Source organism: Podarcis gaigeae (genome assembly GCF_964106915.1).
Source record: "Podarcis gaigeae genome assembly, chromosome: 2".
NCBI lineage: Eukaryota > Metazoa > Chordata > Lepidosauria > Squamata > Lacertidae > Podarcis > Podarcis gaigeae.
This window is the reverse complement of record NC_139679.1, coordinates 12,890,464-12,942,686: the sequence shown is the minus strand read 5'-3', so window position 1 is coordinate 12,942,686 and position 52,223 is coordinate 12,890,464. Positions and strand designations below refer to the sequence as shown.

At 48.3% G+C, this 52,223-nt stretch overlaps 1 protein-coding gene across 2 annotated transcripts; it reads right to left on the bottom strand.

The window, feature by feature from the left end:
• Window positions 1-3,091: 3,091 nt before the first annotated feature.
• On the bottom strand, window positions 3,092-51,763 carry TAMALIN (trafficking regulator and scaffold protein tamalin). 2 transcript variants are annotated; one of them, XM_083729023.1, is made up of 8 exons: window positions 51,556-51,763; window positions 22,005-22,054; window positions 14,492-14,546; window positions 12,343-12,445; window positions 9,624-9,717; window positions 9,434-9,500; window positions 7,102-7,168; window positions 3,092-5,475 (listed from the first exon to the last, which is right to left on the bottom strand). In XM_083729023.1, the coding sequence occupies exons 1-8, from the start codon at window positions 51,718-51,720 to the stop codon at window positions 5,012-5,014; spliced, it is 1,065 nt and encodes a 354-aa protein (XP_083585149.1). In that variant the 5' UTR covers window positions 51,721-51,763; the 3' UTR covers window positions 3,092-5,011. The 2 variants fall into 2 exon arrangements, with proteins under 2 accessions (XP_083585149.1, XP_083585148.1); XM_083729022.1 differs by lacking the exon at window positions 51,556-51,763 and adding an exon at window positions 32,757-32,939.
• Window positions 51,764-52,223: the final 460 nt, after the last annotated feature.

Here is a 52,223-nt window from a genome sequence, read left to right as displayed (position 1 = left end):
TCCTCTATGTGACATCCTTTTATATATTTGAACATGGCTATCATATCACCCCTTAACCTCCTCTTCTCCAGGCTAAACATGCCCAGCTCCCTTAGCCGTTCCTCATAAGTACCCTACAGGTACCTGGGACTGTAACTCCCATCAGCTCCACTGTCTGGAGCTGATGGAGGTTGTGGTTGAAAACATCTGGCAGGAAACCATGTTGGTGAAGGCTCATACTGATCTACCCAGGCTTGCACCAGAGATGGAAAGCTTTTGGTTCTCCTGATGTTGCTAAACTGCAATTCCCATCATCTCTGACACTGACTAGGCTGCTGGGAGTTGTAATCCAACAGCATCTAGGCACAAGTTCCCTAGTTGTGGGCTTGGAGCTTGGCCTTTTAATTGATAGTTCCAAAACTGTGAAAGAGCCTGCAAATAAATAATAATAATAATAATAATAATAATAATAATAATAATAATAATAATAATGGTACCCTGCCCATCTGACTGACTTGCCCCCGCCATTCTGGGTGGCTCCCAAGATATATAAAAACATAATAAAATATTAAACAAACTCCCCAATACAGGGAGTCTTCTAAAAGTCAGTTTAGATGTCTTCTAAAAGTCAGATAGTTGTTTATTTCCTTGATATCTGACGGGAGGGTGTTCCACAGGGCGGGCACCACCACCGAGAAGGCCCTCTGTCTGGTTCCCTGTAACCTCAGTTCTCGCAGTGACGCAACTGCCAGGAAGCCCCTGGAGCTGGACCTCAGTGTCCAGGCTGAACGATGGGGGTGGAGACGCTCCTTCAGGTATACTGGGCCGAGGCCGTTTAGGGCTTTAAAGGTCAGCACCAACACTTTGGCTCCCAGTACATTTCCAAGAACAATTCAATGTAGGTGTTATATGGTCTTGGCAGCCGCTCCCAGTCACCAGTCTAGCTGCCGCATTCTGGATTAATTGCAGTTTCCGAGTCACCTTCAAAGGTAGCCCCACGTAGAGCGCGTTGCAGTAGTCCAAGCGGGAGATAACCAGAGCATGCACCACTCTGGCGAGACAGTCTGTGGGCAGATAGGGTCTCAGCCTGCGTACCAGATGGAGCTGGTAGACAGCTGCCCTGGACACAGATTTCACCTGCGCCTCCATGGACAGCTGTGAGTCCAAAATGACACAGGGGCACAGTTACCCCATTCAGGACCAGGGAGTACCCCCCCCAACAGCACTTCTGTCTTGTCAGGATTTAACCCAAATCCATTAACCTGCATCCATCCTCCAACTGCCTCCAGACACTCACATAGAAAGACCCTTTTTCTCTCTTCCCCACAGCTTCCAGGGATAAGGCAATCTTTTTCAAGTTGAGCACACTTCAGAGTAATTGTCGAAAGCTCTAAAACTGCTTAGGGCATACCTTGGAGACCATTACCTTCCTATGTGTTGCGCGACCAGACGAGTATTTCAAAAGGTCACCTCCAGGCTTGACTACTGTAATTCTCTCTACGCGGGGCTGCCCTTGAAGCTGTCCCAGAAACTCCAGCGGGTGCAGAATGCTGCAGCGAGGCTCCTCACGGGGTCTCTGCCATGGGAGCATATTCACCCAGTGCTTTACCAGTTGCACTGGCTCCCAGTGGAGTACAGGGTCAGATTTAAGGTGCTGGTTTTGACCTTTAAAGCCCTTCATGGCCTAGGACCCTCATACCCACAGGACCGCCTCTCCTGGTATGTCCCACGGAGGACCTTGCGGTCCATAAATAGGAAGTTATCCCTAAAGAAGTTAGATTTGCCTCAACCAGAGCCAGGGCTTTTTCAACACTGGCCCTGGCCTGGTGGAACACTCTATCTCATGAGACCAGTATCCGATTTCTTTCTGCAGGGCCTGTAAGAAAGAGTTGTTCCGCCTGGCCTTTGGCTTGGAGCCAATTTGATTCCCTCCCCTTCTTTCTTTTTCCTTTCTCCTCCTGTGATGAGGCTGCATTTTAAAATTTTACTGTTTCAATATTTTAATGTTGTATTTTAATCTTGTTTTTAAGTTGTATTCATTCAACTTGTTTTTATTATTGCTTGTTAGCCGCCCTGAGCCTGGCCTTGGCTGGGGAGGGCAGGGTATAAATAAAAATTATTATTATTAAAAGCTGGTCAAGAAACCGGCTGCAGCCTTGTAACTCTGTAGAAGAAGCTAGCCGAAGGGGAAGGGTGATTAATGCTTCCATAGAGAGGCCACATAGCACCTGCTCTTTCCAAAGTTAAACAAGAGTTGCCTCTGATCTGGGTTTATTTTGGGCCAGGCAGGACAGTTCCCTATGCAATTAAGGGTGACCGCAAGGGACAGAAACGGAACAAGGCAGCTGGGGCACACCCTGCCTCAGAACACGGAACAAACCAAACCCCGCAGGGGAAGCAAAAGTTTGGACTCAGCAGTACTGAGGAAATGCTGAATTACTGGCTTGGGTGGGCCTCCAGCACCCAGCTGGGATGGCTCAAAAGCTCGGACAGCAGGAGAAAAGATCCATCTGCTTCTCCCACCCCTTGACGCCCAACTGCGCTTGGCTGTTGTCAAAAGTTTGACAAGCACTGCTCAGGTTTGGGGAGCAGCAACTGTTTGCTGCTTTGGCCATCCATGAAATTTGAAGATCTGTCTGGAAAACATACTGTATTTTTCGCTCCATAAGGCGCACCTAGATTTGGGAGGAGGAAAACAAGAAAAAATTATTCTGAATCCCAGAAGCCAGAACAGCAAGAGGGATCTGGCTTCTGGGATAACTGCGCACAGCCTCTCCTGGGCGCATCGCTGAAGGGGTGCTGCACAGTTCTCCCTCTCTGCATAGGGCCTCTCCTTCGCAGGAGCGGCGTGTGCAAAGAGAGGGAGAGCTACACAGCGCCCCTTCAGTGAAGCGGGAGAAGGAACAGAACGGGCTCCGTTCCTCCTCCCGCTTCGCAGCTCTACCTCTCTGCGAAGTGCCATTCGCTCCATAAGGCGCACTCACATTTCTCCTTACTTTTCTGGAGGAAAAAAGTGCATCTTATGGAGCGAAAAATACGGTAAGTTTCTCAGGGAAGCTAGTTCAGACAGACCACGGAGAACTTGGTGCAAAATGACACTCGCCACCACAACTTGATTGCAAAAAGTCTTTACTATGTTTTATCAAAAGAGAACAAGCAAACACCTGAAACCATGGGTGCATGTTTGTAAAAAAGAGCCCACTCCCCTTTACTTGGGTCCCTTTTTTTTGCATGTATTTTTTGCATCCGCCTGTCCTAGCTTAAAGGTTCGGCATCTCTTTTTGAGATACAAATATGCAACTTTGCCTGTTCTTGACGCCGTGTCACCCGCCTCCCCCTTCCTGCAGCTACTTCCTCAGATAAGGTTGAGCTAGAGTTGCAAAAAAAAAGAAGAAAGTTCCCTTTTTGATTGCTTTTATAACCAGAACATTGCTTTGAATGAGAAGTAAAGCTTTTACGGGAATAATGCCACCCTGTTAAGACATTCACTCAGCCTGGCTTCCATTTCTCAGGGACCCCGCAAGTTGTAGTTCAGAAGGCCAAGCGACAGGAATCCTCTTAAAGGCTCTGAGGAGATGGAGCCTAAAACCGAAAGAAACTCCAAACTGGGGTTCCTCAGAGGATGTTTCGCTCTTATTTCCTGGTAGCTAGAGAAAGTCTTTAACGTGGCTGGCAGGGAGAACACAAAACAGCGAACGTAGTAGCCCTTTGCCGTAGTAGCCCTTTGCCTCCTTTAAATAGCCACTGTAGAAAATATCGAGACAAAAAGTATAAAAGCATCAACTTTTTTTTTTAAGTACTGGAGGAGGAATCCGGCCTCTAGAGGTGACGAGACAGGCAGGATGTGGCCGGTGGAAGAGGCCTCCTCTGAGATTAAAGAGAGAGATCAGCAGCTCAAAAGAAAAACCACAATTGCACAGAACCCCGGGGTGGGGTGGGAAGAGGGATTCCCATACGCTGCTGCCAGATTTTCGATATTAGAAAAGCCACTGCAGTACGTGACAAGTTATTTGCTGCCACAGATGGTTGGGGGCCTACTAGGGCCTACCTAATTTAATTTCCAATTGTCCAACACTGACAGATATGACAGGGATGTGGAGACTTAATGCTGAAAGACCCCGGGCCCAAGTTCTTCCCTTGTTCAAGGTCTGCCACCAAACACCACATACTGCAGCTTTTTTAAAAGCCCCTCCCCACCAAAAGCCATTTTTATCCCAGGTCTGGGCTCTCCTCTAACTCTACCTTTTATATATACCTCAAATGCTACTTCATGCCCTAGGGTCAACATGCTGTTTCTGCTAATACATCTTCCAGGTCCTAAATCAAAGCCCACAGTCTGCAGGTCACCCTGAACTCTCAATAAGTTGTTGTGTCGTCTCCCCCCCACCTTTAATCCTTGGCTGGTTGGGAGCTGGAAGGAACACTCCATTTCCCAGTTCTTCCCTCCCCCCTTCCAGGAATCACGGGTTTTCTCAAATTTGTGCCTCCTGCTGTTCTTGGACTCCAGTTCCCATTATCCGTAGCTAGCAGGACGATGGGATTTGTAGTCCCCAAAAGAACTAGAGACCCAAGTTTGGGAAACCTGACCTAACCCTTTCAATATAGCAAGGAACAAACTGAGTAGCATTCACAGATTCGGTTGACCCTGCTCCGTGGAAGAATCTAACTCTTAAAAAAAATATCCCACAATCCTTCCACGGAACAAAGAATACCAGATCACTCGTGCTTCTTTGGCTTGGCAATTTGTCGCGTTTCCTTCCGAGCTAATCCCCCCCCCCCATTGCTTCTCTCCTCGAGGTTTGTGACCAGATCTGTCCGACGATCTGGATCCCGAGAAGCACAGCCTAACACCTGCTGGCGCTCGGGATCTTATCGGAAGCCTCGAATCCACCGAGAACCAACCCGGTGGGCTGCTTGAATCCACTCTGCTGGCCGAATAAATAAATAAATAAATTAGCCAACTTTATAAAAGCTGAGACTGCCGGCCACCCCTCCCCACACAAAAAATGCCCTTGTGCGCTACTATCTCCTTTTACAACTGGCTTTCTTCTTCCTCCAGGGAACGGTTCAGCCCAGGGATGAATTTGAGCAGTCTCTTACGGAAGCTCCCCGGTTTGCTCTTCCGGGGCCTTGGGGCGGCTGCGGAGTTCTTTTGGTCGCATGATTTGTCCCAGAACCGTGCAACTCCATTGCTGCTGTGACTGCTGCTTGTGCATTTGACGCTGGCGCTGCGGGTGAGCGTTGGGCGCGGGGGCTGGGCGGCTGCGGGGACAATGTCCAGGGAGTCGGCAGAATCAAAGAAGCAGGTCTGGTACACAGAATCCTCGCTCTCGTCTGTGGCGGTGCTGACGCAGCCCACGCTGCTGTAGGTGCTCCCCGATCCTGGCAACAGCACCCCAAAAGGGGCAGCAGGGCCTCCGGCCAGCCTAGTTCCGTACAGGCAGGAACGCACAGATTCCAGGGTGTCATAGATGCTGGGGTCTTTAACCACGATCCCTAGCAGGGAAGAAGGGTTCCAGTTAATAATAATAATAATAATAATTTATTATTTATACCCCGTCCATCTGGCTGGGTTTCCCCAGCCACTCTGGGCGGCTTCCAACAGAATATTAAAATACAATAATCCTTCAAACATTAAAAGCTTCCCTAAACAGGGCTGCCTTTAGATGTCTTCTAAAAGTCAGATAGTTGTTTATTTCCTTGACATCTGATGGGAGGGCATTCCACAGGGTGGGTGTCACTACCGAGAAGGCCCTCTGCCTGGTTCCCTGTAACTTGGCTTCTTGCAGCGAGGGAACTACCAGAAGGCCCTCAGCACTGCACCTCAGTGTCTGGGTAGAACAATGGGGTTGGAGATGCTCCTTCAAGTATACTGGGCCAAGGCCGTTTAGGGCTTTAAAGGTCAGCACCAACACTTTGAATTGTGCTTGGAAATGGACTGGGAGCCAATGTAGGTCTTTCAGGACCAGTGTTATGTGGTCTCGGCAGCCGCTCCCAGTCAGCAGTCTAGCTGCCGCATTCTGGATTAGTTGTAGTTTCTGGGTCACCTTTAAAGGTAGCCCCTCATAGAGCGCGTTGCAGTAGTCCAAGCAAGAGATAACTAGAGCATGCACTACTCTGGCGAGAGAGTCTATGGGCAGATAGGGTCTTGGTCTGCGTACCAGATGGAGCTGGTAAACAGCTGCCGTGGACATAGAATTAACCTGTGCCTCCACGGACAGCTGTGAGTCCAAAATGACTCCCAGGCTGCGCACCTGGTCCTTCAGGGGCACAGTTACCCCATTCAGGACCAGAGAGTTCTCCACACCTGCCCACTTCCTGTCCCCCAAGAACAGTACTTCTGCCTTGTCAGGATTCAAGCTCAATCTGTTAGCCACCATCCATCCTCCAACCGCCTCCAGACACAGTTAAGGCAGATTCACAGAGTTGGAAGGGACTATGGCAATGCAGGAGTCTCAGCTGAAGCATCCATGACAGATGTGCATCACAGTCAAAGAACTTTTTCAAAGCCCAGTACATTCAAAAGCCTCTAACGAGAGCATGGGAAGAAAGTACCGTATTTTTCGCTCTATAGGACGCACTTTTTCCCCTCCCAAAATTAAGGCGAAATGTGTGTGCGTCCTATGGAGCGAATGCAGGCTCCTTGGCTTCAGCGATAGCAACGCGAAGCCTCTGAAGCGCAAAGGGAGCACTCCCTCCGCACTCCGGAGGCTTCACGTTGCTTTTGCTGGAGCCTGGAGGGCGAGAGGGGCCGGTGCGCACTCAAAACAGCCATTTCTCCTCCTTGCAGATGTGAAATGGGTTAGCTCAGGGTTTCCCAATCTTGGGTCTCCAGCTGCTTTTGGACTACTGTTCCCATCATCCCTGACCACTGGCCCTGCTAGCTAGGGATGATGGGAGTTGTAGTCCAAAAACAGCTGGAGACCCAAGATTGGCAAACTTTGGTTTAGATCAGCCTTGACCTTTCAGGTCAAGGCACCTTTCAGGTCCTGTTGGGACTCCCCTCAGCTGCAGCCAGCATCACCAACGGTTCAGGGTGATGGGTTGTAGCACAATATCTGGAGGGTACCAGAACAGGGACGACTGGCCCAGGAGACCTGTAAATGTATCTCTGTCACTCACCACGGACCAAGCGCTGCTCCTGCACCATCAGCGACCGATACTCCCCCCATTTTTCATAGAGCGTTTGCTGCAATGGAGAGAGAGGCCAGCATTCATTTGTGTTTCAAATTCTGTTCGATTAATCTTTCTAAAAGTGGTTCTCCGGGTCTGATTCTTGCACATTTAATTTGCAGGTATACATAGGCTATAGAGCTTGACCCCCACTTTGAGGACGAGGAAGGCATGGCTGGATCCATCTATCCAACCAACCACAAAGGCCCAGCAACCCATTTTTTGAGAAGACACTGGAAAATACAAATTCGCAGCCGGGTACCATGCTGGCCCTGCATTGTATGTAAGAGGTCCAGCTTGCTGCTGTTAAAAGGAAAAGCCATCAAGGTGCCTCTCAGTACCAAACTACAGCTCCTTGCTATGTTAGGCCTGGGTGATATATCGCCCGGGACCCGTAATGAGGGACAGACCACGATGGTGGTTTCTTTAGGCAGTATATCGCTAGTAAAACACCAGCGTTGCTAGTTCCCTCCAGCATGCTGAGGGAGAAAGAAGCTAGACTCGCATGGGTAGGCAAACTAAGGCCCGGGGGCTGGATCCGGCCCAAAATGCCTTCTAAATCTGACCTGCGGACGGGCCGGGAATCAGCGTGTTTTTACGTGAGTAGAACGTGTGCTTTTGTTTAAAATGCATCTCTGGGTTATTTGTGGGGCATAGGAATTCGTTCATGGCCCCCCACAAGGTCTGAGGGACCGGCCCCCTGCTGAAAAAGTTTGCTGACCCCTGAGCTAGAGGGACACAGGAGCTGCAGCGGTTTTGCCAGCGCTATACTGAGTGAAACCGCCATCGCAGTCTGCCCCTCATACCAGTGCAGAGGGAGAAACAAGACACAATCCTCCTTCAACTGCTTGGCTGCCCTTGCCTCAGCCGAGCTGTTTTATGGAGCCTCCGTCCTGCCAGCGGCGGGATGGGGGCTCCGTTAAACAGCTCCTGCTTGGGGGGCTCCCTTAGACTTAATCTGCTGGGGACAGCGGTAGCCAAACACACAGAGCCTGGGTCACGCTCCATGCGTTTGACTGCCCTTGCCCAAGCAGGCACGCTGCCTCTTTCCTCGTGGGGTGGTCGTTCATCCTGGAGGAAAGACGCAGCCCACCCTCAGTTGCTTTCACCCAGAGGGTGGGCTCTGTCTTTCCTCCTGGGGTGAACGACAGGAGGAAAAGATGTAGCCCACCTTGCCAGGTGACCGCAGCCAACCCCTTACTAGGAAACCAGAATGTGAGCCAACAAGGGAACAGTTTTCCTGTCGCCTTAAAAGAGACTAAGATGAGTACAGTGGTACCTCTGGTTACGAACTTAATTCGTTCTGGAGGTCCGTTCTTAACCTGAGGTACGACTTTAGCTAATGGGGCCTCCCGCTGCCGCTGTTCTCATCCTGAGGTAAAGTTCTTAACCCGAGGTACTACTTCCGGGTTAGCGGAGTCTGTAACCTGAAGCCTTTGTAAACCAAGGTACCACTGTACTACGTTTTTCTAAAAACTTGCAAACTTTATCCTAGTCAAACCATTAAGCTGCATGCACTCCCTGTATTTTCACTATTTTGTTTTGTATTGTGTTGTACAAGCCAGGTGTTTGCATTGATTGACTTATTTCAATAAAAACAAGCTCATCTCCAGTTCTGACACTTCTTCGTTTGTTTTGCTGTGTGTTCTTCACGGAAATGTCATGTGATGGCCTGGGAATCTTGATTCAGAGGCTGAACCTGAGGAATCCCAGCCTGCACAGGAGTCCCTGCCTCCAGAACCAGCTGAGCTGGGGCTGGGGCTTGAGCCTGAAGGGTCCTCACCTGTGCCGGATCCTCAGGTGCAGGCACCAGCTGAGTCTGCTCTGGCTCCTGAGGGGGTAGAGACCCAATGCCTGCAGGTGCTCCACTCTCGGCCCCGTCAGGGGAAGGTGAGGTTGCCTCTGGGTCCGGTAACCCTCCAGCCTCTCCTGAGCTGCAGAGGCTCAGGGCAGAGAGGCAGAGGGAACTAAGTTCCCGCAGGAGGAGTGCTCGCCTCCAGGCCAGGAGAGGCGAGTCACCTGTGGACCGGGGCCGCCCTATGCCTCGGGGCAGATAAAAGCCAGCCAGCCCAGTCCCAGGTTGCGGGAGCAACATTGTTGGTAACCTGTTCCTGCCTGCACCCTGTCCTGCTCTTCTGCCAGAGTTCCTGACCTCACCCGACTCCCTGCGGTGGACCCAGCTTCAGCCTTGACGGACAGCCTCCATACCGCACCCTCGACCTCGGATTGGACTCGGACCACGCCGCACGGTAACCCCCCGGGACCAGCACACGTCACTCACCTTGAGGTACTGCAAACGGGCTTCCAGCTCTGCCCTGCGAATGGAAGTGCCGTACAAGGTCTCTAACCTGGCCAGGACAAGAATCTGATTAGTGGCGGCTGGTTAGGGACAGTTTCTCCACCCCTGTGGATCAAGCAATGCCTTCTGGGTCGGCTGGCCCTTCCCCCCAAATAATCTCCCACACACTCACCTGAGCACGTTCCCAGACGCTTTGATGATCTCCACAATCTCACGGTGTCGGATCCCCTCCACATTGAGCCCGTTCACGCCTGTGATCGTATCCCCTGCGTTAACAAAAAGCCAGAGAGGCCGCTGTCATTTCCAAAGTCTGCAAATGGAAGGACAAGAGACCCCTGGCTCCCTTTGGCATTAGAGGATCTGGGCTGGGCTGTACGTGCTAACTGCTAGCACTTTTTGCAAAGCTAAGCAGGGTCTGGTCTGGTTACAAACTGGATGGGGGACCACGTGTTGAGATTCCTGCATTGCAGGGGGATGGACGACCCATGGGAGTCTATTGGAACTCTGTGATTATAAATCCCATCAGCTGTAGCCTGCATGGCCAACAATCAAAGATGATGGGAGCTGTAGTCCAATAGCATCTAGCGATCACCCCGTTGGTTACTGCAGTGCTAGTGCACCAAGGCAGGAAACTCGGTGATGTAAACAAAAGCTTGTGACCTGTAGAAGTTATGCAAATGGGCACCATTGCTTCTCTTGCTTAATTTGTTCTGCTCTACTAAGTCATGGGCCAAGGAGCACTGTTAAAGAGAAGAGACGCCTAAGCCAAGACAATGGGGGAGATGCTGCAATTTCTGCAGCTTCAGATTTCACCAGGCACTGCCCACATACCATGTTTTTCTGTGTATAAGATGCCCCCTACTTTTGGGGAGTAAAAATTTAGAAAATGGGAAATGCCCAGAGTTGCCGAGATATTTTTTTAGGGGGGATCGCGGAAAACCGCTCACCCGCCTGACCTACGCTGCCACTCACATGCGTCTTCGCAAACGTCACCAATCCACCGTCACCTCGCCCGCCCAGATGCTGCACCGACAGCCAATCAAGCCCAGCCCTTGCCGTAGCCACCAATAACACACCCAATCGCTGCGGAGTCCCAGAAGCAACATATAACATGTCCCCCAGATGCACTATCCGTGTATAAGACAAGCCCCAAATTTTAATATGATAGTTTAAAAAAACCTCGTCTTTAACACGGAAAAAATACGGTACTTTCACGCATCATGCTGCCATCTTCAGGGCTACAGAAATGCCACCTTCTTAAAATAAAATAATAATCGGAGGACAGATTCCTGATTTGGTAGCTGCTCCCCTTGCTCGGTCCCTGCTCCTGCCAACCTAGCAGTTTGAAAACACACTAATGCAAGTAGATAAATAGGTACCGCTCCAGCGGGAAGGTAAAAGGCATTTTCGTGCACTGCTCTGGTTCGCCAGAAGCGGCATGGTCATGCTGGCCACATGCACGCTGGCTGTACGCCGGCTCCCTTGGCCAATAAAGCGAGATGAGCACCGCAACCCCAGAGTCAGTCACGACTGGACCTAATGGTCAGGGGTCCCCTTTACCTTTAATCTATCGCATTCAGCAGCACTTTTGTGGAAGGTCGTACACACACAGAACCCTGGATCTATGTATGTGCCCTTTGAAAATCATCTGCAGTGCAGAGAGAAGGGTAAAAGACACCCTCAGAGTTAACGGGAAGGAAGGAGAGGGAACAATGCTAGCACAGCTCAGCCCTGCGCTTACCACTCCACCTGCTGCCAACGTGACCCTGCGAACACAACATCAGCTCTCCAGGGAGCAGAGCAGCTGGGCTCATTATAGAGGGGAAAGTCACATGTGTTGCCCTTGGCTGTGCCTCCCTCTTCAGCCTGCTCTCTTATGGGGCTGCCGACGGCTTTGAACCTGCCCCTGCAAGTAGCGAATCAGCGCGCCTTCGACAGAAATGCAGAGCGTGGGGAGAAAAGGCAAATCACAAGGGCCCTCCAGAACCTGAAACCAGGCACAGCCCTTGACCCACCAGCCAGCGTTCCCCAAAACTTGGGTCTCCCAGCTGTTTTTGGACTACAACTCCCATCATCCCTAGCTAGCAAGAGCAGTGCTCAGGGATGATGAGAACTGTGGTCCAAAAACAGCTGGAGACCCAAGTTTGGGAAACCCTGCATTAGGACTTCTGCAGCGTATCTAGAACTGCCAAAACTTCTGAAATTTGGGGGAGGTGGAAAAACATGCCCCACCCCACATAAAGGAGCTATGGAATATGCATTGAGATTTCTAGTGGACGCCAGGTTTTAGCCTTCTACTTATTTCTCAAGAAGCTACCTAGAGCAGGGGTCAGCAATCATTTTCAGCAGGGGGCGGGTCCACCGTCCCTCAGACCATGTGGGGGGGTCGGACTATATTTTGGAAAAAAAATATGAACAAATTCCTATGCCCCACAAATAACCCAGAGATGCATTTTAAGCAAAAGGACTTATTCTTCTTCTTCTTCTTCTACTACTACTACTGCTACTACTAATTTATTATTTATACCCCGCCCATCTGGCTGAGTTTCCCTAGCCACTCTGGGCGGCTCCCAATCAAGTGTTAAAAACAGTACAGCATTAAATATTAAAAACTTCCTTGATTCATGTAAAAACACACTGATTCCTGGACCGTCCGCGGGCCAGATTGAGAAGGCGATTGGGCTGCATCCGGCCCCCGGGCCTTAGGTTGCCTACCCCTGACCTAGACACATTGACTTTTGATCAATCACCACACAGATAAGAGTTTTGATCAGTATTTGCTTAGTTTCTCCAGCCCGCCAGGTTTGAAAGCAAGCAAGTGAGTTTTTACAAGGGTGAAAACTCACAAGTAGTCCATTAGGTTCAAGACGCTAAAGCGTGACATCTCTTACCTGGTTTCAAGCCAGCTACCTGGGCCGGGCTATCATCATGCACACGGCATACGAAGGTGAACATCTCCACCCGTTTTGTGTTCTGGTGGTGGAGCCCGTAGGTCTGAAAGGAGCAGAGGAAACAAGAGTTGGTTGGTTTTTAAAATGAGGTCAGACCGCAGTCACCCAAATAATGTGCAAGTTCCACCGTAGCTTAACAGTTTGAGAAGCAATAGGGATTATACTTCTCTAAAACGTATGCTTTTTCATTGTCGTATATTGAAACATTTTTGGCAGAGGGTAACTGAAACCATCAACTGTATGGAAGAACCTTACATTTACAGAGCAAAATATCCTCTTGAATTATATACCCAGCACATGGAACCTTACAAAAGGACAATACGAATGGACTCTCCATGCCGTTACCAGAGCAAAAACACCCATGCTGATGAATTGGGAAAATAAAAATACGGCTCCCTTCTATGATTGGATTGAAGACTTAAACAAATTTGCAAGATATGAACAACTTGCATATAAACGCAGACTTGCCATGGACAAATTCAATGATATTTAGAATCCATTTTTACAAATACTGTAATAGGTTAAGAACTGGTGAAGTACAACCACCTTGCAAAATATAGTTTTTGGTTCCCCCCTCACCCCTTTGTTTCCCCTCCTGTACGGGTTCTGTTTCTCTTTTTATGTTTTTCTTTTTGGTTTGTGTCTCACCATGTTTAATGCACATATAGTTATGTATTTTTGAAATTTCAATAAAGATGTTACACACAAACACAAAGTTCCACTGTAGTTTGAGAGCTATCTGGCAAGGTCGATAAATACAAACAAAGAACTGCTGCCTCCTAGCAGCGCCAGGATATACGAACACACTGCAAACAATAAGACAAAACCTCCCCTTGCCAGCGTTAGAAACTCAGATATATAAGCTAGGCACTAAATGTTTTCTTGAACCAACATTGCAGTCACAAAAAAGGAATGCCCAGTTGCCATTCTAGGGACACGGGTGTCGCTGTGGGTTAAACCACAGAGCCTAGGGCTTGCCTATCAGAAAGTCGGTGGTTTGAATCCCCGTGACGGGGTGAGCTCCTGTTGCTCGGTCCGAGCTCCTGCCAACCTAGCAGTTCGAAAGCAAGTCAAAGGGCAAGTAGATAAATAGGTATAGCTCCGGCAGGAAGGTAAACAGCGTTTCCGTGCGCTGCTCTGGTTCGCCAGAAGCGGCTTAGTCATGCTGGCCACATGACCCAGAAGCTGTACACCGGCTCCCTTGGCCAGTAAAGGGAGATGAGCGCCGTAACCCCAGGATCGGTTACAACTGGACCTAATGGTCAGGGGTCCCTTTACCTTTACCTTAGTTGCCATTTGGGTGCCAGACAGCTAGAAAGTTGTATTTCCCCACCCCCTCAAGAACCTTTATCGAACTAAGAGAACTGAAAGTTGTATTTTTCAATTACCCTTTTGGTTTCTTAAATCTGTTCTGATTGTGCAAATAAAAAAATCAGAATTCTACAGGATGTGTTGTTAGTGTGTGTAAACGGTCCAGATCCAAGGATCCTCATCAGGCATGCACCTCCAGATGTTGGAGACATCAGGTGCCATCCCGGCTCCCGGGCATCTTCACATGGTTGCAAGTGACCAATAGCCTAGCACCTGGTGAATTTTGAACGCTGCACCCACCCCTCCCCAAAATTGGCACTACTACCGTATTCCGGCTTCCCCCACCCCAGCCCCATGGCTAAAAACAAAGCCATGCGCAGCCTCTCCCGGCCGGAGAGATTGCCCGTGGCTAAAGAGGAAGCCAAGACAGCCCTAGGTGTGCCCTATGGTCCGGTGCGCCCTATGGAGCGAAAAATACGGTATTTCCCAAGTAGGAAGAGATGGATTTTGGAAATTGAGAGCATGATGAAATGCCTGGGTAGTCCGATTCAAAGACCCCCCCCAAACCAAATTACTGAGTTTAAAGATGGAAATTGCCCTTTTGCTACTTGAGATTCAACAGCGTAAAAAACTTCAGATCCAGAAATATCTTTTTTTTTTTAAAAAAAAATGGTACTCAAAGCTCATGGGTTGCAACTCACAATACACCTGAACCCTTGCTGAATTCTGGACTCACTGGGTTAAGAGCCAGAATGGAAGGGATTCCCTCTGAACTCACCTGAATCTCAAAGCCAAAGGCCTGAGTCTCTTCCTTCTCCAGTGTGATCACCTTCCTGGAATGAACAAGAGGAAAGGGGTCAGTTGCTGAGATTTCCCAGGGGACGCCAAGAGACCATCTTTTCCATAGCTGTGTGCGATTTGTCTTCATTTGCCTGGCTGCATGTGCTGAGCACACTTCCTCCCCAAACAACACCCCCCCACCACCACCACCATGGCTAAGTTACAGAAGCTTCCTTTGCTTGCCGGCTCACCAATTGCTCTCCAAAGAGACTCTTTCGAAAGCCTTCAAAACAGGGGCCAGTGGGAGGGAGGGGGAAAACAAAACAAAAAAGCCAATACACTACACAGCATGGTTTACCAAACTAGGGTCTCCAGCGGTTTCTAGACTACAAATCCCATCATCCTTGACCTCTGATTCTGCTGGCTAGGGATGATAGGAGTTGTAGTCCAACAACAGCTGGAGACCCAAGTTTGGGAAATCCTAATCTATGGTCAAGCAGCTGGTCCAAGTTTTTGCCTTGCACTAGAACATCTTCTAATGCCTTGCACTCCCTCCCTCCCCCCAGTTTTAAGCCGACAAAACAAACAGGAGGGGAGTGGGCTTCTGTATAATCCAGCTTTGACAAATGCAGGCAGGGGCTCAGAGTGGGCAGAGTTGACTGTGGGTGGGTGTAGACACAGGAATCAAAACAGAAACCTAAGTACAATAAGGGCAGGTGAACCAAACAGTAATGGCAAATTGGGATACCTACTGAACAGAGGGACACAGGTGGAGCTGTGGTTTAAACCACAGAGTCTAGGACTTGCCGATCAGAAGGTCAGCAGTTCCAATCCCTGTAACAGGGTGAGCTCCCGTTGCTCAGTCCCTGCTCCTGCCAACCTAGCAGTTGGAAAGCACGTCAGAGTGCAAGTAGATAAATAGGTACCGCTCCGGCGGGAAGGTAAACGGCGTTTCCGTGTGCTGCTCTGGTTCGCCAGAAGCGGCTTAGTCCTGCTGGCCACATGACCCGGAAGCTGTACGCCGGCTCCCTTGGCCAGTAAAGCGAGATGAGCGCCGCAACCCCAGAGTCGTTCACAACTGGAGCTAATGGTCAGGGATCCCTTTACCTTTACCTTTAAACAGGTAAGCTAGGGGTGGAGAATGTGTGGCTCTCCAGAGTTTGCTGAACTGCTTACTGAGTCTTAATTCCATGCAACTAATAGAAAAATGGTGCTGTATGAGTTTTTGCAGGAGCCACACTTCTGAGTCCCCAGCAGGATTGTTAGTTCCCAAAGCCGTTCTGATTTCTTGTGCCCATCTAGGAGTTTCTCATTTGGAAAAGGAGATATTTACTATTTGGTTATGATTTAAAAAACAAAAAGTAACTTGACATTTCAAATCATGGGTATTTTTGGCTTACAGAGGTTTAATACAAGAGTAGAGTAACAGGAGAATACAGTCGTACCTTGGTTGACAAACGCCTTGCGAGTCGAACGTTTTGGCTCCCGAACGCCGCAAACCCGGAAGTGAGTGTTCCGGTTTGCGAACGTTCTTTGGAACCTGAACATCCCATGTGGGTTCTGATCGGCTGCAGGAAGCTTCTGCAACCAATCGGAAGCCACACCTTGGTTTTCGACCATTTTCGGAAGTCGAATGGACTCCTGGAACGGATTGCGTTTGTGAACCGTGGTACAACTGAAGATCTATTAACAGAATACGTTCCGAGCGAGAGTCACTGGCGATATTTATTAAACTGCACGAATAAAGATTTTAAAAGATGTCAAAGTTGTGCAATCCTTTTCAAGGTCCAGCAGAAAAGTTGCCAAATACAATACAATCCTAATTAAATAATAACATTTGGGCTGACTTCCCATTGGTGAGCCAAATTGAGAAAATTATTCACATTTATGTTGTAAACTGCCCTGTGATGTTCGGATGAAGGGGCTAGGACGCTTTTGCAAGTGATACCAAGAAGCAGCGTTTCCCAATCGTGGGTCTTCAGCTGTTTTCGGACTACAACTCCCATCATCCCTAGCTAGTAAGACCAGTGGTCAGGGATGATGGGAACGGTAGTCCAAAAACAGCTGGAGACCCAAGTTTGGAAAACGCTGCCAAGAAGGGTATTTGACTTCCATGATCTGTGGATCAAGTGATAGGGGTTGACAATTACCAGACGTCCTCAACTTGAAAACAATTTTAGCTGCGGCTTAAAGGGAAGGAAGATGGAGCCTTTGGGCTGCTCTTGGATTCCTGAACCATGTGCAGACGCAGAAAGGCAGCCTATTTGTTGCACGCACTCGTTTCACACAACGTGCCGCCTCGTCGACTTGCCCTGAAGCATCTTCCTTGCTCAGGTGTGCAACAGACAAAAGAGTCTTCTTCCTCCTGACAAGATGGTTTAACGAGACGGATTCAGCCTATTCCAAGGCAGCTGGACCCAGTCAGCTTACACCTGATTACTCAAATTTTCTTTCCCCCTCATTAACAAATTAAATCAGCACCCAACCAGCTCCAGAAATAAACACACTGGAAGGTATTTCTTTACACTTCTGCATGTGCTTGAGCAAGTTACCTTCTGTGAACCAACATTCTCCCGTTTGTGTGAAAGCTGCTGTTCCATCCAAAGGCGTAGAAAGCCCAGGTGGTACCCAGTGCAGAAATTTTTTTGTCACCCCCCCCTCCACATCGACAGCTCGGGGTAGGCTTTGGAGTCGTGGGCGGGCGCCGAATGTCCCCCCCCTCAGCGATGACACCTGGGGTGATCAGCCCCCCTTCCTACGCCTCTGCGCCCCCACAACTCCCAAGTACCCTGAGCCGTTGGGGGAAGGGGGGGAAGCTATGCCGCTTTGCTGGGGTGCTGGCAAAGCTGTACATCTCGTCCTCTCGGGAGCCACGGCTCCCGTCCGTCCCCCTTCCATAGATGTCAACCTTCCCTTTTTTTTACAGGAAATTCCCTTATTCCAGCACCGTTTCCTGCTGCTATCCCGGATTGTTAGATATCCCGTAGACTGTCCCTGGGACAGATGAGGCTGCTGATCCCTTTTTTCCGAGGCTTTTGTTGTTTAGTCGTTTAGTCGTGTCCGACTCTTTGTGACCCCATGGACCAGAGCACGCCAGGCACTCTTGTCTTCCACTGCCTCCTGCAGTTCGGTCAAACTCATGCTGGTAGCTTCAAGAACACTGTCCAACCATCTCATCCTCTGTCGTCCCCTTCTCCTTGTGCCCTCCATCTTTCCCAACATCAGGGTCTTTTCCAGGGAGTCTTCTCTTCTCATGAGGTGGCCAAAGTCTTGGAGCCTCAGCTTCAGGATCTGTCCTTCCAGTGAGCACTCAGGGCTGATTTCCTTCAGAATGGATAGGTTTGATCTTCTTGCGGTCCACGGGACTCTCAAGAGTCTCCTCCAGCCCCATAATTCAAAAGCATCAATTCTTCGGTGATTGGCCTTCTTTATGGTCCAGCTCTCACTTCCATACATCACTACTGGGAAAACCATAGCTTTAACTATACGGACCTTTGTTGGCAAGGTGGTGTCTCTGCTTTTTAAGATGCTGTCTACGTTTGTCATTGCTTTTCTCCCGAGAAGGAGTCTTTTAATTTCGTGGCTGCTGTCACCATCTGCTGATCCCTTAATTTCAAATCTGAAAGTTGACAGCTATGCCCCCTTCCTGGCTCGCCGTAAGCGGCTCCTGCCGGTAGTGGAGGGATCCCTCTGCCGTCCATATGGAGCTAGTGGCAAACCGCTACACACAGCGCATATGCGCGACACAGTGCATGCGTTGTACATAGTGGGATGCCACCTGAGCACCGTTTGGACAGTGGCAGGATCCTCCGCTCACAGCTGCAGCCGCGGCGGCGCGATGCCTGCTTGCACCGCTGCACCTTGGGGTGGCGGGGCAAGCACCCCGCGGGGTGCATTCTTGTCACCCCCCCCCCCCAGACATTGCACCCGGGGCACACTGTGGCCCTCCCGCCCCTCCCTCGCAATCCCACTGGTTCCACGAGAACTTAAAGGTGACACAAAAGCATTTTGAAAATGGCAAGTGAATAAATTTTGTTAAAGAGGGGCAGGGGCAGCACTCTGTCAGTTTCATATCCTGACCTCTACACTTTAAAAGTAAAGGTAAAGGCACCCTTGACCATTAGGTCCAGTCGTGGCCGACTCTGGGGTTGCGGCGCTCATCTCGCTTTATTGGCCAAGGGAGCCAGCGTACAGCTTCTGGGTCATGTGGCCAGCAGGACTAAGCCGCTTCTGGCGAACCAGAACTTTCAAAGTAGCCTTCCACAAACTTGTGTCCCCCAAAAAATGTGTCCGGCTACAACCCCGTCAGCATCATCAGGCAAAATGACCGATGGTCACAGATGATGGGACTCGGGGAAGTCCGCTTTAAGGTACGATTGCAAAGGGGTTTAGGTAGCGATTACACTTGCCACATGCCAATACAGCCTCCACCAGCCCCCAAACTTGAACAGGAAGTGGTGCTTTTGTTGATGTGTAACATTCCTAATTAACTTCTGAGCCTTCCGCCCTGAGGCAACAAAACTCAGCTAAATCGTTAACAGAAAAGGAGGCCTTCCAAACCACGCTCTTATCCCAAGAGGCGTCTCATGAACAGATTGCCAAACCGAGCTAGATCAGACTATGCACCCCAGACCACAAAGCACCACACACAAAAGGATTCTTACACTGTAATTCTCATCGGGAACCAAGCCAGCCAGAAGACAACTAAACCAGTGTTTCCCAAACTTGGGTTTCCAGTTGTTTTTCAACTACAACTCCCATGATCCTTTGCTAGCAAGACAAGTGGTCAGGGATGATGGGAATTGTAGTCCAAGAGCAGCTGGAGACCCAAATTTGGTAAACACTTAACTAAATCAAAGAAAGGGGATACTGAGTGGGGTTTTGTGGTGTGGGTGGGTGTGTGTCTCCTTCCAAGTGGTTACTTTTGGTGTGCCCAACCCTACATTTTTTGAACTGGGATCAAGCTACAGCGCTCCAAGCTCTGTTTCGGAAAGAGGGTAATATCACCAACAAAGGTAAGCTTTCTGCTTAGATTTCACTATCCTGGTGCCCTCCAGATGTTCTGGACTCCAACTCCCATGAGTCCCAGCCGGCATGGACTATAATCAGGAATAATGGAAGCTGTAGTTCACAACTTCTGGTCAGCCCCATCCAAAATCTGCTCCAGGACAGCTAAGAACAAACGATTTTGTGGGGTGCGTGAATTGAAGACTGGCCTGGGTCATAGACTGTGTAGCAAAGACTGGGCACAAATCATCACTAAGAGCTGAAAATCCTTTTGAGAAGGGGGCTTCTTCCCAAGGACTAAACTGTCAAAGTGGGCCTGCCAATCAATGCAGCTCTGAAGCCTGCCTTCCAAATGGGAACCTACAGCAGCAGTTAGTAAAACTGTATTTGTTTACATTTTAGAGAATTGGGGAGGGGGGAGCGGGAATGGAAGGACCTAAAGCAGGCACCCACAAATTTGCCCCTCCAGATGTTTTGGGACTACAACTCCCATGATCCCTAGCTAACAGGACCAGTGGCCAGGGATGGTGGGAATTGTAGTCCCAAAACATCTGGAGGGCTGAGTTTGGGGATGCCTGACCTAGAGGGACCCACAAAACCTTTGGGCATCACATTAGGGGATGCACAGGAGCTGTTGTTGGTTTTTTTAAAAAGGAGTTATTTCATTTTTTTTAAATTACAAATGGAGGGGGTGGATCTTGGGAGCCACAAAAACTTTTGACGGAAGGTGGGGCGGGGGGTGGGGGACACAGGTCGGCCACCCTGCACTACAGTAACACAGCCACTAGCAGTTTGGACTGCATTCAGGATCTTCGAACCACAGGATTTTAGAGCTGGAAGGGACCACGGCGGTCATCTAGTCCATCCCCTGCACCGATCTTTTTACCCAAAAGCGGGGCACGAACCCACAACCCTGAGATCAAGAGTCTCCTGCTCTACCAACTGAGCTCTTGGGGAGTTTGCAGGGGTCAGCAAACTTTTTCAGCAGGGGGCTGGTCCACTGTCCCTCACACCTTGTATATTTTGTATATTTATATTTTTTTTGGGGGGGGGGGGAATGAATAAATTCCTATGTCCTACAAATAACCCAGAGATGCATTTTAAATAAACGCACACATTCTACTCATGTAAAAACACCAGGCAGGCCCCACAATAACCCAGAGATGCAAATAACCCAGAGGGACCTACATTGGTCCCCAGTACGTTTCCAAGCACAATTCAAGGTGTTGGTGCTGACCTTAAAGCCCTAAACGACCTCGGTCCAGTATATCTGAAGGAGCGTCTCCACCCCCATAATTCTATCCGGACACTGAGGTCCAGCGCTGAGGGCCTTCTGGCGGTTCCCTCACTGTGAGAAGGCAAGTTACAGGGAACCAGGCAGAGGGCCTTCTCGGTAGTGGCGCCCCCCCTGTGGAACGCCCTCCCACCAGATGTCAAAGAGAACAACAACTACCAAACTTTTAGAAGACATCTGAAGGCAGCCCTGTTTAGGGAAGCTTTTAAAGTTTGATGCATTACTGTATTGTAATATTTTGTTGGAAGCTGCCCAGAGTGGCCGGGGAAGCCCAGCCAGATGGGTGGGGTATAAATTATTATTATTATTATTATTATTATTATTATTATTATTATTATTAATAAAAGGACACATTCTACTCATGTAAAAACATGCTGATTCCCAGACCACCTGTGGTCCGGATTTAGAAGGCGATTGGGCTGGATCCGGCCCCCAGGCCTTAGTTTGCCTACCCATTGTTCAGATGAAGCAGGAGTCTGTTAAAAATGATGACACAGGAGTCTACTTATTATGAGTAGTTTATCTTGGGACTGAGAGGGATGGACAGAGAACGGAATTCCACCCAGAGCCCTAAGCTCAGAGCAACCCCAGGCGCCCGCAGAGGACCTCAGAGGACCAGGCGCCCGCAGATTAAAGCAGATGTCACTCTCAAGGCTACCTTGCAGGGAAAGCCATATGCCTTGCCTATGTTTTGGGAATTAACCCCTGTTCCTGTCAAGCGCACCCCAGGGGTGGGGAGAATGTCAAAGACTCCCCAGATGATCCGCCTCCTTTTAGAAATCAGTCAAGCCATTGTCGCTATTGTGAAAGAGCAGCTCATTCAGAGGGAGAGATGAAGCCCTGTCATTAAAGCCCCTTCCCGAAGGCCATTCACACCCCCAGAGACCATCCGCTGAGCTGGGAATACCCTAGAGGGTGGCAGCACGTGTGGCAGCAGCTGTGATCCGGGATTAAGGAGCCACAGCGGAAAAAATGAACCAGAGAGCGCAGGGAGGCAGGGAAGGGAGAAGACGATGTCTGGACACATCATTGTGATCGGATGTGCTTTCTGTTGAGTCCACGGGGTAATCACAAATACCACAAAGCTACATGCTTAGTCTGACTTAAGAGATACACACACACACAGAGATAAGAGTAAGCAGAAAGCCAGCAAACAGAATTTGCTGATTCCGCTTAAATTCTTCTAGAGGAAAGGAACAAAGGAACCTACCTGTGCTGCTCGGGTGACTGGCTGAGAGATCGCCATTTGAATCCGGAGCCCTGAGGAAGAAGAGATGGCAAGAGGAAAACAAAGACCGCAATTAGTCAAGGCATGCCTCAAAGTATGTTCTCTCTCTCTCTCTCTCTCTCTCTCTCTCTCTCTCTCTCTCTCTCACACACACACACACACACACACACAAACACAAAAGCTACAACACCCAAGATTGGATAAGGTAGAGAGCTGGACCAGGAGAACTATTTCACGGTTTCAAAGCCAGGGAAAAGCCACAGAGGAACAGGTGCTGAATGACATCTGTTTGCACATGATCACGATTTTATTATTTTTACTCTGCCCGTCTGACTGGGCTGCCCCAGCCACTCTGGGCAGCTTCCAGCATATAAACAAGAAACATAATAAAACATCAAACACTAAAAACTCCCCTAGTTGCCAGATCTAGTCGCCACCCCTTTCTATGGCTTTGTAGCACAGTACATAACCTTGTACAGTGGTACCTCAGGTTAAGTACTTAATTCATTCCGGAGGTCCTTTCTTAACCCGAAACTGTTCTTAACCTGAAGCACCACTTTAGCTAATGGGGCCTCCTGCTGCTGCTGCGCCGCTGGAGCACGATTTCTGTTCTCTTCCTGAAGCAAAGTTCTTAACCTGAAGCACTATTTCTGGGTTAGCAGAGTCTGTAACCTGAAGTGTATGTAACCTGAAGCGTATGTAACCTGAGGTACCACTGTAAAAAGGAATCTGCCCACTCCAGGTGGTGTTGGACTACAACTCCCATCAGCCCCGATCATTAGCCACGCTGGCTGGGACGGATGGGAGTTGGTGTCCATCAAAACATGAGCCTATTGCTAGAGCTTTAGCATATTTAAGGGGGCTTTTCTTGGAACAGCCCTGCTTCAAATGTTTCAGATACTTGGCCCGGGACTTCAACTGCAAACAGAGGGTCTTAACACCCACCACCAATCCCGGTGTTCAAGCATGCAAGCTCCAAGTCACGTCCTGAACATTGCAGGCTTTTAAAGCCAAATGGCTCGATGCCATGGGGGGAAATGAGAAGTCCTTGAGAGAGAAAGCCTGTTTTATGCAAAAAGCCCCATTATTTGGAAAAATGAAATCAATTGTCTGTCCCATCCCAAACAGACCCTCTCATTGTTGGGTGTTTGAGCAGAGCGGCCCACCCAGTGCATGCTGGGAGCCGGGGAGAGGGCCAAAGAAGCACATCTATTTGCATAAATAGATCCCACTACCCACTCAGAGGTGGGCGGCAGATCCACATTCCGGTTCCCATTGAGCATTCGGAACGTAAGACTTCTTGGCAAAGCCACCCGGCAGCAGTTGGACGGAGCGACAATGTGCCATCTCTTGTGAAGTTTTCCAAGTTGCGCGAGCATGCAAACATATGCGTCTTTGGGGCGTTTCCCCCCCAGCTGAACTCCACATCGTTGCTGGGAGCAGCCAAGAGGCAGAGGCAGCAGGTTTCTATTAAAGAGCCACACATGCAAAGGGGATCGTGCTTGAAAGTAAATATCTGCTCTCGCATGGGATGCAAACATTTCCGCACACCAGCCAGAGCCTGCGTGTAAGCACAAAATGTCTCTCTCTCTAAGCCGCTGTTTTACACCAGACTAAAATGACCTCCTGCCAACTTAGCAGTTCAAAAGCACCTCAAAGTGCAAGTAGATAAATACCGTATTTTCCGCTCTATAAGACGCACCAGACTACAAGACGCACTTAGTTTTTGGAGGAGGAAAATAAGAAAAAAAATATTCTCAGAAGCCAGAACAGCAAGAGGGATCGCTGCGCAGTGAAAGCAGCAATCCCTCTTGCTGTTCTGGCTTCTGGGATACCTGCGCAGCCTGCATTCGCTCCATAAGACGCACACACATTCCCCATTACTTTTTAGGAGGGAAAAAGTAAGTCTTATACAGTAGAGCAAAAAATATGGTAGGTACTGCTCCGGCGGGAAGGTAAACGATGTTTCCGTGCGCTGCTCTGGTTCGCCAGAAGCTGCTTAGTCATGCTGGCCACATGACCCAGAAACTGTACGCCGGCTCCCTCGGCCAATAAAGCGAGATGAGCGCCACAACCCCAGAGTCGGTCACGACTGGACCTAATGGTCAGGGGTCCCTTTACCTTTAAAATGACCTCAAGGCTTAGATCACAGCCTGTTGGCTCAAAGATCCTCACAATAGTTTTGCAAGCCTATCCAATGTGAGCTCGTTGGAGCTGCTTCAGGTTTTGGGAAGAGCGTTCCGCTGTTTCGCAGCAGAGATGAGGATTTAGCTCTCTGTTCTGGAAAAGGTCTAGGCCCACTTATTGGGCAGGAAAAAGCTGCTTCGAGTTTGGATACAAGTGACTCGCCCATTAATGAAGTGGGATAACTGAAGGACTCAAATCAAAGGAGGCAGAGCGCCAGAACTGGACACTTATAGCCTAAGTCAGGGGTCTATAAACTTTTCCAGCAGGGGGCCGGGTCCACTGTCCCTCAGACCTTGTGGGGGGCCGGACTATATTTTTAAAGAAAGAAAGAAAGAAAGATAAAGATTGAATTCCTATCTCCCACAAAGAACCCAGAGATGCATTTTGAATAAAAGGACACATTCTACTCATGTAAAAACACGCTGATTCCTGGACCACCCGCGGGCCAGATTTAGAAGGCAATTGGGCCTTCCCATGGCCTAACCACCAAGTTATGTACACTTAAACCCATTTATTCTGATGGGCATCAACACGCCTAACTGCGGTGCTGGATTGAGGCCTGTAGTTGCAGAAGATGAATTCCCAAGGTATTCTGGAATCCACTTGCAGAAGCAGATTGCCAGGGAAGGAGAAATCCCAGTTGCCTGGTGCTCTAAGGAACCTACACACCCAAAGCTCACACTCCTGGGATCGTTTTAGAGAAGGGGTGGGGATCTTAAGGCTGAGGGGTGGGGGCCAATGTGGCCCACTGCAATTCTCTATCTGGCCCTCCGGATTTTTTCTCCCTGGCCTTGCTCTTGAGTGCTCCTTACTTGCCTGGATGAAGAGGTGTTGCACGCACATAAGGTGGAACTAGTTTTTTTGCATATTTCTCCAGTGAGGGGGTCTTTTTTTTAAAAAAATAATATTTATTAAAGTTTCAAAAAATTACAAAAATAAAGAAAAAGAAAAACAGAAAATACAAAATACAGAAAAAGTAAAAACAATTAAAAAGAAATCCATCTTTCCATGTCTTGTCTTTCATTTACTTGTTTCCTTGACCTCCTCACACCTCCCTATTTTGTATTCTAGTTCTTTTTTCCCCCCGAATCTATTGACTTTATTAGACAAATTTTTAAAATGCACACATACCAAAGGAGTAAAAATACATGAAGAAAGAAAAGAAAAGAAAAAAAAGAAAAAAGAAAAAAGAGAAGAAACAACAAGAATAGAAAAAACCACTATACACTTACAGGCAGTGGACCTCCGTCCAACTCAGTTTAGGGTTATATAATCTTATACAGTTTCTGCAGTTATTCTGATAATCATTCTAAACATCGTAGGTATTAGTTACCATCTGCTGATAGATTATTAATTCCCAAATTAATCTCAATATAACTTAGAAATTTAGTCCATTCACTTTTTAGTTTTGCAGTATTATGATGCCTGATTCTTTGAGTTGATCTCGCTAATTCTATATATTGAAACAGTCTCTCTTGCCAATCTCTAATCGAAGGTATGTCGGGGGATTTCCACTTTTGCGCTATTAAAATCCTCACCGCCACCGTGGCATATTGAAAAAAGGTTTGATCTACATTCTTTATTTCCTCGCCAATCATACCTAGAAGAAACGCCTCAGGTATCTTAGGAAAGTTATACTTCAAAATTTTTTTCAACTCCTCATAGATTTGTCCCCAGAATCTCTTCACCACATCGCATGTCCACCATACATGGAAGAAGGTCCCCACCTTATCTCTACATCTCCAACAGATAATATCAACATTCCTGTACATCTTCCCCAGCTTAGCCGGGGTCAGGTACCAGCGATACATCATTTTTTCTAAATTTTCTCGGAGAGTTGCGCATGCCGTAAACTTCATACCCTTCTTCCAAAGTATTTGCCATTTATTATATTCCACCTTGTACCCAAGATCTTTATCCCACTTAATCATCACTCCTTTCACCTCTTCCTCTTTGGTGCCCCATTCCAGTAATTGTTTATACATTTTAGAAAGAATTTTATTATTGCTTTCTAGAATTTCCACCTGGTATCTCGATTTTTTTTCGCTCATCCCTGATTTTTTATGTTCACCCCACAGTGCGTTAATTTGGTGGAAGTGTAACCATTCCTTGATTTTATCCTTCATCTCATCATATGGCCTAACCTTCTATCCCTCTTCTGTTTTAACTAGGAGATCCTCATACGTCCACCTTTCACCTGTCATGTTCAGTTTTTTAATTTTAACAATATCAACCGGGGAGAGCCACCAGGGTGTACCTTTTTCAATCAGGTTTTTATTTCTATTCCAGACTTCAAGTAACGGGCCTCTAATAATATGATTGGAAAAGCCCCTATGGACCTTCTCTTTCTCCTGCCACAAGTAGGCATGCCAGCCAAACCTAATGTCGAAGCCCTCTAAATCTAATAAGTCTGTATTCTTTAGAGTGGCCCAGTCCTTTATCCAACATAGGCAAGCTGCCTCATAGTAAAGCTTAATGTTCGGGACTGCGAAGCCACCTCTCTCCCTAAAATCCGTAAGATGTTTAAACTTGACTCTGGCCCTTTTCCCTTGCCATATAAATTTGGCAAGAATTTTTTGCCAGTTCTTAAAGCATAATGTACCTTTGATTACTGGAATATTCTGAAATAAAAATAGCAGTCTCGGGAGGATACACATCTTAATCGCGGCTATCCTTCCTGTCCAAGATAATTTCAGCCTATGCCAGGTGTCCAAGTCTTTCTTAATTTCTTGCCATACCTTATTATAATTGTCTTCCACAAGATTTATATTTTTCGGGGATAGCCAAATTCCCAAATATTTTACCTTATTCACTACCTTGATTCCAATCTTTTGTTCCAGCTCAATTTTTGCATGTTCATCCAAATTCTTTATTAAAATTTTAGTTTTTTTTCTGTTTAGTTTAAATCCTGACAGTTTGCCAAAATCCTCCAAAAGTTCTACTACATTCCTGGCACTGTCCACTGGGTTCTCTAGAGATAAGACCAGGTCATCGGCATACGCTTTTAGCTTGTACTCTTTTTCCCCAATTCTTATCTCCCTTATATTTGATGTTTCCCTTATTTTATTTGCAACTACCTCCAAAACCATAATAAATAACAGGGGGGACAATGGGCACCCCTGTCTTGTGCCTTTCCTAATCATAAAGGATTTGGACAAATTATTGTTAAAAATCAACCTAGCCCGTTGCCCTGAATATATTGCTTTGATGCCTTCCATATAAGGACCTTCTATTCCAGCCATTTTCATGCATTGTAGTAAAAATTCCCAAGAAACGTTATCGAAGGCCTTCTCGGCATCAATAAATATCAAGGCTGCTGGGATGTCTGTCCTCATATCCAAATATTCAATAATGTTTAATATGTGACGGACGTTGTCTTTCTGTTGCCTGTTAGGGAGGAACCCCGCTTGATCTTTATGAATATATTTTTTTAGGTGCTTCTTAAGTCTATTTGCCACAATATCTGCAAAGATCTTATAATCACTGTTAAGCAGTGAAACTGGCCTATAATTCCTTATATCTGTTTTTTCCTTTTCCGTTTTTGGTATTAAAGTAATATATGCCTCCTTCCAGGAATCAGGGATCCTCCCTCCTTGCAAAATGTTATTAATGACGTCCGTAAGCACCGGCGCTAGGTATTCTCCTAGCGTTTTATAATACCTCGAGGACAAACCGTCCGGCCCAGGAGCCTTTCCGGGCTTCGTCCTTTTAATAGCTTCTTTAACCTCATCTAGTGTGATATTCTTATTCAGTTGTGCACCATCCTCTTCCGCTAGATATTTCCCTCCACATTGGTCCAGGTATCTACCTATTTCCATACTATCTTCTTCTCCTTTTTCATACAACTTCTCAAAGAATTGGATAAACCTTTTTTCTATTTCATCTGGATCTTCTGTCGTGTTATCCTCCGTTGTGAGTTTATTAATCACATTTTGTTTGCTTCTTTTTCTTAGCTGCCACGCAAGTAACTTTCCCATTTTATTTGCCGACTCAAAATATTTCTGCCTCATAAATTTAATTCTCCATTCTACCTCCTGATTTAATAAGGCTGAGTATTGTGACTGCAACACTTTAGAGGTTTGATTAATCTCTTCATCTCCCGGGTTTATCGCCAATTTCCTCTCACATTCTCTTAACTGTATGAGAATGTCCTCTTTCTTTTGTTCCCTTAATTTCCTTCTATGGCTATTTTGTTGTATTAAAAGACCCCTTAGGACCGCCTTCCCAGCGTCCCATATTGTATCTATAGGTGTGTCTCTGTTCAGGTTTAAATCAAAATAATTTTTTTAAGTACTTTTAGCCCTTTCCGTCACCTCTTCGATTTCAAATAAGTGTTCATTCATCCTCCACCTATACTGTCCCTTTATTGTATTTTTTATTTCCAGAATTAAGGGGCAGTGATCGGAGAGGGTCCTGGGTTGAATTTCACATCTCGTTACGCTCATCGATAATACCCTTGACACCCAGATTTTGTATTCTAGTTCAATTGATTATTTCAGCAAATCCTTTCCATTCTTGTTTTTATCTTACTAATTTATCTTAATATATTGTAACTTTACATTCTGACCTGTTGACAATCCATTATTCCTTAACCCTATATAGCATCACTGCAAAAACCACATTACTTCATTCCAACATCCTTTTAGCACTCCTTAATTTTACAGTGTTTCTGTAGATAGTCTTTAAATTTCTTCCAATCTTCTTCTACCGACTCTTCTCCCTGGTCTCGGATTCTGCCAGTCATTTCTGCCAGTTCCATGTAGTCCATCACCTTCATCTGCCATTCTTCCCGGGTGGGTAAATCTTGTGTCTTCCAATACTTTGTGATGAGTATTCTTGCTGCTGTTGTTGCATACATAAAAAAAGTTCTATCCTTCTTTGACACCAATTGGCCGATCATGCCCAGGAGAAAAGCCTCTGGTTTCTTCAGGAAGGTATATTTAAATACCTTTTTTATTTCATTATAGATCATCTCCCAGAAAGCCTTAATCCTTGGGCACGTGCACCAAAGGTGAAAGAATGTACCTTCAGAGGGGGTCTTAAAAATATGTTTTTGGGTGCAACAAATTCAAATATTATTTTTGTGACTGCACAACATTTAGCTTGGTCAGTCTATGCTTATAACATACCCTCCAACATTTATCCAATGAAAATAGGGACACCCTAGGGACGCGGGTGGCGCTGTGGGTAAAACCTCAGCGCCTAGGGCTTGCCGATCGCATGGTCAGCGGTTCGAATCCCTGCAGCGGGGTGAGCTCCCGTCTTTCGGTCCCAGCTCGAAAGCACCCCTAAAGTGCAAGTAGATAAATAGGTACCGCTTTCTAGCGGGAAGGTAAACGGCGTTCCGTGTGCTGCACTGGTGCTGGCTCGCCAGAGCAGCTTCGTCACGCTGGCCACGTGACCCAGAAGTGTCTCCGGACAGTGCTGGCCCCCGGCCTCTTAAGTGAGATGGGCGCACAACCCTAGAGTCAGACACAACTGGCCCGTACGGGCAGGGGTACCTTTACCTTTACCTTTTAGTCAACAACAGCAGCAGCAACAATAAAATAATAATAATAATAATAATAATAATAATAATAATAATAATACCACCTCACCCATCTAACAGGGTTGCCCCAGCCACTATGGGCGGCTTTCAACATATATAAAAAATGTAATAAAAAATTAAAAGTTAAAAAACTTCCCTATACAGGGTTCCCTTCAGGTGTCTTCTAATGGTTGTAGTTACTTATCTCCTTGCCTCAGGGGTCACATAACTCCATTATCCTCCAACATTTCTCTGATGAAAATAGGGACTAAGGAAAAGCGGAACATTTTGGGATCAAATCAGAAACCGGGACGGCTTCTTTAAATCTGGGATCATCCCTGGAAAATAGGGGCACTTGGAGGGTCTGTTATAACTGCAATCATTTTTAAAGATTTCTGTGCAATTTTATGCGCGTTTCACTTACCAAGCAAAACCAAACGGTATTAATTTAACCAAAGTCTCTTTCAAATTCCCTGGTCGCGTTACAACTTTTAAGTGCCCCTCATTTCTGGAAGGCTGAAAAATTCAACACGCCCTATTGAGCAAGCACCTCCGGGCTTTGTACGGCTGCAGCGTTCTGTACATAGGCTAAGAGTCATATTCATCGCTCCATCCACTTTGGCCGCTGTCCTCACCCATCATTGGCATGCAACGCCCCCCATCTCAGAATTAATGTGGCCCCTCTGGGTGAAAAAGAGCCACTCCCTCTGTTTTTAGAGCTCTGCTCCAGACTGATCCAGAAAAGTCAACTGGATCCAGTTTCAGTCTTCTGAATGCTTCCTCTCTTCGCACAGCCGGTTGAGTTAACTGCTTGCACGCTTTGTGGGGGGAGTCCAGCTTACTCGAGTCCCACTGAAAACCGTGTGGTTTGGTTTCTGGGTGTGGGCCGCCGCCACGTACCACTAGCTGAGCAGAGAACAAGCCAATTTTGCTGCTCTGCAACTGGAGCCAACTGACCAGATACCGTACTTTTCGCTCTATAAGATGCACTTTTCCCCTCCTAAAAAGTAAGGGTAAATGTGTGTGCGTCTTATGGAGTGAATGCAGGCGGGAGTCTCTGCTCAGCGCTCCCTTTAAAGAGCCGCATGGAGCATGTGTCTTCAGACCGGGAGAGGCTGCGCCTGGTTATACCATAAACTGCACTGTGATCCTGCTGGCTGCCCTGGCTTCTCGGATTCAGAATATTTTTTTTTCTTGTTTTCCTCTTCCAAAAACTAGGTGCGTCTTATGGTCTGGTGCGTCTTATAGAGCGAAAAATACGGTAGTTGTGGCAAAGGGGAGAAAGGAAAAACCTGGGAGGTGCTCTTGGGAGAAAGACAACTGCCTGGTTCTCTGTAACCTCACTTTTCGCAATGAGGGAACCACTAGAAGGCCCTCAGATCTGGACCTCAGTGTCCGGGCAGAACGATGGGGGTGGACACTCCTTCAGGTATACTGGACCGAGGCCGTTTAGGGCTTTAAAAAGAATAAGCAAACAGAAGGAGGAGGAGGAGGAGGAGGCAGCAGCAGCACTGACAGAAGCTGCTCCAAATGGCAACCAGCTGAGAGAAAGAGGATGCGGAAAAAGCCCAATTATTCCCTTTCAAGCCTGCCTCCAATGCGTCAAGCCATCCCTCCACTCTGATCCCCGGGAGCCCAAAGATGCAAAAAAAGAAATAAGCCGTCTTTGACCTGCAGAGACTGCTGTCTCCACCAGTAATTAAACGCAGACCCCGGTGCAAACATGTGCTTCCAATATCCAGCTGGAGGCGGAAGCGGCAAAAAAAGGAGATACATCTTTTGGGTTGAGGAGGGTGCAGGCTGGCAGAGTCAGACCTGGGTGCAAGGAGGAATCACCCTTTAGATATGGGGCAGGGTGTGGGGAGGTTGAAGGCTCCCTCCCCCTGCCACCAGGCTCCCTCAGATTGGTGGCACAACGCGAGGCACAACAGTCAAAACGCATGCAAATAATTCCACGCAGCCGTTTTGAAAGTGAAATGAGCTTCTCCTGCACAATATCTTTGTGCTCTGACTCCTCCCCATCAATGGGGCGGACGGCTCCATAAACAAACAGGCCTTTTCATCTCCTGGCCGAGAGAGCGGCGGTTTCCTGCCGTGAGGCGCAGGGTGTTTTTAATTCTTATTTTTGCCTTTTCCAGGGTCACAGTTTTACAGAGATGAGAGGCGGTAGACAGATCAGAGGCTGCGCAAGAGCAAACAAGGAGAAAAGAGATCAGGCAGTCTGAAGGGGGGACCCAGATGGCACCCCACCCCTGCTGGGACACCCCGGGGAGGCACCTGAATCAGGGGACTTCACTCTGGGAAACGGCCATAGGTCAGCAGTAGCAGAATTCGGGCTCTCAATTTTCAGCCCCAATATGGCACACATGCTCGCAGTAGGGCTGGGTGATATATTGATACAGTAGTACAGTGGTACCTGGGGTTACATACGCTTCAGGTTACAGACTCTGCTAACCCAGAAATAGTACCTCGGCTTAAGAACTTTGCTTCAGGATGAGAACAGAAATTGTGCGGCAGTGGGAGGCCCCATTAGCTAAAGTGGTGCTTCAGGTTAAGAACAGTTTCAGGTTAAGAACGGACCTCCGGAACAAATTAAGTACGTAACCCGAGGTACCACTGTGGCTTGGTTCTCAAACTCAATCCGTCCCAGAAGTCAGTTCCAAAACCAAGGCATTCCAAAACCAAGGAGCGCTTTCCCACAGAAAGTACTGCAAAACGGATTAATCCGTTCCAGACTTTTAAAAACAACCCCTAAAACAGGAATTTAACATGATTTTTACTATCTAACGAGACCACTGGTCCATAAAATGAAAACGGTAAACAGTGTACTTCAGTCACACAGTCTGGGTTCCACAAAGTCACAAGAACAAAACAAGAAAGAGCCACGAAAACAAAAACACAAAATAAATAGCAAAAACAGAGAGCGTAACACTCAAAACTGAAGTGCGGCACTCAAAGCATAACACTCAAAACAAAGCACGTTCGGCTTCCAATAAAAGTCCGCAAAACAGAACACTTACTTCCGGGTTTGCAGGATTTGGGTTCCAAGTTGTTTGAGTACCAAGGCGTTTGAGAACCAAGGTATCACTGTATATTGGAGAATCACAGACTTGTCGAGTTGGAAGGGGGTCAACTAATCGAAACCCAGCAATGCAGGAATCTTTTGCCCAGGCTGGATCTAGACACATCCAAGAAGCGTTCCAGTTAAACGCATTGCAAACTTCGAGAAATCAGGTTGGCAAGAAAGGATCTCCACAGCGCCATCTGTTGTCACATTGTTAGAATGCATAAACAATGCATAAAGGTAAAGGGACTCCTGACTATTAGGTCCAGTCGTGGCCGACTCTGGGGTTGCGGAGCTCATCTCGCTTTATTGGCCGAGGGAGCCGGCGTACAGCTTCCAGGTCATGTGGCCAGCATGACTAAGCCGCTTCTGGCGAACCACAGCAGCGCACAGAAACACCGTTTACCTTCCCGCCGGAGTGGTACCTATTTATCTACTTGCACTTTGACGTGCTTTCAAACTGCTAGGTTGGCAGGAGCAGGGACCGAGCAACGGGAGCTCACCCCGTTGCGGGGATTCAAACCGCCGACCTTCTGATCGGCAAGTCCTAGGCTCTGTAGTTTAACCCATGGCGCCACAAACAATGCATATAAAGTGCTTTATTCTTTGCCAATGTAGCTGAGTCCCCAGTGTGAGATTCAAACTCACAACCCTGAGGTTAAGAGTCTCATGCTCTACTGACTGAGCTATCGCTCAAAGCAGTTTGAAATCGTGATACCGGTTCCATAGTTTCTGTCCCGAAGACATATTGTGAATCGTGATGTACATGCTTGTGCTATGTAACGACAACGGACACCCCTGTTTCCATCAGAGAAACATTGGAGGGTATGGCAAATTGTGTGTGAGGGAGAATGCCTGGGCTCACAACCTATGTGGAAGCGTTCTTGCCTCTCAGTCCCCAAATGTGTTACAGGCAAACAGCAGTGGTTGGGTGATGAGTAAACTGAGATTTGCGCTGAACATTTACCAAAGCCACACCATCCAAGGCTCAGCACTGAGAAAGAAGATGGGGGGAGTTTTGCCCTGTCACCGGTTGCACCCTGGTTTCTGCCATGAATTTTAAAAATTGGCATTTTCCAGCCTACCCAAAGGATCCATGTTGAAGCGCACAGCAACTTGTTAAACAGGGCAGTTTTAAGCTGGAACTCCTATGAAACAGCTTTCCTTGCATCCGACTGTGACACCAGGCCACAGAGAAGTTAGGCTGGCCTCAACGAGAGCCAGGGCTTTTTCGGCTGTGGCTCCGATCTGGTGGAACGCTCTGTCACAAGAGACTAGGGCCCTGCAGGACTTGACATCTTTCCGCAGGGCCTGCAAGACAGAGCTGTTCCGCCAGGCCTTTGGCCAGGGCAGAGCCTGACTCCCTCCCTCGGCAATTTTCACGGAGCTCTGGCCCAATGGTGGCCAGTGGCTTGAATTTAATTAATTTTATAATAAATGATTTTAGAATGTTGTTTGTGCTGTACTTTTGTACTGTTTTATTGTTGTTAGCCGCCCTGAGCCCGGCTTCGGCTGGGGAGGGCGGGATATAAATAAAATTTATTATTATTATTATTATTATTATTATTATTATTATTATTATTATTTACATCCATTGCAAATTCAGTGTGAGAGAGAACAGGGAGCAAAAGCTGGGGAGAGGCACTGAAGGGTACACACTGGTACCTCAGTTTTCAAACAGCTTAGTTCACGAACAACTTGGAACCCAAACACTGCAAAACTGGAAGTAGGTGTCCCCCTGTGTTTCCTGTTGTGCTGTTAATTTGCACCCCACCATTGTAATTCAAGCCTTCCGTTTCCGATTGCAGTGTTCTGAGGTGATATTTGGAGCTTATATTTGGTGCTTTTTCAGTTAATTTGTTTTTGTGACTGTGTGGATCCCAGTTCAGCTACTGATTGAATGATTGACTGTGTGACTGCAGAAATGGATAAAAGCCCCCCAATCCAAACAACGACTATCATCAGTGCAGGTAAGAAAAATTTTTGATTCTAATTTTTATCATCTACAATACTGTTTTATTCATTTTATAGTACAGTAACATGGATTATTGCTTTCCTTTTATGGATCAATGGTCCCGTTAGATAGAAAAATTCATGTTAAATTGCTGTTTTAGGGGCTGTTTTTAAAAGTCTGGAACGGATGAATCCGTTTTGCATTACTTTCTAAGGGAAAGCACATCTTGGTTTTGGAACGCTTTGGTTTTAGAATGGACTTCCGGAAGGGATTAAGTTTGAGAACCAAGACACCACTGTACTGGCCCTCCAGATGTTTTTGCGACTACAATTCCCATCATCCCTACCACTGGTCCTTTTAGCTAGGGATGATGGGAGTTGTAGTCCCAAAACATATGGAGGGTTAAATTTGGCCATACCTAGCCTAATCCGAGCAACCTCACAGGGCTGTTGTGATGATAAATTAAGTGAAGATGTTGAAGAAATAATTATTTCTGTTGCCCTCAGTTCCTTGACAGAAAGGAGGATAGTGGAATGGAACGATTGATTGAATCAGGGGCAGTCAACCTTTTTATACCTACTGCCCACTAATGCATCTTTCTTGATGGTAAAATTTCCTTACCACCCACTAGTCTTGTGCCATAGAAACCCCTACCACCCACCTAGAATTCTGAAACGCCCACTAGTCGGCAATAGGGACCAGGTTGACAACCGCTGGATTGAATGAATGAACGACATCTGAAGGCAGCCCTGTTTAGGGAAGTTTTTGATGTTTAATGCTGTATTGTGTTTTTAATATTCGGTTGGGAGCCTCCCAGAGTGGCTGTGGAAACCCTGCCAGATGGGTGGGGTATAAATACTGTCATTTGTTGTTGTTGTTTAGTCGTTTAGTCATGTCCGACTCTTCGTGACCCCCTGGACCAGAGCACGCCAGGCACTCCTGTCTTCCACTGCCTCCCGCAGTTTGGTCAGACTCATGTTTGTAGCTTCGAGAACACTGTCCAACCACCTCGTCCTCTGTCGTCCCCTTCTCCTTGTGCCCTCCATCTTTCCCAACATCAGGGTCTTTTCCAGGGAGTCTTCTCTTCTCATGAGGTGGCCAAAGTATTGGAGCCTCAGCTTCACGATCTGACCTTCCAGTGAGCACTCAGGGCTGATTTCCTTAAAGAATGGATCGGTTTGATCTTCTTGCAGTCCATGGGACTCTCAAAAATCTCCTCCAGCATCATAATTCAAAAGCATAAATTCTTCGGCGATCAGCCTTCTTCATGGTCCAGCTCTCACTTCCATACATCACTACTGGGAAAACCATAGCTTTAACTATACGGACCTTTGTTGGCAAGGTGATATCTCTGCTTTTTAAGATGCTATTTAGGTTTGCCATTGCCTTTGTTGCACGAAGCAGGCGTCTTTTAATTTTGTGACTGCTGTCACCATCTGCAGTGATCATGGAGCCCAAGAAAGTAAAATCTCTCACTGCCTCCATTTCTTCCCTTTCTATTTGCCAGGAGGTGATGGGCCCAGTGGCCATGATCTTCGTATTTTTGATGTTGAGCTTCAGACCATATTTTGCGCTCTTTTACCCTCTTTAAAAGGTCCATTAAAATACAGTCATACCTCAGGTTAAAGTCGCTTCGGGTTAAATCTTTTCAGGTTGCGTCCCGCGGCCACCCGGAAGTAACGGAATGGGTTACTTTTGGGTTTCGCCGCTCGCGCAGACGCTCAGAATGACATCATGCGCATGCACAGTGAATCTTGATGCACGCACATGCGGGTTGCGTTCTGCTCATGATGCGAACGGGGCTCCAGAACGAATCCCGTTCGCATCCAGAGGTACCACTGTAATATATTATTATTATTGTTATTATTATTATTGAGATATCGGTAGGAATGGCTGCTATGAAGTTTCCTCCTCCTAATCAGGAGGTGTGTTGAGAACTGTAAAAAGGCACACTTTGCACTCCTTGTGAAGAGAGATAATAAGAATTTAGCACCCTTGAATCTGGCTGTTTGGGGTGCAATAGTGAAGCCCATCTCTCCCATTTTAACTCTGAAGGAAACAGAGTTCAGCTATTGGACATCTGAAGGACGCAGATGTACGTGGAATGCCGCAAAATACGAATAATTCTTTGCCTCCGGATTCACCCCAGAGGTAGAACCAGCAACAAACCAGGTGGGTTTTAATAGAGCATCCGTACAGCTTGATACAGAAATTGCACAAAATGGAAAAAAAGAAAAAAAAAAAAGAAAGTACACAAATTTCTGCTTTGGGGATACATTACTGTTGGTTTTTTTTAAAGCTTTTTTCAGGAGCAATTGAAAAAACTTCCACAGTTCTGCTCCCAACCTCAGAACAGTTTCTGAAGCTTGCAAGGAAGGCTTGTTTTGAAACAACTTCGCAAATTAGCCACCACCACACAAGTCCCTGACACAATTGTTCTGCTTCTTTACACTTATGTCATTCCTGTTCTGAAAAACAGTGATGTCAAGGTGTTTGGAGGGGGCCTCTTTTTTTTGCACTGACGTCATTCCCCTCGCAGCAGTTGCACCCCCGCTCCGTCTCCCGCCCCCCTATTAAAGGCAACAAATTGTATAACTTGGTTAACGGAACTTATTTCTAGACAGGCTCAAGCCCATTTGTACAATAGCTCGCAGCTTTCAAAGTTCCTTTCAGCAGCTGTTATCTCTGCGTGCAGTAACAGGCTGCCATAGCCACAGGATACTATTATGGGATGTGCAGAGCTGCACAGGAAATGAGTCCTTATTTCCCCCAACTGTTGCCGCAACCAACACAAACTTCGGCTCAGAGACGTAGCGCTTGGCGGCCAAATTGCCTCTGCAGGGCTATATTTACGCTACAGCTTAGAGCAGTGGTAGGCAAGGCGTACTGGGCAGGGGCCAGATCACTCCTGCGGAGATCCTCCGAGGGCCGGACACAGTGCGACGCCGGAAATCGTGTCTGTACATGTCCACGGCGCCAGAAATTGCTTCTGCGCACGCCCAGACGCCGAAAATCGTACCTGCATAGAAGCGTTATCCGGCCTCTGTGCATGCACAGAAGCGACTTCCAGCACCGTGAACATGCGCAGAAGTGATTTCTGGCAGCTGGGCATGTGCAGAAGCTATTTCCAGCACCACAGACATGCACAGAAGCAATTTCTGGTGCCTGGGCATGCGCAGAAGCGTTTTCCGGCGCCTGGACATGTGCAGAAGTGATTTCCGGCGCTGCGGACATGCACAGAAGCGATTTCCGGCACCACGGACATGCCCGGAAGCGATTTCCGGCATCTGGGCATGCGCAGAAGCAATTTCTGGTGCCGCGGACATGTGCAGAAGCGATTTCCGGCCTCTGGGCATGCGCAGAAGCGATTTCCGGCACCGCAGACATGCGCAGAAGCGATTTCCGGCGCCGTGGACATACGCAAACGCAATTTCTGGAGTCTCTGCGCCGCACTGCGCCGGTTTAGTGCAGCGTGTGGGGACTCACCGAGCGGGCGGCTCAGTTAAATGGCTTCTGTGGGCCGCTTGTGGCCCATGGGCCACAGGTTGGGGACCCCTGGCTTAGAGGCTACCCCTGCACCATGCATTGAAAGCACATTTACATGACTTTAACAGTCATGGCTCCCTGCTTGCAAAAAAAAAATCCTGGTTCATCACAGAGCTACAATTCCCAGTGCCCTTAAACTACAGTTCTCTGGATTCTTTGGACAGTTAAAGTGGTCCAATTGTTCATCGCAGTGGGCCTTCTCAGTAGTGGCACCCAACAACCTCCCATCAGATGTCAAGGAGATAAATAACTACACGGCAGTTTTTAATGCCTGACGCCTTATTGTGTTTTTATATGTGCTGGAAACCCAGCCAGATTGGCAGGATATATTATAATTATAATTATTACAATGGACGCTTGGGTTGTGAACGCGATCCATGCGGGATGCACGTTCGCAACCTGCAGCACCCGCAACCTGCAGCGGCGCATCTGCGCACATTGTGATTCGGTGCTTCTGCGCATGCGCAAAGCGAGATTTAGCACTTCTGCACATGCGCGACCGCCTGAAACCCAGAAGTAACCCGTTCCAGTACTTCCAGGTTTCGGCAGTCCACAACCGGAAAAAACACAACCTGAAGGGCCTGTAACCCAAAGTATGACTGTATTATTATTATTATGTTTTAGCGCTTTATTATTATTATTAATATCCCGCTGGCAGCCGACCAGAGTGGCTGGGGAAACTCAGCCAGATGGGCAGAATAATAATAATAATAATAATAATAATAATAATAATAATAATAATAATAAATGGAAACTATGTCTTATGAGGAACGCTTGAAGGAGCTGGGTATGTTCAGCCTGGAAAAGAGGAAACTGATAGGAGATATGATAGCCATCTTCAAATATCTTAAGAGCTGTCACGTGGAAGAGGGAACATACCGTATTTTTCGCCCTATAAGACACACCAGACCACAAGACACACCTAGTTTTTGGAGGAGAAAAACAAGATAAAAAATATTCTGAATCTCAGAAGCCAGAACAGCAAGAGGGATCGCTGCACAGAGAAAGCAGCAATCCCTCTTGCTGTTCTGGCTTCTGGGATAGCTGCGCAGCCTGCATTCACTCCATAATACGCACACACATTTCCCCTTACGTTTTAGGAGGGAAAAAGTGAGTCTAATAGAGCAAAATATACGGTACTTGTTTTCTCCTGCTCTGGAGGGTAGGACTCGAACCAATGGCTTCAAGTTTCTGGAAAGGAGATTCCGACTAAACATTCAGAAAAACTTTCTGACAATAAGAGCTGTTCAGCAGTGGAACAGACTCCCATGAGAGGTGATGGACTCTCCTTCCTTGGAGGTTTTTAAGCAGAGGTTGGCTGGCCATCTGTCATGGATGCTTTAGCTGAGATTCCTGCATTTGTGGGGGTTTGGACTAGGTCCTTGAGTCTCTTCCAACTCTATGATGTTAATAATGATGTTTGGTGAGGACCTGTGGGTTCTTAAACAGCAAGTCCAGGTGAACATCAGCTAGCCTTTTCTTTTTCGGAAAACCCGCTAGACCAGGGGTCTGCAACCTTTAAGACAAAAAGAGCCACTTGGACCCGTTTCCGAAGAAAAAACAACAACTGGGAGCCGCAAAACCATTGCGACATTTAAAACAAATATAACACTGCATACATTGTTTCTTAGCCCAATGTTATCCTCGTCATTATAAAAATAACTTTTTTGACACTTTTTAATTATTTTTTGTTTGACCCCTCAGAATTACTCCTCCTCATAGAAATAAACGTTATATTAACAAGTTACCTTTTTTTGAGTGTGTGTTCTTCACTCCCCTTCAAAACAGTAGCTGCAAATTGCAAAGCAATAGCAGCAAATCAGCCAGCAACAAAGACATGCTATATACCGTATTTTTCGCTCCATAGGACGCACTTTTCCCCTCCAAAAATGAAGGGGAAATCTGTGTGCGTCCTATGGTGCGAATGCAGGCTTTCGCTGAAGCCTGGAGAGCGAGAGGCATCGGTGCGCACCGACCCCTCTCGCTCTCCAGGCTTCAGGAAGCTATCCGCAAGCCTTGCAAGCCCGGCGGGAGTTCCCACAGGCTCACAAGGCTTGCGGGCAGCAGCCTGCAGCCCCAGCGAGTGTCCGCAAGCCTTGCGCGCCTGGCGGGAGCTCCCGCCAGGCGCGCGAGGCTTGGGGCGGCAGCCTGTTGCCCGAAGCACAGGGAGCCCTCTGGAGGGCTCCCCGTGCTTCAGGCGAGTGTCTGCAAGCCTTGCGCGCCCGGCAGGAGCTCCCGTCGGGCGCGCAAGGCTTGGGGCGGCAGCCTGTTGCCCGAAGCACAGGGAGCCCTCCGGAGGGCTCCCCGTGCTTCGGGCGAGTGTCTGCAAGCCTTGCGCGCCCAGCAGGAGCTCCCGTCGGGCGCGCGAGGCTTGGGGCGGCAGCCTGCCGCCCGAAGCACGCGGAGCCCTCCGGAGGGCTCCCCGTGCTTCGGGCGAGTGTCTGCAAGCCTTGCGCGCCTGGCAGGAGCTCCCGTCGGGCGCGCGAGGCTTGGGGCGGCAGCCTGCCGCCCGAAGCACAGGGAGCCCTCCGGAGGGCTCCCCGTGCTTCGGGCGAGTGTCTGCAAGCCTTGCGCGCCCGGCAGGAGCTCCCGTCGGGCGCGCGAGGCTTGGGGCGGCAGCCTGTTGCCCAAAGCACAGGGAGCCCTCCGGAGGGCTCCCCGTGCTTCGGGCGAGTGTCTGCATGCCTTGCGCGCCCGGCAGGAGCTCCCGTCGGGCGCGCGAGGCTTGGGGCGGCAGCCTGTTGCCCGAAGCACAGGGAGCCCTCCGGAGGGCTCCCCGTGCTTCGGGCGAGTGTCTGCAAGCCTTGCGCACCCTGCAGGAGCTCCCGCCGGGAGCTGCTGCTGCTGGGAGCCCCCACAACCCCCGAAAGAGGACTCGCTCCAGAGATCCTGGCGGCTCCCAACCCGGGGTCGCTTCACCGCGCGGGGCAACAATGAGTGAAAGGAGGCGCACTAAAAACAATGGCTCACGGGGAAGGCGGGCGCGTGCCGCTCGGCCCTTGGGGAGCCTTCCTGCTGCCGCTGCCCTGCGCCCAACTCGCGAGGAGAGTGGCGCTGCCTTCTGCTCTCCGCCGCCGCCTCACAGATGACAGCGACTGCACGGGAACAAAGGAAAATGCGCCTCCTCCCCTCGCCTCCACCCCGGAGCCGCGGCAAAGGCGTTAAAGAGCCGCATGCGGCTCCGGAGCCGCAGGTTGCCGACCCCTGCGCTAGACGAAAGGGTTTTCCGTTTTGGAGGCGCTTCGCAAAACGAATTCCCCTATGGGGTTGCTTCGCAAGACGAAAAAAATCTTGCACCCCACCGCGGTTTCCCCCCCCGCTTTTTTCGCCCTTTTCTTAAGCCGCTAAGCCGCTTATCAGCTGTTCCGCTGATAAGCCGCTTAACAGCTGATCGCTGGAAGCTGCTTGACAGCTGTAGCGCTAATCCGCTAAGCTGTCAATGGGCTTGCTTCGCAAGACGAAAAAACCGCTAGACGAAGAGAATCGCGGAACGAATTCTTTTCGTCTAGCGAGGCACCACTGTAAAAGACCCATCACAATAACTTTCCTTAGAGGGGTTGTTGGCAAAGGGGGTTTCCAGATGGTCTATAAGATGTTTCTCGTGTTGAACTTGAGCATGGATATCCATGCAGGCGCACATGCGCCAGAATATCAATGGAAACATCCCCCGGGGATCACACAAAGTGAGAAATTAGTAATAGTTGGAATTTATGCACGGAATTTTATAAAACATTAGAAGAATGTTTGAATTCACGGACCAGAAGATAATTCTACTTGGATATACTAATGGGGGTAATCTCCCTAGAAATGGATAGGACAATAAGGAAAACTGAAAATAAGGAAGGGAGACTACCGGTAACCTTTTTTAAATTGGTGGAAAACTTTAATTTGATTGACATATGGAGATTTAAACACCCACTGGACAGAGAATTCACCTTTTTCTCAGAGCCACAATCAGTCTGCCGGAAGAATCAACTTTATATTGACACCCAGTGATTTATTATTGTGGATGAAGAAAACAGGTCACTTTCTGACCACAATACGATACGAAACGGTAATCTTTATTGTCTTTGTCCCATACAGAACAACGAAATTGAAAAAAATCTACACCAGACATTCAAAAACCAACAAGCCTGCTATCCCAGCCTGTGTTAGTGGAACTGAGAGAAGAAGGGAAAACTCCATAGAGGTGGAGATTAAATGAAGGAATTTTGTACAACAAACACCTCACAAAAAGCGGAAAAAACCTTAAGGAACTTTTAAAATTTAATTTAAATCAGGGAACAGACCTGAATGTGGTATGGGACACAAGTTAAAGCACCAATGCGAGGTTTTTTCATACAACAGAATGCTCTTCAGGCGACTTTTAACCTTTTAAAAAAGACACAGGAGCACTGAGCAAAGCATGAGAAGGACCTTGTGCCTGTGAACTTTAAAGAGGAAAAGGAAACAGGCAGGCGTCCCTTTTTGCAACTGATGTGGTACGCGCATACTTTGTGCTTTAGTAATTCAACCCTGAAGGAGCCACGCCAAAGCCGGGTCTGGGATCCGGTAATGAGGGCATCAAAGGTTTTACAGGGGGAGGGGAGAAGGCTTGGAGAAAACTTTGCAAAAAGGAAGCTTTGCCACCCTAAGACCCAAAACTCTTATACTTTATTTAAAAATGGCACCTGTTGAACTAATATGTTGAAACTTGGCACCGCTGATCCACCCAATGGGGTCTGCGAATGCAGGAAAGTTTCAAACCGATCCAGTAAGAATTGGAAGAGGTTCAGCAATATAAAGATGGTCTGTAACAGAGGCTTCCACCTCCCATTTTAAAAATAGCTGGATCATTTATTTACTTCCCATTTTGGTGAAAACTAGTGTGACTCTTATTCAGGCCTCTCAAGGAAAGTAACTGGGTGAAATTTTGAGCAGCGGTTCAATAGTTAAGGTTTTCCTGCTCCGTTAAAGTCTAAGGCAGTAAGTACAGTGGTACCTCGGTTTACAAACTTAATCCGTTCCGGAAGTCCGTTCTTAAACCAAAACCGTTCTTGAACCGAGGTGCGCTTTCCCTAATGAGGCCTCCCGCCACCAGTGCCCTTCCACCTTCTGGATTCCGTTCTTAGACCAGAGTAAAGTTCTCAAACCAAGACACTATCTCCAGTTTTGCAGAGTTTGTAAACCAAATCGTTCTTAAACTGGACTGTTATTAAACCGAGGTACCACTGTACTGGAAAAATAAGTACATAGCTCCGGGTTTGAAGTGAAGATTTTGCCAGGACCACCATGTTTGCGGAGAGAGCGCGTGCAGCGCCTATTCCTTCGGTTATAAAATATGCCAGTGTGGCTTAGTGATCAAATGAGGGCTTGCTAATCTTTTTGGGCCTGAGATCACCTTTGGAAACCTACTCCAGTCTCACTACCAGTGTTATAAACTCAGATATATAAGCTTGGTGCCAAATGGCTCCTTCAACCAGGGTTAAAGTTGCCAAAATGGAATGTCTAGTTGACATTTTGGGGCAAGACAGCTCTAAGATCTTATTTTTCAAATGATGGACTGAATGTGATGGATTCTCAGTTAAAGATCTGGCTGGTTCAGGTGAGAACCTTGAGCTAGGTTAAAGAACTTAAAGAAGCAAAGTCACTTGATCCAGGGACGGTCGACATAGATATTGGCCTATACCGACCTCTTTTTCTGAACGGTGAAACAGACCATTCATAAAGTAAGAATATTCTTCATAACTGTGAGCAGGGCCGTGGGGTGGGGTAAGAGAACCTACAACATTTAATAATAATAATAATAATAATAATAATAATAATAATAATAATAATTTATTATTTATACCCTGCCCACTCTGGGCGGCTCCCAATCTAATGTTAAAAACAGTACAGCATTAAATATTAAAAACTTCCCTAAACAGGGCTGCCTTCAGATGTCTTTTAAAGATAGGATAGCTGCTTATTTCCTTCACATCTGAAGGGAGGGCGGTTCCACAGGGCGGGCGCCACTACCAAGAAGGCCCTCTGCCTGGTTCCCTGTAACCTCACTTCTCACAATGAGGGAACCGCCAGAAGGCCCTAGGTGTCCAGGCTGAACGATGGGGGTGGAGATTTAACTATAAATGTTGTTCACTGCTCCTACTCAGGCAGCACAGAAAAAGCATTTCGGTTCCTGAAATTCCTTCTGATCGTACAGATAAAATAGAACTGATGGAATTCCGCAGGATATGGTATTAGCATGGGGAAACCGTCAGGATCCACTGATCCCCAGATGGTGGAGATATCAGGCACCATCCTGGTGCCCAGATATCTTTACTTGCTCTCAAGTGGCCGATAGATAAAGGCAAAGGGACCCCTGAGTGTTAGGTCCAGCTGTGGCCAACTCTGGGGTGTGGCGCTCATCTCGCTTTATTGGCTGAGGGAGCTGGTGTACAGCTTCCGGGTCATGTGGCCAGCATGACTAAGCCGCTTCTGGCAAACCAGAGCAGCGCACAGAAACGCTGTTTACCTTCCCGCCGGAGTGGTACCTATTTATCTACTTGCACTTTGACATGCTTTAGAACTGCTAGGTGGGCAGGAGCAGGGACCGAGCAACGGGAGCTCACCCCGTCATTGCGGGGATTCGAACCGCCGACCTTCTGATCGGCAAGCCCTAGGCTCTGTGGTTTAACCCACAGCGCCACCCGCATCCCTGGTCAATAGCCAGGTGCAAAATGTGCCTGCTCCTGGGTAATTTCGAACACTGCCTCCTGTATACCCTATTCTCCTTCTGAACCCTATCTGCCTCACGGTGAGTGCAACCCCCATTTCATACACACCATCACAAACGCCCCACTCAGCACAGCCTGCAAATCCCTGCTGCAACCCTAAATGCCTAGCCCACCTGGCAATCTCACACACATAGACCCTTAACAGAACCTGCTATTTTAATAACTCTCCTTCTCAAAAACCAGAAGAATTCATTAAATAAATAAAAACACCCTGCCTTTTAAGACTGGCTACAGTTCCCTCCTGCTGGCACAAGCTCAACAAAAGCAAGAAATGAAAAGCTAAGTTGGGTGCTTTAACAGACCTGCCCTGTGATCAGTCATGACGCTGCTCCATGATCACAAATTGCACTCGCTTCCAACATTGCTTTTCCTTGGCCTTTCAGATGGGGAAGGCAGAGCTCCTGGGACACACAGAGACAAAATACCCTACTTTTCCTGATCCCGTATTGCCCTATTAGAGCCTTATTGTACTGCTAGGGTTCTTTTGATCAGTGAATCATTGTAGTGATGCATCTCAAAAATGTCAAGTACAGTGGTGCCCCGCAAGACGAACGCCTCGCAAGACGAAAAACCCGCTAGACGAAAGGGTTTTTCTGTTTTGGAGGCACTTCGCAAAACGAATTTCCCTATGGGGTTGCTTCACAAGACGAAAAAATCTTGCCCCCCGGCGGGTTTTTTTTTTTTGCTTTTTTCGCCCTTTTCCTAAGCCGCTAAGCCGCTTATCAGCTGTTCTGCTGATAAGCCGCTTAACAGCTGATCGCTGGAAGCCGCTTGACAGCTCTAGCACTAATCCGCTAAGTTGTCAATGGGCTTGCTTCGCAAGACGAAAAAACCGCTAGACGAAGAGAATCGCGGAACGGATTAATTTCGTCTAGCGAGGCACCACTGTACTCATATTTTATCGGGACTAAGGTCCCAGGAATTTAGCCTACTAATTTTGTTGGCAATTGTTCCCTTTCTTCCATAAGCCAGTGATCCAAGTGGTTATCTAGCTTAACTGGAATAACTTTTGTGTTTTTCAGAAAAAAAATGATTATTATTTGTATAAGTCAAATATGCTGGACACAAGCAGCATTTGAAGTTCTCTGCTTTTTCCTTCACTCAGACTACCAATCCCTCAGAAAAGGTCGTAGGAGACCTGGACATATTTTGTAGATACGCTGGGATTACCCCTACATCAGTTTTGGCAAACCTCTGGCCTGGGCATTCGCCAGTTGCCAACTTTTCTCACACTGAAAAAGCACCAAATCTGCAAATTGCCCTGGTCAACAAGCTAAGCTGCTCAGCAGCTTCAAAGGGGGGGGGGTGTCTGGTGTTAAGCCACTTTTAACTGCAATCCCGCCAGACAGAGTTTACCACAGGAGCCCGACGACTTGCCTGAAGCAACATATGTGGTTGAAAACCATATTGCATGCGACTGCGGAGCTCGTGGCGCTAGTACCAGATGTACAGGCTTTGTATTTTGCCAACGGGACCGGCTTCAGTTCAGATTTAGTTGCTGCTGAAAAGTTCAGGAGCTGCTTCGAGAACGCAGCAGAAAAGCTATGAGAAAAGGCGCTAGCGACTTTGCAGTTTGCTGGTTGGTTTAATTGCTTTCTGGAAGATCAAGAAAGAGCAACGAATATTCCAGTTGTGTGGGGTGTGTGTGTGTGTGTGTGAAATGAAGAGTTTTAAAATAATAGCCTTCCTCCAGATAGCTCAGGGCAGTCTACGGTCACATTTTCTCCATGCATTTAAAGCACTTTTACACCACCGTTAGAACCATGAATCTAAGAAATCCTGGGAACTGTAGTTTGAGACGGGTGCTGAGAATTGTGGCTCTGCAAGGGGTAAGCTACTGTAGACAGGATTCTTCAGGGGAGCCATGACTGTAAAAAGTGGTATACAGTAGTACCTCAGGTTACAGGTACAGAAATCGTGCTCCAGTGGCGTGGCAGCAGCGGGAGGCCCCATAAGCTAAAGTGGTGCTTCAGGTTAAGAACAGTTTCAGGTTAAGTACGGACCTCTGGAACGATTTAAGTACTTAACCTGAGGTACCACTGTAAATGTTTTGAACGTATGTGACCTCTGCAGCTTTTTCTAACCAGTTTTATTTTCACAACAACCTTGTGAGTTAGGTTGGACAGACAGATGTTGACCGACTCAAGATCACCGATTGAGTTTTGTGGCAGAATGGGGATGCGAAATTGGGTCTCTTCCAACCCTCTAACCCAACTTCCAGATGTTGTTGGATTGCAACTGCCATAATCCTTGCCCCTAGGCTATGCTGCCTGGGGCTGGTGAGAGTTGTAGTCCAGAGGTCAGCAAAATTTTCCAACAGGGGGCTGGTCCACTGTCCCTCAGACCCTGTGGGGGGCCAAGACTATATTTTTTTGGGGGGAGCACAAATTCCTATGCCCCACAAATAACCCAGAGATGCATTTTAAATAAAAGAACACATTCTACTCATGTAAAAACACACTGATTCCTGGACCGTCCGCGGGCCGGATTTAGAAGGCGATTGGGCTGGATCCGGCCCCTGGCCCTTAGTTTCCCTACCCATGTTGTAGTCTAAACACACCTGGAGAGCAGCGCATTGGGGGGAGACTGATCTAAGGCGTATCACATGGGTCAGAAATGGAGTACAAAAGAAAGTTATAGCAGATGCAACCACACAGACTACGAAAGCAGATGACAGCCATTGAAACGCAGGAAAACAAGGAATAAGTCCATATACAGATGAGAGAGAAGCAAGTCCTTGCTATAGGAGGAGAATCGGGGTGTCTTTACTCTGTGGTTGGAAAAACAGCGTAACCATATATTATTTTTATTTATTTATTAAATTTGCCACTCTTCATCCATGGATCTCAGAGCGCCTCACAAATCATCACACTTCTCATTAGCTAATGGATAACCCTCTAATGAAATAGGTAAAGGTAAAGGTACCCCTGCCCGTACGGGCCAGTCTTGCCAGACTCTGGGGTTGTGCGCCCATCTCACTTAAGAGGCCAGGGGCCAGCGCTGTCCGGAGACACTTCCGGGTCACGTGGCCAGCGTGACATCGCTGCTCTGGCGAGCCAGAGCCGCACACGGAAACGCCGTTTACCTTCCCGCTGGTAAGCGGTCCCTATTTATCTACTTGCACCCGGAGGTGCTTTCGAACTGCTAGGTTGGCAGGCGCTGGGACCGAGCAGCGGGAGCGCACCCCGCTGCAGGGATTCGAACCGCCGACCTTTCGATCGGCAAGTCCTAGGCGCTGAGGCTTTAACCCACAGCGCCACCTGCGTCCCCTACTCTAATGAAATACTGTTCAAGTAATCACCCCAAGATGCTGGGATCAAGTAATCAGCAGGGTTCGATCTGCCTGTGAACAGATAGTGGGCATCTCAAGCTTATATGGCTCCTTGGCCAGAGATTTCTGATCACATTTAATTTCACAAAACTGCTAAGCCTTGCACACTCTACACAGACCACAGTTCACTTGCAACTTAGAAGTCATAGTTGCATCAGTTCTCCCTCTCTCAAGTTGCTGTAGCTTTCCAAGGAACCCAATCATGTACCTCTAGAAGCAGGAAACCGAACGAGGACCACAAAGTTTGAAAGGGAGAAATTGCCGAATGAATACTGCATCATTTCCTCACCCTATTGCCACTTCTCAATAGGTTCCCTTCAGATGAGGAAACATCCCATGCAAGCTTTGGAAGTGCCCAAACACCACAACTGTTTAACCCAGATGTCCATGTTCCACATTAAACACACAAATAAAAATACCAGTGAGCTCAATAATATTGTTTTCTAGGTATACATGTGCAGTTTTGAGGTGCATTTTTGCATGGAGTCTCTTGGGATCATTCGTGGGACAGAAAGTAGGTGCCATTTTTAAAGGCGACTGGAGATCCCAGCCAGGGGTGGCTCTAAGTTGCATCTCCACAAGCCCCATGCAAAGAAGCGTTGTCTGGAACAAAAAAACAAAACAAACAAAAAAAAAAGCACATGTGGTGGTCTCCAAATGCAGCTGCACTCCCAAGTCCCATCAGCTCCAACCAGCCAAGGATGATGGGAGGTGGAGTCCAATAAATATCTGAAGAACCCAGCGGGTCATAGGTTGACACACATGCAAACACATCAAAAGTAAAGGCCCAGTCGTGACCAACTCTGGGGTTGCGGCGCTCATCTCGCTTTATTGACCGAGGGAGCCGGTGTATAGCTTCCGGGTCATGTGGCCAGCCTGACTAAGCCGCTTCTGGCAAACCAGAGCAGCACACGGAAACGCCGTTTACCTTCCCACCGGAGCGGTACCTATTTATCTACTTGCAACTTGACGTGCTTTCGAACTGCTAGGTTGGCAGGAGCAGGGACCGAGCAATGGGAGCTCATCCCGTCATTGCGGGGATTCGAACCGCCGACCTTCTGATCGGCAAGTCCTAGGCTCTGTGGTTTAACCCACAGCGTCACCCGCGTTCCATCAAAAGTACCCCTGTAAAAGGAGAGTCTTTTCTTTCTTTCCTGGTAAAAAGATTTTGGGAGGTCCAACAGCTGCATCACCAGCTTCAGATAGCACCAAAAGCCACAAGTTGTATTTGGATTTTACTTGCACAGTGGTACCTCAGGTTACATATGATTCAGGTTACATATGCTTCAGGTTACAGACTCCGCTAACCCAGAAACAGTGCTTCAGGTTAAGAACTTTGCTTCAGGATAAGAACAGAAATCGTGCTCTGGAGGCGCAGCAGCAGCGGGAGGCCCCATTAGCTAAAGTGGGGCTTCAGGTTAAGAACAGTTTCAGGTTAAGAACGGACCTCCGGAACGAATTAAGTACTCAACCCGAGGTACCACTGTATTACTAATTTCTCACTTTGTGGGATACCCGAGGGATGTTTCCATTGATATTCTGGCGCATGTGCGCTTGCATGGATATCCATGCTCAAGTTCAACATGAAAAACACCTTATAGACCACCTGAGAACAGAAATCGTGCTCCAGTGGCGCGGCAGCAGCAGGAGGCCCCATTAGCTAACGTGGTGCTTCAGGTTAAGAACAGTTTCAGGTTAAGAACGGACCTCCGGAACGAATTAAGTACTCAACCCGAGGTACCACTGTATTACTAATTTCTCACTTTGTGGGATACCCGAGGGATGTTTCCATTGATATTCTGGCGCATGTGCGCTTGCATGGATATCCATGCTCAAGCTCAACATGAAAAACACCTTATAGACCACCTGAGAACAGAAATCGTGCTCCAGTGGCGCGGCAGCAGCAGGAGGCCCCATTAGCTAACGTGGTGCTTCAGGTTAAGAACACTTTCAGGTTAAGAACGGACCTCCAGAACGAATTAAGTACTCAACCCGAGGTACCACTGTATTACTAATTTCTCACTTTGTGGGATACCCGAGGGATGTTTCCATTGATATTCTGGCGCATGTGCGCTTGCATGGATATCCATGCTCAAGCTCAACATGAAAAACACCTTATAGACCACCTGAGAACAGAAATCGTGCTCCAGTGTCGCGGCAGCAGCAGGAGGCCCCATTAGCTAACGTGGTGCTTCAGGTTAAGAACACTTTCAGGTTAAGAACGGACCTCCGGAACGAATTAAGTACTCAACCCGAGGTACCACTGTACTCACAACCACCTTTGCTGGGCAAGAAACCCCGTCCATTTATATAGGACAGGCATTAAAAACCACCTGAACTAAATAAGTACAGTAGTCCACAAGACTGAGAAAAACAAACTAACTATCCCTTTTGATCAACAATGCGCAGAGCCCGAAAGGGAGTTCGACTGTCCCCACAAATGGCAACTTAGGAGAAGATGATTCCTGCAATTGCAGGGGGGCTGGGATAGATGACCCTCGGGGGTCCCTTTCCATCTCCCAGGTGAGCCACGTGGGGCAAGCAAGGCAGCGCCAGCAGCATTCCTTTTGTCCCTCGCGTCGCCCAAGCAGAAGGAGGCGACAAGGGGAAAATCCGTGTCAAGAGACCTCGTCTCTCCTTCCGCACCAGGGAGTCCCGACCCAGGAGCACCCCGATTCCCACTTCGCCCCCCATCGCGGACTGGAAGCGCGCCTCGCAGGTGCTCCGAGGATGCGGGGGAGGACTTAAGCAGGACTTTGATCTCGGGGACGCGCATCCGAGATGGGGGGGGGGCGAAGGGAAAGTATGGCTGGGGAGGCGGTGGAAGGAAGGAAACATCTCCAAGAAAGGCAGCCTGGAAGAGGCGCGGGAGGGGGGCGACGTCCCCGCGTGTTTTTTCCATCTCCCGTGAAGTTGAAGAGGGAAATCCCGGGCGGGTGTCATTCATTCCTGCCCCGATCCTCGTCGGGGGAAAGTGATGGGGTGGGTGGGAGGCGGCAGAGGCGTATTATTAGGGTCCGGATGGGACCCGCCCTAGGACTGGGGTCTGTTGGCTTAGGGCGGCGGGGAGCGCGTCTCGTGGGAACGCGGCGCGTGTTGGCGCGACACGGGTCTTGGGTCCAGCCCCGTCCGTGCAGAGAGGGCGGCAGCAGCCCAGGCTCTCACTCACCCTCCGGGCTCGGGGCAAGGTGCCCCCCGAGGCCGCCAGCGCCCTTTCCAGCTCCAGCTCCGACGCTCGGCCGCCGAGAACACCGGCGCCCGCCACACTCGACGCCGCCGCTGCCTCTGGGTCGGGCTGCCCCGGCCGGAGCCTCCGGAGCCTCCGCAGGGTCATAGCCGGGGGGGCGGAAAGGAAAAGGGGGCGGCGGCGCTGCACGGAGCTATATGGGCTCTTGGAGGAGCGCCGGGGGCGGGGCGCCGCGGAGACCACGCCCTCCTCCCGGCCAGGCCACGCCCTCCCCTCGGCTTCTCTCGCAAGCGGCGCCTCTCCCCGCCCCTTTAGGGGCCGGCGGAGCCACGCCCTTTCCAGTTAGGCCCCGCCCCCACGAGCCCATAGCCGGGAACGTCCCCGCCTTCTTTCCGGAGTAGAATGGGAAGGGACCCCAAGTGGTCATCTAGACCAACCCCCTGCAATGCAAGAATCCTGCCGGGCTGGGCTCGAACCACCAACCTTCTGGTGAACAGCCATTGCGCCCGGGACCCATTGCGCGGCCACGGAGGTTCGAAGAGAAGGAGAATAGCCCCGTTGGTTAGAGCGGGGTGTTGATAGTGCCGAGGTTGCAGGTGCGATCGCCGTTTGGACCAGCTGCATATTCCTGCCTTGGGGTTGGGTGGACT

Coding starts and splice junctions, on each gene's coding strand:
- TAMALIN (XM_083729022.1), bottom strand. CDS start 32,924: ATGTGTCTAGATCCAGCCTGGGCAAAAGATTCCTGCATTGCTGGGTTT. Junction 9,718..12,342: donor GGTAGCTGGCTTGAAACCAG/GTAAGAGATGTC, acceptor TTGTTAACGCAG/GGGATACGATCACAGGCGTG. Junction 7,169..9,433: donor CCCGTTTGCAGTACCTCAAG/GTGAGTGACGTG, acceptor TCTCCATTGCAG/CAAACGCTCTATGAAAAATG.